Below are 60,948 nucleotides of genomic sequence, written 5' to 3' on the forward strand. Positions count from 1 at the left end.
AATGCCATGTTGTAACTAATATGTAAAGGCATTGGACTGTTACATCTAACCATGTTACGATTCCTTTTTACTATAAAGTATTTGGTACATCAATATTTTAAACATGAGCACAGGGTGTCTCTATACCTTCAGATATGTTCTGAAGGTTTTGTTATAGAATTTCGAAACCCACACTGATATATTTCTTCATATATATATATATATATATATATATATATATATATATATATATATATACATACAGTATATGTATGTATGTATGTATGTATGTATGTATATATGAAATAGTACTTACAAATGACCAGTTCAGATCCATTGCTGAGGTTACTTATGAGTATAGGAATATCCTGTGTGACCTGACAAAAGTACCATCCACTGTCATTTAAAGTAACATTTCGAATGGTCAAATATGAAGCAGTGCGTCCGTTCTCTTCATGGTAATGACTCACATGGGAGCCAGGTGGTGAGTGGAGTTCTTTAATCTTCTTACGGTCATTAAAGTCAGAAGTTTTGTCAAAATACCAGGTCACTTTGAGCCCTTTAACATCTGTGTGAAACGTGCAGCTGATGGTTGTGTGTGATCCTGTACATGCTTTAACCATCTTTGGGACCTCAGGTTCGATAAGTGTCCCCTGAACTCTGGCGTTAATTATGGCTCCCACTGTGGGGAAAACAAAACACAGAGAATGCATCATATTTCAATGAAAAAGTTAGGGTTAAACATCACAGGAATAATTTGAAAACCAATAGAGTTTACTAGTATTTCATTTATTAAAAGTAAATAAATCATTTAATGAAGTTCCTAACATCAAACTCCTGTCAGTACTATAGACAGGTACAGTATTATGGGGCTTGGACTCTGACAGAAGTATCTGAATATGAATTTCATATATCAATTACATACACATCACATATGTATATAATTGATAGAAAATGTGTAGGTTTTTTTTTCTTCTTCTTCTGGTGTATTTAAAACCAATATATTGCCAATATTTTTTCTTTGTTTTGAACATGCCTAGGGATGAGATTTGCCTTTAAAACATATATTTCAAAATGGCATGTTATGGTTGTAAGTTAAAAAAAAAATCACATACAAACCTAAAACATTTTAATCTAAAAAAATAAAGAAATAAAATAATAATATTAATAACAGATTTTATGAAAGTGAAGCATACAGGATTTCCAGGGAAAAGCAAATGCTTTGAGACTCTCAAAGAACAACGTAAGTGCATCTAAAGTTTCAGAAATAGCCAAATTCATGTTACACATCTAACCTTTACCTGTGGGCACTGAGTCTTTAATGTCACTGTAGAAAACTAGCTATTTGTGTAGAGTACAGTTTTTTTTATATATATATATATATATGTTTGACAAATTAATTTTATATAATCCAACTATTAAAATATTGAGCACATATTTATTAAATGTACAATAACATTTAATATTGGCTATGGCTTTTTATTGAAACTTTCCACTCACAGAACACACAATATTAAAATTTATATTATTTATAGATCTGCTTGTTTTGTTTTATTGTTTTGTTTGTTTATTGATGCTTGGATTAAACATATTCAAGTCAAGGGACCATTTAAACAGTCAATCAACAATACGAAAGTGACGATAAATATAATAACATTGATAATGGTGGGTTATGATTTCCAATCGTGGACCCCACTGACGTTGAGAACCGAGGTTGTAGGGCAATGTGATACATGTGAAAAGCTTGGTTTATTCAAATAATTAGGGAATACTAATAAATAACCAATAAATGCAAACCCTCCTCCCCCAAACAATATTAAAAACCGTGATTGACTTAAATATTTAACCTTTTGCCTTTTGTTGCATGATAGAATAAGTTACAAATTATTCAAGCCACACAAACAACCATCAAAACAACTTCAATTTATCTTGTATAGGTATTAATGTAAAATGTCTGACCTGTGAGCAATAGCAGAAAATTCCTGTTGAATAAGTAGTCCATTGTTCTTGTTAGAAAGTAGTGTGACCAAGATGCCAGAACCTTTTGGACAGAACCAAAAAGTACAAAGATGTCGTCTTGTGGGTCACAGGAAATGCACACCTACAACACTGAAAAATATGTTCTGTTAAACACACTAGTTTGTGTTTGTGTCAAAGGGGTCTAAGGCTGAGTGATGAGATATCTAGGCAGGTTCATGTGAAATCATGTTGAAAAGCTAAAGCAGCAAAAGAGGTGAAGAGGAAGTCTATGCAAAAAGAAACCACTCAAACCACCAGCACAACTATGAATCAAGCATGAAAATAGGAAAGGAAAAAACAGCATATAGAAAAAGTTACATTTATTGGTGTATTTAATAAATGACTTAAACAAATAAATGAATAGAGTTCACACTAAATAAAGGAATAAAATAATAACTATCAGTTTGAGTCACCACTTTGTGAGAAAAGCACAGTGAGAAAACAGGTCAACCACATAAAGGCCAAGCAAGAAATAAAAACTATGTAACTCCTGCATGATGTGGAACATGAAACTCGATGCATGTGTAATTGGCAAGTCTGGGTTTCATTTCATTTTATCATAAAACCCATAAAATGTCTAAGCTCACACTCACGCAATCCAAACATATGTGTGTGATAGCCTGGGAAAAAAACTTTTCATAAGGTCAAATTTGTTCAAAATGTTATATAGTTCTGAAAACTACAAGTTTGAAGGGAAATGTTTCTGCTTTGTACATACAGTCACTGGAAAAGGAAAGTAACTAACTTCTATAAACAATCAAATAACATCAGGTGACAACAACAAAAAACAAAACAACAACAACAACAAAAAAAAACAGTTTTCAATATGTAGTAATTCCAGGTGGGAAAAAATAAGTACACGGATTTCAAATACGTACAGTATAAATAAGGATTGTTTACAAATGGAGAGCATCCAAAACAGTTGCTAGTCTTCCCAGGAGTGGGAGTCCCAGCAAATTCAGTGCAAGGACAGACCGTTTAGTGCTTAAATATAAAGAAAACCCAAAGAGCTACATTGTGTGACCTACAGGCCTCTGTAAGCACATTAAATGTTAATGTTCATGACAGCACAATCATAAAAAGACCAAACAAGTATGGCGTTCAGGGAAGGGTGGCTAGGAAAAAGTCCTTTCTCTCCAAAAAAGAATTTGGAGCATGACAGGTTTGAAAAATTGCATCTGGATAAACCACAGAAGTTCTGGAACAGTATCCTTTGGACTGATGAGACCTTGGTGGAGATGTTTGGCCATCATTCACAGTGCCATGTTTGGTGAAAACCAAACACAGTTTGAGTGTTACACCAGTGTAACACCTCATACCAACTGTCAAGCATGGTGGTGGAGGGGTGATGATTTGGGCTTGTTTTGCAGCCACTGGACCTGGGAAACTTGCAGTCATTCAGGAAACAATGAACTCTACTTTATACCAAAATATTCTCAGGCAAATGTGAAGCCATCTGTCCAGCAGTTTAAGCTGGATTGAAATTGGGTCATGCAGCAGGACAATGATCCCGTGCACAGCAGCGATTCGACATCTGAACAAAAAAATTAATGTGTTGGAATGGCCTAGTTAAAGTCCAGACAACCCCCTGAGATGGTGTGGCAGGAGAGCTGTGCATAAACAAATGCCCTCAAACATCAATGAACTGAAGCAATGTTTTAAATGAGAAATTTCTCCAAAATCACGTGAGACTGCTAAAAATACAGAAAACATTTACTTCAAGTTATTGTTGCTGGTTCTACCGAATTATATTGTGTACTTGTTTTTCCCACCTAGCTTCTGAATTGCGGTTTACTTTTTGGGACACAATGACTACATACTGTCCCCTCTGAAAGTATTTGAACAGCAAGGCCAATTATATTGTTTTATACATTGGAGACATTTTTGGTTTGACAACAAAAAATGAATGTGAGATGATAGATCAGAACGTCACCTGTGATAAACAACTTAGAACATGGTGCCTTTTGTTTGAGCCATCCCATTTTTTCAAGTGAGCAGAAATATTGGAACATGTGACTGACAGATGTCGTGTTAAATTAATTGTATAAAGAATTAATAGCTCTGAATGAATCTACTCTGATTTGAGCCCTTGGTTTCATCTGTGAATATTGCATTTGTTGTTGAAAAGGAAGTTCAAAGAGCTGTGTATGGGAGGAAAGCAAGCCATTTTGATGCTGAGAAAAAAAAGTAAATCTATCAGAGCCATTGCATAAGCATTGGGCATAGTCAATACAAGAATTTGGAATGCCATAAAAAAGAAAGAAACCACTGGTGTACTAGCAACCAGACATGGAACAGGTTGGCCAAGGAAAACAACAGCAGTTGATAACAGAAACATTGTGAGAGCTGTGAATAAAAACCCCAAAACAACAGTTTCATCAAAAACACCTTTCACAGGGAAAGGGTGAAGGTATCACAACCCCCAATTCAAAGACTTCAAGTGCAGAAATATAGAGGCCATATCACAAGATGCAAACCACTCATGAGCTGTAAGAATCAGAAAGCCAGATTGGAATTCACAAAGAAATACAGAGATGAGCCACAAATGTTCTGGAAACAAGATTAATCTCTACCAAAGTGATGGAAAGGACAAAGTGTGGAGAGAGGATCTGCTCATGATCCAAAAACATAGAAGCTCATCAGTCAAGCATGGTGTCATAGCTTGGGCTTGCATGGCTGCTTCTGAAATGGGATCTCTTATCTTTATTAATGATGTAACTCATGATGTAGTAGCAGAATGAATTTGGAAGACTACAGAAACAATCTGTCTTCCAATTTACAGAGAAATGCATACAATCTAATTAGGAGAAACTTGGAGCATGCAGGAGCAAACCCCAGAAGCTGCAGCAGCCCACCACATCTCCAGATGTGTCCCCTGCCATCGTTCCACCCCTGACACTCACCAAGGTGACCTCCACTGAAAATCCAGAGGCCTTCTTGGAGCTTTTTGAGCATGCAGCAGCTGCATGGGAATAACCAGAGGAAGAATGGGCTCTCTGACTCCTTCCCTTGCTATTGGGGGAAGCACAGCAGCTTGCTGCCCAGACGCTGCAGTCACAGATGCAGTTGGAGTATTCCAACATCAAGAGCGGAGTCCTGCAGAGGGTTGGTTGAACACCAGAGGAGCATCACTGACAATCCCATTTGCTGCAGTGCCCCTTCACCTACGCACAGCATCTGAAGGCCTCCTGTCACCAGTGGTTGATGGCAGAGTAACGAGACTCAGAACAGATCATCGAGCTGGAGATACTGGAGCAATTCATCACTCAACTCCCAACAGAAGCAATGGAGTGGTTCCATTGTCATTGGCCTGCTTCCCTGGATGAAGCCTTTCAGATGGCAGAGGATCACTTGGTGTACATGCCTGGTCCAGGTATCTCTCTCACTCTCTCTTTCCATATTCCTACCCTGGTCTCAGCTCCCTAAGACCAAAGGGCCAGGGTGCTGTTGCTAAACCCTGAATCTGGATTTCTTCCTACTTTTCCTCCCCACCTTCTCTGATGTTTCTCCCAGCTCCTTCTCTCTCCACATATGTGGAAACTTCTGGGCCCACCAAGAATGGTGCATTGGCAAATGCATGATTGATGAAGGTTAGGTGTGTGCACAGGAAGGTGAGGTGATGTTCACGAGTATCTGCTGGTGCCAGTCATTAAATTCAAAAGCATGATGTAACGGTAGTGGCATATGAAACATCTGAAAGCTGCTCTGATATCCTTGAGATGGGCAGGACTCATAGCAAATCCAAAGAAGTGTGCAACTGGATTGGTGGAAGTACGGTATCTGGAATTCCACTTGGGTCATGGGCAGGTGCATGCCCAAACCCGATCTCAACCCAATTTAGCATGCTTTTAATTTACAGAAGACAGATCTGAAGGCAGAAAGACCTACAAACAAGCAACTACTGAAGGCAGCTGCAGAAAAGGCCTGGCAAAGCGTCTCAAGGGAGGGAATTAAGCATTTGTTGATGTGCATGGGTTCCAGATTTCAGGCAGTCATTGACTGGAAAGGATTTGCATCAAAGTATTAAAAATAATTAGGGGTCCAAGCACAAAGTGCTGGAACTCTATTGTATTTGTACTAATTTTTGTTCTTCTGATTATTATTATTCTTTTTCTCCACTAAAAGTGTCTGTGTGTCAGAGACTGTACTGTAAGTGGTAGAGACACCAAACTTGGTGGGATGGTCCGAAATCCCACCTAATATTTTTTATTATTTTGATTCATCAAAGATTTTCAAAGATATTAGTTAATTAATTGGTCAGGAAACACCCATTTTTACAAGAAAATTATACATAGATGACAGGACATTCTGAGAACACACAGCAAGTTGTGTTAAATTCTGCCCATAGGGGGCACTAAAACTGAAAATAGTAAATGGTCTGTACTTATATAGTTAACCTTAGTGGTTCTACAAAGCGCTTTACACTGTTTCTGATTCACCCATTCACACACACACACCAATGGTAGCAGAGCTGCCATGCAAGGCACTAGCTTGCCATCAGGAGCAACGTCGGGTTCAGTGTCTTGCCCAAGGACACTTCGGCATGTGGAGTCAACGATCCGCCAACCCTACGATTAGTGGACAACCCGCTCTACCACCTGAACCACAGCCGCCCAACCACTATAACTCCACAACCGTATGCTAATAACTCTGCATTCGTGCATGCTAGCATACAATTCTGGCTTCCTATGAATCCTTGCATCAAGCATTACAAAATGTGTATCTCATTTTTATTTTTATATATAAAATGTATCTGCAATTCTAATTTTCTAAAAAAAAAAAAAAAAAAATTTTTTTTTTTTTTTTTCTTTTAACTCGTCCTTGGCCCATTTGTCTGATTCACACAAAATTCGGTATGCACCATCTTGAGAGACTCCAGACAAAAACTTATCAAAAGAATTTTGATTCATGATATTGTTGTGGAGATATAGACTTGTGTATTTGTGGGTGTGGCAAATAGGTGTGACAAATAATAACTAACCCATGCACCAGACTCTCAGGGTATGTCTCAACCAGCTCCCTAATTCAGTAGGCAGTTCAGTTCAGTAAAATCAGTAAACACCTGTTCGGGCACTAGTAAGGACCCTGGCTCACTACACATTGGGACGCTGATAACTGATTTTCCAGTGTTCTTTCGATTCATGCTACCTAGTGGTTCTGCACATGTGCAGACCCACATTTTTTTTTTTGCCTTACCTCACACATAAATCTACATAGATTTGCGGTCTAGATTTCGGCTGATGGTGAGCACTCTAGGGGTGTCAGCAGAATGTAGAAATTAGCTGATAATGGCATGTGTTCTGCTTCTTTAAACAGACATAGCTCGTTATGAACTAGCAAACAGGCGGTGTGGTAATGTTGGTTTTATATTGGACATTCATTAGACAGTTGAGCTTTTCTTCAACCTTAATGATATGTAATCGCAAAATAGTGGCGGTTCATGCTGTATGTCTTTCAGATCATGCACGTAAAGCATCATTTTAAAAGTAATTATGATATTGTTTCAAACATCAGAAGTGAAGGATTCTTCACAACAATCCCCACTTGGGCACTTGGTAGTGTCTGAAAAGTGCAAAATCCACAACAAACTTGGCTAAATATATGCATTATTCCATAAAAAAACACCTGGTCATGTGATCCAGTGACGTCACACCACCTGTAATATATTCACTAGCACTTGTAACACATCATACATGAGTTGGATTTTAAAAATATGCATTTGTGTATTTGTTATGAATTTTTGAAATTTTCAAATCTATATAACTTCCTGGTCATGTGACCCGATGATGTTACACCATTTGTGATATGTTCACACACTCATTTCATTTCAAAACAGTATACCATCATTTTTATGAGCTCAAACTTGAAGATAATATGAGCACTTGTAATTTTGTGTTATAGCAATACTAAATAGTTGTGTGTTAGCTTTGGAGAGAAGGTGGGAAGAAGTGTTTAACTTCCTCGCTATGGGGACATACCTGTCTGGGTATAATAAGGCCCAGAAATTAAATCTTAGGAGGTATGCTTCCAAATTCACACTAAAGGGTGAATATCTGAAATACAGTAAATGCTAATGTAGCTAGTGTTTTGGTAAGACAGCTATTTAATGATTGTAGTTCTTTAATCAATATTTACTGCAGAAGAAGATCTCTTCTTTGAAAGTAGAAGAAAATGCAAGAAAACTCTTCAAGGAATTTCACTCCTCTCCAATTGGGGGGCATTCAGGCATCCTGAAAACATGCACTGCAATGAGCTCCAGGTTTTAGTGGCTCGGCATGTGCATTGATATTGACAGCTGGGTTTGTGTTTGAGTTATTTTTGTGTTTTGAACTGTTATGTAGCTGTATTAATATTAACAGCTAGTTTCTTAAAGGGCTTGGAATGCAATGAATGCCAGAAGGTTGCAAAACCTTTGTTTGCTGCACAGTCATTAGTGTGTATAAAGGTAAATCATTGCAGTGGTATCTTGATATTATAGAACAGCTATTAATAGAGAAAAATGTAAAATGTAAAAGTAAATATATTGGTTTTACCTTGATATGTGTCTGCTGTCTGGAAGCTAATTGGCATTGATTTGATAGGACCTCTCCTGAAAACTGTGGATGGTTTCCAGTACATTCTGACAGCCACAGATTACTTTTCAAAATGGGTTGAGGCTTTCCCATTAAAGACCAAATCGACAGCAGAAGTGGGGTGCCATATTGTCACGTGATCCACGTAAAGAAGGTTAGGACGGATGCAAGTGCAGATAAGAGTTTATTTAGAGAGAGAAAGGCAGACAAATCCAAAACAGGAAACAACGGTGAGGTAAAGAAACAGGCGATGGGTCAGGTGATCGGCAAACAGGTATAAACGAGGCAAGGCTAGAATCAAGAACGAGAAACGAGAAACAAGGTCAAAGAACATGAAACTAAACGAGGAACAGGGTACTAACTTGTTATGGTGATAACACTCAATAATACGTGAAGTGCAAAGAGACACGAGGGGTTTAAATGACAAACGTAATCGGGGTGAAACACAAGACAGCTGAAAACAATGATGCATACCTACGGGAAACAACCAATGACAATACAGCGGCAGAGAAAGGACATAATCCATAACAAAAGCATGTGTAAAAAGTAAACAAAGTCAAAGTCACTGAAGACCCAAAAGCGTGCGTTCACTAAGAACTTGTGCATTGGGCTCGCGCTTCAAACTCGCGCAATGAGCTCGCACAACAAGCTCACACTTTGGGTTTCTGAGCACGCTGCGATACTGCAGCGCTAGCTCGAGGGGAAATCATGACACAAATGTGCTCTATTATATATAGACATGGTTGTCCCAAAAGAATCCTCTCAGACCTGGGAAGAGAATTTGTGAATGAAGTATATGCATTTTTCAAATACTATTGTTGTACTGTTATTAGTCGTTTCTGCTCTTGTGTTTATTTCTACTGTGACTGTTTTATGTTTCAGCTCAACAACAGCCTCTATAATATGTTGTCTATTGAAAGAAGTGTCACAGCTGCCTATTACCCCGAAACCAATGGCCTGGATGAGAAAACAAATGACAACATAAAGTGACAAGTTTTTTTTCAAGCTTTTAGTAGAGATTTATGGCACAGGCTTCTTGTGTTACATTGCTTTGAACATACCACTTCAATTTCAGGTAAAGGTACTCTGTTGCTTCTAACCATGTGGATAATTGATATTAGTCACAAATTCTATGTATTACTCTTTATTCACTGTATATATTTATTTTATATGATTAATATCAATGTTTTATGCAGGAGCAAGAAATTTGAATCTATTTCTAATCTAAGCTTAATTTTGTTTATTTTGCATTTATTAATTGACATCTTAGAGCTCTTTTTTGCATGCAACATTGTTTTCATTAATGTCAAAGTTCCACACCACCACAAAACACTCCACTTTGATGTATGGGAGGGAGGCAGTTTTCCCATCTGAGGTTCCTGTTGACATGCCGGTAAGTTTGTCTCTGAAATTATTTACAAAAATAAGTGTATTGGCATTTTCTTAAGCAATCAGAGCTACAACACAGTATTTAGCAAAGTTAGTTTTCAAAACTTACATATATATATATTTTTTGCCTTTGAAATAGTTGAAACAGTTATTTGTTAATTAACTATTAATCTGTTGCCACAACAATGTTTTAAGATGTGCACATTTCTCGGAATTTATTTTAGGATTCTAGATTTTGAATTATTTTAATCTGGATAATTATTGGTAATATTGTTTTCTGAAAATGTCACATGTAAAAAATTATTTTGTAACAGCACAAATTTGGTATAAATTCCAGTGACAGTATCTTGATGAATCACTGGTTCTGCCTTTAGCTTTATTCTAAACAGCATTCTGTAATCATCAACTAGCTATTAAAGAACTCTGAACTCCTACGGGTTTACATTTTTAGAAAAAAAAAATGCTTTTCATTTCAGATTTCCACCATAATTCTTGCTGAAAAAAAACTTTTTTTCAATTTTTGGATGGGGGAAAAAAAAAGTCAATAGACATTGCAAAAAACAACAACAGCGGAAAACATCTCCAAGTCTCAGGAAAAACAGAAGCAGGCATATGCAAAAAGAGTACAAAATAAGTACCAAAATACTGTTTATCGTGTTGGAGATGAGGTGCTTCTCTTCAACATGAGGAAGCAGGGAAGGAAGAGAGGAAGAATTAAGCCTGATTTTACAGGAACTTATGCAATTCAGTCGATATGTGGCATAACATTGTCTAATTCTGAAGGCGTTACTTTAAAGAAGAAATACAATGTAAACCACATCAATATGGAGAAGGAGGATGGCAGGTTAACAAGTCGGTCATTTTGCTAATAAAGGTGATGTCATCCATCCATCCATTCATCCATCCATCTTCTATACCGCTTATCCTTCCTTCAGGGTCACAGGGAAACCTGGAGCCTATCCCAAGGAGCATCGGGCACAAGGCGGGGTACACCCTGGACAGGGTGCCAATCCATCGCAGGGCACAATCACATACACACTCACACACCCATTCATACACTACGGACACTTTGGACACGCCAATCAGCCTACCATGCATGTCTTTGGACTGGGGGAGGAAACCGGAGTACCCGGAGGAAACCCCCGCAGCAAGGGGAGAACATGCAAACTCCACACACACAGGGAGGTGATGTCATTCCCTCTCAAATCACCTACTGCTTACCTCTAAGGGGGCAAGTGGTTCCACCGTCCCAGCTACATGCCCCCACAGCATAGCAGAGCCACCGGATCCCCTCAACTGTAAGGGTTAAGCATTCAGGCCTTTAAGTTGTCATCCATCTGTGTGTGTGTGTGTGTGTGTGTGAATACATGGTGAAATGCATTTTCTTTCTTACTCGCAAATGAAACCACTTTTATTTACTCATACAGTAATTTTAGTTGTTATATCAAATGTGATAATTGCTGGATCGTTTAAAATATCAAAATATGTTCCCCATACTCTTATAGTACACTTACCCCTGTTTTTAATTAAACAAAAAACAAATACCCATATCATAATGTTGTGAGAGTTACACTATTATAGGATATACACAACTGGAGACGGAAACACATAGGGTAGCATTTTTTAATATGGTAGCGTGAATCGATAGACTCTGCTATTGACTTGCGCTACCGTAGCAAAATCCGACAAGGTAGTGCAAATCGTCAGAACAGGCGACATGACTACGTATTCGTGTGGTAAAACGTCACAAATAAATTCTTAACCACATTTTTTATGTCATATCAATTTGTTAGCTTAATCAAACACATTTCTGCAATAATGTGTCAAGCAGGATCATAGGAAAGCCAGTGGACTTTTAACAAAATCCTTAAACACTTAAAAGTCCTTACACTCAAACAAACTTTATATAGAATGTCAAATATAGTTAAAAATTATTAACATAAGTAATCATTTGATAGATGCAACAACGATAACAAGCTACCTACATTTGTAGCCGGAAGTTGGCTGAGAGTTCGTCCCTCATTTTTTTGTCAAGCTAACAGGCTTGAGAAAACATGATGTCATTTACAGTAAGGGAACATAATAGAGCGGTGACGCAGGGATGACGTCATTTTGTACCGGAACCCGGAAGTTATCATCGCACCGGTTCCCTCGACAAAAACCCAATAGGATTTTCACATAGACTTTTGGATTATTGCAAAAAAAAAAAAACCTCTGTGACCAAGAAAAGTTTACAACACTAACACGTTTCGTCCATCAAGATCATTTTCACAAATGAACACAACGTTTATGAAGTGTGAAGCCTAAATACAATCACCAGAAATAAACAGCTAACCGTACGCTATAAATGAACTACACCACAGTCGCTCGACTTCACCATCACCATCACCGAGCTTTCCACAACTTTTCCAAACTTGATTTAAAACATTTTCCATAATACAGATTTACTCTGTGGATGACCTTCATCCACGTTTTTTGGGGGGGATTGTGCACAGCACACCTGAACCAGTTTATCTGCAAAGTTTTCCTGTTCTGTGTGATGACGTTTAATGCCCCTGGCAACGTCTGTAGTCCCAATTATCAACTTGCTAGCAACCGCCTTTTTCAATACACGTAAAAGCTTTAAAAACTCATGTGTGGGACATTACTGATGTATTTTATGTCGTAGAATAAAACGTGAAAATATTTTGAGCTTGTGTTCACCACAGACCTTATTTCAGTTTTTTAACCAAAATCCCATACAAAAAACCCACTGACTTCGGGCCGATGGAACCGGAAGGACTATAATGTTAACTTGTTTCCGGGTTTCAGCGTACAAAATGACGCCATCCCTGCACCACTCTATGAGCATCGAAGCTCCCTGGTTTTTGCGGTGCATTGTAAAAAAAAATGATAATAAAATAAATAAAAATGAAAATAATACCAAAACATGTAAAGCAAATTATGACATAGATTAAATTATATTTCATCCATATATGTTGCCAGTAATTTAGAGAGTTTTAAGGCCCACCGCTTTTTTAAATTGCTTTAAGGATTGAAATAAAAATTTTAAATAATTTTTAAATGCCTCAAAACATCTCCACTTCAATCACATCTAGGTTGCTTCATTTCAAATCTGTTGTGGTGGTGTACAGAGGCAACGTTTTTAATATTGGGCAGGGTGGCTTAGTGGTTAACACCTTTGCCTTTCACCTCCAGGGTTGGAGGTTTGATTTCTGCCTCTGCCTTGTGTAAGCAGAGTTTGCATGCTCTCTGGTCTGGTCAGATCCCACACAAGAGCTAATGTAGCACTAATTGCTGAAAATGTTAATGCTGGCTATGATGGAAATGCGTCGGAACATTGCAACTGGCTGTTTATGGGAAGCAGAATTATTGGCACCCTTCATAAGAATGGGAAAATCTTTGTATAAATATTAACGATTTTCCACCCAAATGTCACATTTTATAAACTGGAATGTTTATGGTTATCCTGTTAAACATGTTTTTTTTTGTTGTTTTTGTTTTTTAAACAAAAAGTAAGGTTACACAAGTACAATGGTTCTGCCACTGAGTGGTTTCCCTGGTTTATAGAGGAGTATTCCTATTTGCTTACCAATTACCAATAGCCTTGTGACTCCACATGGGTAGTCTCCACTACATCAAGCTTGTCCCTTGACCATTCATGTCATTCCCAGTGATCAAGATAGCACACCTCACAAGACCAAAACAGCACACATACTGTAAATAGTGCTGATACTGCGGATACTGAGGAAGAGAATCACTCGGACTCACCACAGAGCAAAGTATATCGCTCACTGAATGCCTTGAGTGTATGACTGGCCTGCAAGAGAATGTGCTAAGCTGGTTTAGGTCCTACCTCAGTCATGTTCTCAGTTAACATTGGTAGCGTTTATTCATCCATTGCTCTCACTGGACCTCGTTTATCAATATTTTAGAAAAATACAAACTTTTTTTTTTAATAATGCTGATTTTCTTAATACTCATGTGTTATGCTGATGAACGCTAATCATGTCTATGTCGATTAAAAAATATTATTTTGCAGCTTGCAAAGTCCTTGAAAGGGGTTTCAAAGCACCTCACACAAGGAATCTGCTATGTTTAATATCAGCAACTGTTGCCAGAAGTCTATCATGCACCCATGTGCCTTCTCTGATGCCACGCTGGAAAAGCAGAAGAGCATGTGTCATAAAAAGCTGATGCTAGCACGCAGCACACTAGTGAGTATATGGTGCGTTGCAGCTTGAGACATACCAGATCGGTCATTTATCAGTCAGTTAGTGCTGGCTCTAACAAAGTGTCGCACAGCATTAAAATAAGATGTCATTGCTTGTAGTTAGAATTCTCTTAGTGCAGCCCAGGAGGTAGGCATAAGGTGCGTCAAATGACATCTAAGGGGGAACAAATCTCTTTATCTGCATTCAAGTATACTTGTGCAGTCATTTCCTTTACTCAAACAGTTTGTGTTTAGATAGCGGAACATCTTAAACATGATTGGCCATATTTCCATATACCACTTGAACAACAACAAAACAAACCTTTCACAGATTCACTTTAACAACAATTAACTTGGAAGACATTAAAGAGAGTTGAGACTAAGAAACAAAATTGTATCTATAGAATCAGTTTCAGCTGGCCTGGCAACAGGAAACACAGTGTAAAGAAACAGGTCAACCACATAAAGGCCAACTGAGAAACTAAACTACACGGTTCCCACCGCTGAACATGAAACTCATGTTAATATTGTGTTCTCAGACACCAATGAACCTAACGAACATGACAGAACACAGTACAGGGCAGAAGAGTGCTGTACAACATGACGTCAGTGTTTCAGCATTAATCCAAAACTTTTCCAAGCAGCCGGACAAAAAAAAAAACATTCAGAATGAAATCAAATGAAAAACCATGAAAAGATCAGAAAAGATTAACTTAATTATTGATGCAGGTTCAATGTACAGTCCCCCTCTTAAAGTAACGGAATTTTGGGGGGTTTCTCCCTTCAGTCTCCTCTACAGGCGGTGAAATGCCGCTCATCTGGGTTAAGGACTGGGCCCAGTTCTTCGGAAGTTAATCTAATCAGATTTCGGCTATCGGATCGGATTTAATCTTGAAAATGGGTTGTTCAAAAGAAGAAAAAAAAACATTCTGAAATCAGATTAGATCACATAATCTAATCTTGCTTTTGATCTGGATCAAATATTCAGTATGTGTTGTTCAAAACTTTTTAGTAGGATTGGGATACCTGCTATCCAAAAACATCAGGATTATCCTGATCCAGCAAAAGGGTGGATTCTGGGAGGATGTCAGGAACAATATGTAATAAAACTTTAAAACTGGTCAAATAATCCAACATTAGTTTCATGTAGTATATAAATTTATTTATATTTTGCACTTGATTTGTTTCACCATTACAGTGATAAAGCAGATAAAGTATACATTAGGCTACCAATTAAGCCTTTCAGTACAGTAAAGTAAAAAAGAAAAAAGATTTTGTCCCCATAAATAATCCCTCAAACAGCTGTCAATATCAAACAAAGATCATACATTTAATTTCATTTGTCACTGTATATTAATTACAATGACACAATCATCAGAGATGAACCAGTCAAAAGTAATTTCTAACAATTGCATCCCTTACTGCTTTCCACACATGAAGGTCTCTGGACGTTCTTACTGCGTTAACTATTGGACATTTAGACTTTTTATGATTTAAAACATGTATTCAAAATATTCCCAATGTATTTGTGAATAAGGTGTATTTGCTTGTTTGTATTTATTTGTTGTGGGTCAGATGAGGGGCCTGACTGTTTAAAAGAAATTGAATAAGGAAGGGGATGTTTGTATTGTTTTATTGTGCTGTTTTCTGTCTCCATGCTAGCCATGATAGGTAGTAGACTACACTGTGATATGTAGTCTGATTTAGAGCACTAGTAATCCGGATTTGGTCATCTTGAAAGGTTTGTGTCTGGGTCAGGGTGATCCAATCCAAAAGTAAGATCGATTACTTGATCCTGGATAGCAAAACATAGGATTTTGATCCAGATGACACTTTTTGAACAACTGGGCCCTGGTGATTGACTTGGCCAGTCTAAAATTTTCCATTTCTGCCCGATAAATCCCTTGTTGAGTTGGCAGTGTGTTTTGGATCATTGTCTTGTTGCATGGTAATGTTCCTCCAATTCATTTGGATGCATTTCTCAGATAAAATGTTCCTGTAAACTTCTGAATTAATTCTGCTGCTACCATCATGAGTTAAATCATCAATAAAGATTAGTGAGCCTGTTCCAGAAGCAGCCATGCAAGCCCAAACCATGACACTACCTCCAGCGTGCTTGACCAGTGAGCTTGTATGTTTTGGATCATGAGCAGATCCCTTCTTTCTCCTCACTTTGGCCTTTCCATCACTTTGGTAGAAGTTAATCTTAGTTCCAGAAGTTTTGAGGCTCATCTGTGTATTTCTTTGCAAATTCCAGTCTGGCCTTCTGATTCTTACTGCGGATGAATGGTTTACATCTTGTGGTGTGGCTTTACATTTCTGCTCTCAAAGACTTCTTTGAACAGTGGATTATGATAGCTTTACCTCTGCCCTGTGGAGGTTGTTGGTGATGTTAGCTCTCACAATGTTTATGTTATCAACTGCTGTCATTTTCCTTGGCTGACCTGTTCAATACCGGTTGTTAGTGCAGTACACCAGTGGTTTCTTTCTATTTCAGTAAATTCCAAATTGTTGGCTATTTGATTTTCCCTCGTTTTCAGATGCAAAATTGTCTTTCCCTTATAGACAGCTTTCTGGTCTTCATGTTGGTTTATCCTTTTTAATAATCCAGTCTTTTAATTATAAGTCCAGTCTTCAGAAGTGAAACCCAGGGCTGAATCCAGGAGTAGACATTCAGAGCAAAACAACTGTTTAAACAATCTTACCAGGGCAAACCTCGTCAACAAGAAACACCTGTCGGGCACAAGTCCCAATATTTTTTGATCACTTGAAAAATGGGTGGGTTCAAACAAAAGTTGTAATGTTCTAAGTTGTTTAACTTATCTATGTGTAAATATCAGCAAATGAAAGCTAGAATTCTGATCTGTCATGTCATATACACCTTTTGATCTCTAACCGGAATTTCTTCAGTGTGTAGTAAAACCAAAAGAATTGGCCAAAAGAGTTCCAATACTATCAGAGGGGACTGTAATTATGCTGTAGTTCATCATGTAGCGTAACTAAATATAGTGAAACCAAAACGGAAAAATATTTTTGTTCTATGTATTTTGCATCTTAATTGTGGTCTGTTAAAGTTAATGCAGTTGCCATTCAGAAAGCAATATGACTGCAGTCCAATCTTAAGCGTCCATATCATGTAGCACTTTCCTCAGTTGTTTTCAGAGTAGTCCCTCTTCTTTCATTAAATTACAGACATTTAGGAAACTGCTATAAATATGTTTGCCAGCTGGTAAAATGCTGGTAAAAAGCCAAAGAGATTCTTAATTACTACTATTAATGGCAATTATTTTTAAGAAAGTAAATAAAATGTCAAACATATCTGTAACTCATATCATTTTAGCTATGTATGGATTTTTAAGATGGGAAAAATATTTTAAAAATCCATAGTCCCTGGATCATTTTCATTTAAAACCACATACAGTGCCCTCCACTAATATTGGCATCCTTGGTAAATATGAGAAAAAGAAGGCTGTGAAAAATTGTCTTCATTGTTTAACCTTTTGATCTTTTGTTTAAAAAAAAAAAAATCACAAAAATACTCTGCTCTCACTTGTGTTTAAATCTTTAATTTAAAATACATTATTGTTACAAATATCTTGTGTCAGTTTAAGGTATCATTAAATATGTGTCACAATACACATCAGTGCGTGGCCATGCTCCTTAGCACAAATAATGTGAACAAACTGAGTCTAAACTAAACTCCTTTGCCATATTTAAAGGACAGTGCAAATGGCAACTGGAGAGAAAACCAGAACCATGAACCATGATAAGCCACAATTTAGAGACAATTCCTTGAAACAGGAACAAACTACATCTTAATAATTTGATATCACTCTGTAAAAGAAAATACAGTGCTCCAATGATTGGTGCTACCAGACTGAAAAAAAAAAAAGGTTTTGCTGTAAGGCATGTGCAGTAAACACAAAAATCATTTGCAAATCCTCACACCAATACTAATAAAATTTCTCTCTTAATGTACCTGAACAATTGTTTTAATAACCCCACGAAAAAGGTATCTACACTGTAGATTATCTTGTACAGTATCTCTGCATGATCCATGATGCACCAGCACGTTAAAGGTAATATTGGAAGATACGACCTAAATGTAACCTGATATGCACAACAACTCAATCTCATGGACTGAATCACAGAAACACAGTGCAACAATAAACAGTATAAAAATAAAATAGTTCTGATAACATTAGGCAAAATAAATAGTAACTGCTCTATATGAAATGCTTTCTGTGAATCTCAGACTTGCTCTCATTGACTTGGACTATAACTCATCTTTCTGGTTGATGTGATCCCACTGGTGCTGGTTTTCAAGAGCTTGAATCACTTCGTCAGCTTGAAGCCTCTCCTAAAGAAAATGAGATTTTGAAAACACAAAAGGAAGTTCATGAAGACACACAGAAAACCTGAGCACAATCTGATGTGTCTTGACTTACTACCCCTGGCAAAAATGATGGAATCACCACACTTAGAGGATGTTCACCTGCGTTTTTTTTTTTTTTTTACTTTGTAGCAAATGAACAAATCACCAATATGACACAAAACAATTTTTGTTTAATAACTGAAGATTCTGGCTTCGTAAAACATACTTCAAACAAATTAAATGAATTTATTTTAATTGATGCTATATTTTTTTCCAAATCAAATAGAGGAAAAAAATATGGAATCATCAACAAAAGAAATCACAATTAGTACTTTGCTGCTCCTCCTCTGGCTTTTTTTTTGAGGCATGGACTTCACTAATGAAAAATAATATTCTCCATCAAGCTGGATCCAACTTTCTCGATTAGCGGTTGACCGATCAGCTTTGCAGGATGGAGCCTTGTCATGGACCAGTTTTTAAAATTTCCACCATAAATTTTCAATCGGATTGGGATCCGGACTGTTGGCCTTGTCACTGAGTTGATATGCCTTTCCTGAAGAAAAGCTTTAACACTATTTGCTCTGTGGTGAGAGGCATTATCATCCTGAAAAATGACTTCATCATCACCAAACCTATATTCTATCGATGGAATGAAAAGAGTCTAAAATTTTAACGTGCAACTGTGCATTGACTGTTGAGGTCTCCTCTGGTCCTTTACCTGACATGCAACTCCATATCATAAATGAGTGGGGAAATTTGATTGTTTTCTTCAGGCGGTCATCTTTATATGTTTCATTAGAATGACACCACACAAAAGTTCCAGCATCATCTCCTTGGGCAATGCAGATTCGTGATTCATCACCGAATATCACTTTCATCCGATCCTCCACACTGCATGACTGCTTCTCTTTAGCCCACTGTAACCTTGTTTTCTTCTGTTTAGGTGAAAAAAAAGGTCTTTTGGCTCTTCTATGTGTACAGTGCCCTCCACTAATATTGGTAAATATGAGTAGAGAAGGCTGTGAAAATTTGTCTTTATTGTTTAACCTTTTGATCTTTTGTTAAAAAAATTGACAAAAATAGTCTGGTCTCATGAATATCAATCAAACAATTGCAAACACAACACAGCTTAATAAAAAAAAATCTTTGTTAAATATGTGTGCAACAATTATTGGCACCCCTATCAATTCATATGAGAAAAATATATTTGAAGTATATTCCCAATGATATTTACATTTTTTTAGTACACCTGGGTGACTAAAGGGGTATAAATATGAGGTAACATGCAAGCCAAATTCCCTGTCATTCATAACAATGGGTAAGACCAAGGAATATAGCTATGATGTGCAGCAAAAGGTTGTTGAGCTTCACACAATGGGAAGTGTCTATAAGAAAATAGCACACGCATTGAAAATGCCCATTTCCACCATCAGGGCAATAATGAAGAAGTTCCAGTCAACTGGAAATGTTATGGAATAGAATGTGTGTCTATATCGTCTCAACGCACTGTGAAGATGATGGTTCAAGTGGTCAAAAAATCACAGCTGGAGAATTGCAGATGTTAGTTGCATCTTGGGGTCAGAAAGTCTCCAAAACTACAATCTGAAGTCACCTACATCACCACAAGTTGTTTGGAAGGGTTTCAAGAAAAAAGCCTCTCCTTTCATCCAAAAACAAACTCGAGTCTTCAGTTTGCCAGACACTACTGGAACTTCAAATGGGATCGGGTTCTATGGTCAGATGAAACCAAAATAGAGCTTTTTGGTAATAAACACCAGAGGTGGTTTTGGCACACAGAGAGGTAGTCATATGGAAAAGTAGCTCATGCCCACGGTTAAATATGGAGGTGGATCTTTAATGTTTTGGGTCTGTTTTTCTGCCAGAGGATCTGGACATTTTGTTAGGATACATGGCATCATGGACTCCATCAAATATCAACAGATATTAAATGAAAACCTGACTGCCTCTGTCAGAAAGCTTAAAATGGGCCGTGGTTGGATCTTCCAGCAGGACAATGATCCAAAACATACATCAAAATCAACACAAACCTGACAACTCTCTTGTTGTTTCCTTTCAATTAGCCAAGTCCAACAGCTTGTTAAGGTCTGTAAGCACTCTCTTTAAACTGCAGACTAATTAGCATTTTTAGATTTGTGCAGGTATTTGGTTTAGAAATGCAAATTATAAAAATTCCATATTTTTTCCTCTACTTGATTTGGAAAAAGATATGCCATTAATTAAAATAAATTCATTTAATTTGTATGTTTTATGAAGCCAGAATGTTCAGCTATTAAACAAAAATTGTTTTGTGTCATATCTGTGACTTGTTTATTTGCTACAAAGTAAAAAATGCCAGGTGAACATCCTCTAAGTTTGGCAATTCCATCATTTCCATCACGTGATGGCAATACTCACTAGCTCTCTATAGAGAGGATCAAGGGTGAACCAGATCGCCACAGCGCAACGCTGCCCTCTTGTGACTGCACGCACACCATGTGGGTTCTCACCACCTGAGGAGAAACCCACCATCCGCCCACACCTCGGCTTCACTGAAGCCTGAAGCAGAAAATATTATTACAAACAGGAAAAAAAAACACTTCCCTTATGTAAACCAAGTAAAGGTTTCATAACTTTCATACCGTGATAGTTTTGGCATCCATTTTAGTAAATATGAAATCACCACCTTCAAAATCCCCGTTGAGGTAAAGAAGGGCACTACGAGACAAAGAGAATTTCTCTATATAAGTTATAAAAGGAAATGAATGCAGACATTTTGAATAAAAGATTATTATTATTATTATTATTATTATTATTATTATTATTATTTTAGAAGTAATGAAACTCCAGTGATTAGTGATGAAACATGTTTAAGAGTAGTCCTGTTGTTTTGATTGACTCTTACTAACCATTACTATGAAATGCAATAAACCAATCCCATCCAAGTATCAAATCAGTTCCTACCTATAGTCTCTGTATGTGTAAGCAGGAGGCTCTTTCCAGCATTCACTGGCTTCGGGGTCTAGAAGACAGTTATCAGCGTGGATCGGGTGACTAAGGTCATTCCTGTGCTCCTGCTGATCTAATGTGAAAAAAGACAACAACAGTTAGGACAGTTAACTTAGGTAACGGTCAGTATTCTAGTAAAAACAGTCAAATGAGCTTAAAGGTGCATTACTTAAGATTAGTCAAATGTTTCAAGTTGTGAAGTTCAACAATACCGGACACAAACACATTCCAGTGTTCAGAAAAACCTGGATGGCCAGAATAAGGCCATACTTGTATTTCTAGTCTCAGAAATTGATACACATATAAAGAAGATCTACATGAATTATTTCTGTGTAACTAGTGAAAAGAAGCGATGTATAAGGTAACGGCTTTGTTCATCTTTGCCCATAAATATTTATCAGTCACATATCATGTAAAATCAAGTTTTTTTCAAATAGAAAATGAGGCAAAGGAAAATCTTTTTCCCACTGACTGTGTGTGCTACCATTTTGTTAATGACATTAGGCTTGTCAGAGAACTCTGGCAAGGCAGATGTTGCACCAGTTCCCTACTGGGAATTCCAAGCATAATTCCACATAATACACTGATGCCATGGCTTGTTTTCTTTTCTTTTTTCTTTTTTTTTTTTACATTGTCTATTACTCTATTATTGCATGTTTCAGCACTACGTTACTGAATCTGGAAGTTTTGTATTTCTATTTACAACGTTTATACTGGATTCTCAGCACAAGTGATTTAGTGCAACACACACCTGGGACAGCCGTCCTGCACACTAGATGTGTGTATGAGAAATGTAGAGTGGAATTCAGCATGAAATAGGACTCGATTATCTTCCTGGCCTTCTCGCTGACGTCGTAGAAGAGACGAGCACTTCTTAAAGGAACACGGCCTTCATAACCATACTGTAAACCACAACAGTTCCAAAATTAGAGATACCGATTTTGCATAAAGCAGCAGTTCTAGTTTCCGCAGCCAAATACAAATTGATTTATGAACACAATGAACCTATTCAAATATAAAGCACATGACGTGACCCATCATATGTACTGTGAAAAGTTTTTACTCCTGACCACTTTCGTTTTTAGTCGTAACCAGTGGCGGATCATCCATGGGGCAGATAAAGCAGAGCCCCACTACACACTCATCACTCAAATATCAGTTACCTTACCAGAATAGAAAACAAAATCACCTTCAAAGTTTTGAGCACAGTTGTCCCTTCAAATTTTTCATTTGGTGTGTGAGGGGACACCTTTCCTCTGTAACCATCTCCAGTACTTGTCGTAATCTAACATTGGAGATAAAATATAAAACAATAATTATTGCAAATGTCTCCTCTGGTATCATGATACTCACAGAAAACATGGATATCCTCTTGTGGCTTGTTTACAGCCGATCTTTCTTTCTTTCTTTTTTTTTTAACTGTTTAATACTGTCAATAGGGGCAGAATGAATGACAACGGATAAAAAAATGTGTGTCTCTGAAATTTGTAGGCGTAACAGAAACAACTGTGAGATTGAAGCCATATTTTAACCAGGTTAAGGGCAATTTTAATGCCTTCTGCAAGCAGGAAGCAGTAGAGAAGTCAGTATGGTTAGTACGGGTGTAACGATCCAGTGATATGGATCGATGTATCGATCAAATCAGATTTTTTTCAGCTTTGTTTTGTAGAGTGTGAAAATGTTAAGTTAATTAAGGACATGGGTTCTTAAGGTGTCATATGAGAACTTACTAATGTGAGATGGGGTGGGGTTAGGTAGTGTTTCTAGGGTGTCCATTAATATCGGAAAGTTCAAAACACCTATGCAACCGTCAGTCATTCTACGTTCAAATGTCGACAGGCTCATCTACATTTTTTGGGGAACCTGAAGATTACAACACATACCAATACAGTTGTGAACACACAAGTCAATGTGTGTGTGTGTGTGTGTGTGTGTGAGATCGACATACATGTGCCAGATGCCTCAGGTCAGAACACTCATCTTCAGAAATCACATCATCAAAGAGAACCCTCTGTGTTCCGTTTAGAGCAACCGAGTTCTTCACCAGTCGAATTCTGTCATACAACAAAGAGCCTCCTACAGCGGGGGAAACAAGTATCGGACGTGTCAACATTTTTTTCAGTAAATATATTTCCAATGAGGCTATTCGCATGAAATTTTCATGTTAATATTAACTCAATATTAACTCAAGAAATCCGGAAAATGTAAGACTTCACAACATTAAACATAAATAAAGTTATGTGTAATAAAGTGGAAAATAATTTTGGAAGGTCGGCCACTTCTGGGAAGGTTCACTACTGTGCTAGGTTTTTCCATTTGGAGGAAACTGTGGTTCTTTGGAGTCCCAGAGCCTTTGAAATAGCTTTGTAACCCTTGTATTGTATATTTGTAACTGATGTATTTCAATCACCTTCTTCCTCATGATTTCTGGAATTTCTTTCAACTTTGACATAGTGTGTTACTGAGTAAGACCTTTTAACTAACTGCATGCTATAGAAAAAATTCTATTTAAGTGTCGATTTGATTGAACAGGGTTTGCAGTAATCAGGCCTGATTGTGTCTAGTCCAGCTGAACTGTATTTTGAATGCAGTTTCAATGCTAATGGATATTGGGTCACTTATTTTGTCACACCATACATATATGTAGGTGTCAGAAAGAGCCAAGCAGCAATAGAATTGATCATTGTAATTTTCCTTGTTTAATCAGGTATATTGAGCTGTTATTCTGTTAATATATTGCGATGTTAATGTATGTGTGTCCTCCTGCTGGCTTAAAAAAATCTTAATCACTACATCAACCTACCCTCTTGTAGCTGCTGCATCATGACCACTGAGCTGTTCTTTTTCTTAGATATGGGCACATACTCCATCCACCCGTCTGTTCCGGAGGGGATCCTGAGGAAAAATGAGAAAATATGAGCCACGGACTCATGCCGTTTGAATACTAGTATCGATAGTGTTCAGCTGGAACTAATAAACAGAGTGAAATACCGATTTTCATCATCTCTTCCACCAGAGCTGCTCCAGTAGTTCTTAAAAGAAAACAGAAAAATAATCAGACTGAGGACATGTATTTCAAACAACTATGCACGCATCATAGAAATAAATGATTCCTAATTTATAAGCACCTGTTACCATTAATCATCCTTTAATCATCAACGTTGCACAGAAATGAGCACACAGAATGAAATACATAATAGTTATGCATGAAACAGAAAACGACAACAAAGCAAGAGTTGATCTGACTGCAACTAATGAATCAGTTTCAGCTATATGGACCCAAGTTCCTGATCACTAGTCCTTACTTACCATTACCTATATGTACATTGCATGCCCTAAATTTCCCTTATATACACCTCTAATTCACATAAAACATGCCCTGATGTATGCAGCAATGAGCCAATAAAAGTAAAGCTTTCAGCAGACTACAGTTATCATTAATCTGATGAGGTAAAGCCGGGTTTCAGCCTGATTATGGGGTCTCAGAATTGTGAGTTGAGATATGAGTTGACGAGTCTTGTAGGCTGCCTGGCACTTCCAAAATGTCTGTAGTGTGTGATTGTGCCCTGCAATGGGTTGGCATCCCATCCAGGGTGTCCCCCGCCTTATGCTCTGAATTCCCTGGGATACACTCCAGTGTAAGGTAGTATGGAAAATGGATGGATCTCAGAGTATGAACACTGCTACACCGCTTGTCTAAAAGGCACAGATTGGACGACAGCATAGGAGGATGCCAAACTCACAGCGCAGCTACAAACAGTGGCGATGATGAAATGTAAACAAAACTAAAACTAATGTTAACTTTCTTATTACCTCAAGTACCCTTTGAAAAATGTTTATGTTTATGTGAGCCTGTTTTCTGCATGATTTCTGATTTCCAGATCACGCCGATTAATGACGTAAGTAGAACGTAGAAATTTTCTTTAATTGCATGACTACTGTTGGAGGACCAGTGTATAATGTGACATGAAAAACACATGATCACAAACTCTGTTGTACATTTTAAGCAGCTTTGTTTTTGGGATCATCTCACACAGTGTGAAAAGTAATATAATATAGACTACTGAAATCACAAGTGGGAAAAAATGGCTTAAATTGATTCAGTGAAGCTGAGTTAGAGTTGCTTGTGCTGCAAATAAGAATATTCTGTTTTTGAGGCCTCCAAAAACTTGAAATATGGAAAAGATGTCCAAATAGTTTGTCTTTCAGTGCTTTCTTTTTGCTGAAATAAATGGTGTTGCGGCCTATATAGACTGAAGAGATGAGTGCTGGACATGATCACTAGTAGGAACATACATGGACAAGTGTGCGCGCACACACACACACACAAATATATATGTAATTAAACAGTCCAAATTAAATTCTCACCTCCTCTACGTACTGCACACCCAAATTATTACTGCCGATGAGGAGTAGTTCCAACTCTTTCTTGTGTCTCTTCAAATAGTGCACAGCATCCTACAGACAAGGAGGAGGAAAGTTTTACAATTCTGCATTATTCTCAACCAAGCAGTCCACAGTAGGGAAAAGACGAGGTTAGTGACAATGTCCCCCTTTCACAGACCATTAAAATATGATCTAAATACAATTGTAGTACTGTAGTAAAATACCACCACCGGGCAGCATTAGTGAGAAAATGCAAGAACCTCCATATTACATACATGTAATACAGACGTCTATTTTAGTCTAAAAATGAGCCCCATACCCGAGCATAACGTCCCATCTCCTTCAGGACTAGCCTGAAAAGAACCGCTGAAGCAAAGCCTAATGCTTTGTAAATATTCTGTAGTGAAATTATGTGTAGTTTTGAACTACACCTAATTTCAGTGAGAGCTAAGTTATGAACAGAAAACAGATGGTAGCATTTGTATTTTTTGGAACGGTTTTACTCTTTCACAACAGCCATGAAACAAGAGCTCTGTGACATTTCAACATTTTCTGAAATCCATGGATATTTGGCAGGCCTCTGTAGAACTGAGTGAAAAGCTGCTGCTGGAAATGAAGCATGCTTAATTTGTGATCCTAGGAACTGGAAGCACTGCGAATGAATGAAAAATGTAGCCACATAATAAGCTAAAAACTTAACATACCATTTACTCTGGCCTGATTAGGCAGAAAGTAAGAAGCCTTCATGAGCTTCTCTACATTATATGACCAAACATTTGTGGACACCTGCAAACAAACTTATATGTGCTTTTTGAACATCCCATTCCAGATTTAGTCCCCATTTACTGTCCCAATAATAACCTTCACTCTTCTGGGAAGTCTTTCTACTAGATTTTGAAGCATGGCTGTGGGGATTTGACCATTCAGCTACCAGAGCAATAGTGAGGTCAGGCAGGGCATGGCATGCAGTCGTCATTCCAATTCATCCCAAAGGTATTCAGTAGGGTTAAGGTAGGGTTGAGGTCAGGGCTCTGTGCAGGCCACTCGAGGTCTTCCACTACAACCTTGTCAAACCATGTCTTCATGGAGTTCGCTTTGTGTGCATTGTCATGCTGAAACAGGTTTGGGCTTGGTCCCTTAGTTCCAGTGAAGAGAAATTGTAATGCTACAGCAGACAAAGACATTCTATACTATTATATGCTTTCAACTTTGTGCCCACAAAACAAACAAATGCCTACATAAAGGCCTACACTTTTAATTCTCAAGTGTCCACATGTAGTATTTGGCTATACAGTATACAGTGGGGGAAATAAGTATTGAATAATGACCCCAATGGTGCTTACTGGAGGATTCAGAAGTTTTGAAATACATCTGTATCCGATTACATCGATATGTTTCTCAACAATAGGATTGCGGAGATCTTGGGAGAGCTCTTTGCTTTTACCCATCATGAGATGTTTCTTGTGTGACACCTTGGTAACGAAAAGCCTTTTTATAGACCATCAATTTACTAATCCAACTGATATTAATTTGCACAGATCGGAGGTATAATTACTTTCTAACTACTTATGGATTTCAGCTGGTTCCTTGCCTTGGAGAGCTGCTTTTTCTTAGCGTGTTCAATACTTTTTTCCCATGACATTCCACTTTATTACACAGAACTTTATTTATGGACTTTAATGTTGTGAATTCTTTATATTTCCAGATTTCTTGAGTTAATACTGATGTCTGGTGAAAATTTCATGTGAATAACCTCATTGGAAATATATTTACTGGAAAAAATATTGATGTGTTCAATACTTATTTCCCTCACTGCATATATAATGCATACAGTATTGTGTGTGAGGCTTTATTTTCTATTATAAATATTATTCGTGGGTTTGCTGAATAGGTATGGTGAACACAAGACTTAACCAACCTTAAGCAATCTGGCAGCTGTGCTTATGGAAAAAGAAACTGCATATTTATACTGTAGATTCAAAAATATAACTAGAAATTTAAATAAAACAGCTTTAAACGTGACATCCAAACAATTCAATTGTCTAAATACCTCAATTGTGAATTTTAATATCAATAATGGTTTCACTCATAACTCACCTGGCGAGGCTGTCCCCCATGTCCCAGCATTTCAGTGTAGTACTCCACATTTTCAGTCATGAACTCCTCTTCTTCATGGAACAGCAGGTAAGTCAGAGCACAGCACAGAGCCTGCTCCAGATTGTTCACTAGAGAGAGAGAGAGAGACAGAAGCAGAGAAACAGAGACAAAGAGATTTAAGATTTAACACACATCTTTCTTCTTTATTTTACCCAATAATAGTTACAATTCAGTAAATTGTAGCCTTTTCATCGTTCAGAAATTAAAAACTAAATGTTCATCTTTATCGATGTGACACAGAACCTCCCCACGCCCCACACATCACAAAAACCTTCTACATTATTCAACAGCCTGTAACATGCATATATTCCAGCTATCAGGGCAATCAGCATCATTTTTGGACCAATGCAACCAAAGACCCTGGTTCTTTCTTGTTTTCCAAATTGCTAATTTGGAACACTGTTTTTTCCCTCCAAACTGCAAACTATATTTTCCTACCTTTAATATTTCAGTGGTAGCTCAGTGGTTAAGATGTTGGGCTACTGATTGGATGGTCATGAGTTCAAATCCCAGCACTACCAAGCTGCCTCTGCTGGGCCCTTGGGCAAGGCCTTTAACCCTACATATAATCTAAAGCACTTTGAGTGTCTAGAAAAGTGCTATATATTTTTCTAAGGAATTAAAAGGTAATAAGGAACCCTCAACTGCTCAGTTGTATAAATGAGATAAACATAAGTTGCTCTGGATAAGGCCAAATGCTATAAATGTACACCCACCTTCAATAAATGTTCTGTTAGAAAACACTTCACCAAACCCAAAGAAGCATCTATTTAAAAAAATAAAAAGGAACTAGTAAGCTACCAAATGTTTTCCGATTTCCGACTGGCCACAAATCCAACGCTGTCCTGTAACTGCTGGAATTAGGTGCACCACATGTCTGTTTTTAGCTATTGCCCTGTGAATAATCCTCCACTGTTGATCAGTTGTTTTCTTCTCTAAAAGAGGCTTCCTGTTCCTCATACAACACTGAAGAACTTTTACAACAAGAGGTTCTACTAACACTGCCCATATTTGCACACATTCCCTCGGTATCAATTTTTCCAATCTGCAAGTTCTGTGTAGAACCATCCAGATCTCTTCCATTAGCTTTGACGCTACTCTGGAGGACTGTATGCCTGTTGCCTCCCTAATGGCTTCAGCAGATTTCCACCCACTGCTGTCCATAGCAAAAGCCATGTTATGTTCAACCTTTCCTTCGAGACATGTTTGTATGTTTGCCAAAGGCAGCATCCTTTTTTGGATTAGTGTGATATGGAGCAGTGTTTCTTCCATTACCCACTCTCCAGAGGTTTCCACAGATTTTTGCACCTTGAAATGTGTCTTCCATGTCTCAAGCATTGATTGATAAAAGGGACTGGCTAAACCAACTTGTTCCAGTCTGATTAAAAGCAGATTATTCTGTCCTCTGTAGAATAGCCTTAGCTATTACAGTTCATGGTAGAGCTTTTCTGTTCAAAAGTTTTTAGCTGCCTGCAACCTAAAAGCTTGAATCCCGTTTTTAATATTCACTAGAGCTTTACCCCGTTCCTCGATTAGCAAATACAAGACTGCAGCTTGAGTCCAGTGTTGTTTGCTTCAGAAAAACTGTACTGCTTTCCTTTGTGTACCTTCACGCATTCCCTCTGGTGGTTCTAAAACCAACAGTTTGTGTAACGGTGTGGAGGCAGCCAGGTTGTTCATCACCAGCCTTCAGCCTTTAAGCCTTCTCGTCCCCAAATTAATATTTTAATAATATTAATAATAATCATAATAACCATTATTATTATTATTATTATTATTATTATTATTATTATTATATTAAAAGTGGACCAGTCCAGTAGGCAAAATAATCTCAAAAAGAGATAGAACTTGATAATGGTTGCATCATGAATTTGCCTGTTATGTGAATGATTTGATTGACATCAAATTGGTGAATATGTTGATAGCTTTTGTGATAAGAGAGAAACAGACATGTAAAACATACAAAGTATAATAATAAGAAGAAACTATCAAGTGAAAATATATCAGATATCAGATAATGAGTGGAATGCAGCTTAATGGCAGACACACAGAGAGTGTAGTCAGCTGTGGTTGCTTGGGGAATAGATATTTACTCATATCAAAGTAAGGATATGTCCTTTAATATTTCTTTTAAATAACAGCAGTCAACCTTTTAGTACTACTTTACCACTAGTAGTGCTCTGACAAATCATTTACTCCTAGACCACAAAAAGTTATTGCTACCCCTTCACTAACATGTGTTCCATGGCTAAAAGTACATTGACCCATCTACCACAACCCCATTCGGCTTCATTGGGCTGATGACGATGGGTTTCCTGGAGGAGCACAAATTAAGTTATTTCTGCTGATAATAGGGCTCACTTCCCCTTAAACCTCCAACATTTATATTAAGCGAACCAACCTTCAAGAATGTCATGGCAAGGAATTAGTGGACAAAAAGGAAAAACAACAAATTGTGATGCATGGTTATTTCTTCTTAATTGGATTTTTTGCTTTCTGGATACATGTGGCTTTTGAGTAGATAGCATTAGGTTTAGCGTTAGGTCCTCGTCACCTACACATTGCTCATTCCTTTACACTAATCCTATGATTGTTTATTTGACATAGGTTTTCGACAGCTCACCTGCAAGTGGATGTGAGTGATCAGTATCAGTTTGACATGTTTTTCTTACCTTATGGTCAGTAGTTTTTGACTTAATAGTCATTGTCTCTGTGATAATGAAGTTACTTTCTTCTAATATTTGTTCTGCATATTCGTAATAATTTGAATCCCTATGTCTGCCTTCATTCCATTTAATCCGCTGCCCCTCCATTTGCAGTCTAACAACGCATGGTTTTGACAGAAGTGCATTCGGCAGCCTGCTGTTTGTGTGGACATGTTGTTCTATCCTATATCCCTACATTTAACACGCTGTCAACTTACTGTACTTGCACCATAAACAATTTTCTTCATCTTTAACTCCAAAGAAAATATTGAACGTTTGCATTGGTGAATCATGTACCTGTCTTCGAAAGGATGTTATGTGTGTTGAAGCCACGTTGTTGACATCCTAGCTAGACAGCTGTATTTTACTTGCCAGTTCTCCAAAGTACATTAAGTCAATCTCCAAAATCTCATGAGGGATGAAAAGTGGGGAGATCATTATTCATATTGATGGTGAGTAATGTGGAGTGACCTGAACAAAACTTTCCTTAATTACAAGACTGCTTACTATGAGCTTATTAACTAGATATTCTTCGGCAAGAAACACGACTACAGCTTTATTTAACTTTGTGTCCTACAGCGAGGAGAACATCTTCAATTGATATTTGTGGCTCAGGAATACACCTTAGGCCATGGCATACTGATAGGGACAGCCTCTGAGATGCCATATCTACCGCTCTACATTTTTAAAAAATCAACCAAAGATTCATCCAACATACTACAAAAAACAAGCTGAAAAATAGCACTTCCAAACACCTGCTTCTCAGCATTTACTGAGAGGGAGGGAGAGAGAGATTAGTGATTAAAACGCTCACTGTATTAACACGCAACAAAATTTTCGTATTTTCAAGGCTGTCTGCATGGACACAAACAGCACATATGTGCTTACATTCCATGTAAATGACTATGGCAGTACAGACACTGAACTGAGGTTGTGCACACGACAAACCAACGATATACTTTACCCTGGAAATAAGCAAACTGCAGGTAATCATAGTGCAGCGGCAGATAGTTCTCCATTGGCGAGAGGCGACCGGGGCGTGTAGCCAAATCTCTCACACACCCGTGCTTGCAGTTCAGGACTTGTGTGTAATGATCTGGAAAGAATAATTCAACCCATTAGTGCTGAGCCACTAAGTTTTCTCAGGGCTTAGAGGCTTTCCACATGGTGCGTTCCTGGCATGTCATAGTGTTTCTGATCATACAATTCAACTTATAATGCAAACAAATCTATAATGCAATATTGTAAAAGTGCCTAACAAGTCAACATGGCACAGTTATTCTGCTACCCTTAAGAGGTCTCTAAAAAATTCCCCTGCATATTATGAGTCAACTCAGCTTATTTTGTCGTTCTCTAGGATTTAATCACACATTAAATGTATATTATTTATAGTGACTTGGTTAATTATAGACATTATTATATAATGTCTATGATTATAGACATTTGTTTAATTTCACAGACACAGCACTATCTAGTTCGACTCTGTCACTCAATCAAAGCCTGGTGAGATCATCTCAGTGAGCTGAGCACATAAACCAGCTGCGTGGTTTTAAGTAGACATGTGCCACCACACAAGGCTTTGATCTGGGTTAATTAAAGAGTTAAGTAGCAGCAAGGCCATACAGTACCACTGCTTCAACCAATTATTATAATTATTATAAGTCAGGGTAAATTAACAGTGATCAAAACTAAAAAAAAAGGCAAACACACTGGGAAACAAGATAACCTGTTCTGTATTCCCAGTGTCTGCTATTTAAGGCTGGGTAATATGATGACATCTTATCAATATTGTGAGAAATTATGTATTTTCTGAAATACACTATACAGATAGCCAAAAGTATGTGGACACCTGACCATCACATCCATATGTGGGCATTCCTCAAACTGTTTATGATTTCCCTTCATTGGAACCAAAGGGTTCAAACATGTACCAGCATGAGAATGCCACTGTGCACAAAGTGAGAACCATAAACATATGTTTTGCCAAGTTTGGAGTGGAAGAACTTGAGTGGCCTGCACAGAACCCTGACTTCAACCTCACTGAATACCTTTGGAATGAACTGGAACGCTGATTGCATGCCAGCCCTCCTTGTCGGACACATTCCAGAAGACTGGGGACTGTTCCAACAGCAAAGGGGAAACCAATTTCATATCAATGGCCATGGATTTGAATAGGACGTTCAGCAAGCACATATGGTCATGATGGTCAGGTGTCCACATACTTTTGGCCATATAGTGTATCGGGATATCTTTTTATTGTGAATTGTGATTTTAGCTTTTTCACAACACACAACCCTAATACTACTATAGAATGATAAGTAAACAATGTAGTGTGCAACACTGTTTCCTAGAATCATAAATTCCGTCCTATTAGTGTGCATTAGAGGAGCTAGGTGCCATTAAAGACACCTTGCAAGTAATTTTAGTAACTACTCCTAAAACCACCTAGTAGAAAAATTAAAACAGTACACCTATGCATATTTAATACAGAATGCAAGTACTGTAGTGCTAGATCAGATGTTGACTGTTCAATATAGGACATTAGAACTGTTATAAGCTGAGATCTTGAGACCTGGCACAGGAAAATGTTTTTTACCTGAGATGAGCTCAGAGAGGGTGTAGCGGTAGAGCACATGATCGTGATCCCTGAAGCTCTGAGGGCCCTCACATAGTACTCGACATGCTGCGTCTGCTTTGTAGTATTCAGTCAAAGCCTCCTCGAAGAGAACCACAGATGCTTCATAGCTGCCATTATCGTACAGTTGCACTGCAGCAGTGAAGGCTCTCTGAACATACAGAAAGTTTTCCATCGTCAATATAAATACAGCTTTAAAATGTAGGCAGAGTAAAATACTAAACATATGAGTTCTGTCAAACCATAATTTATGCTAAGGGTGCGTTCTCATCTATTAATCCAATGGCCAATTCTAGTGAAATTGGTTGGATTGTGATTGGGTTTCAGACTGCATATAATTAGACAAACCAAAAACCAAAAAGCTGGGGAGCATGTGAGAATAGGTTAGGTTAAAAATAGGCATAGGCAAGGTTACAAATGAAAAAAAAAGAAAAAATTAACTGGCTTCTTCTCCTTACCATTCATTTAATCAAGAGGATGAAAGATGATCCTGTTTTAAAGATTAAAGTCCTGCTTTAATCTAGGATATAATGTTGAGCACTAGATCAAAATGTCAACTGGGGGGCCAATTTAAATCCAACAAAAAATAAACACTTTGTTCATGTAATCTCTTGACTTTGGCTAGCTGTGTTGTTGACATCAGAGAAAAGGTCTTGAGCTGGTTCAAAGGATTACTGTAGGGTGCAGCAGAAGACACCATCGTGCTCCCAGTAGCAGTGCTGTTGCTGGAGGGCAAACTTTCTGCTGAAATTTCTTCCCTTTTTATTGTTACCCAAATGTCCTGAAAGAGAGCTGTGCTTTTGTTTTCACATTTTAGAATGGATGCTTACAGTAGCATGGAGTGCGAATATTGCTGTCCTATTCAACAACAGTATATAAAACACATGAACATAATTAACCAAATGCAATGGGTTGGCACCCTGTCCACGGTCTCCCCTGCGCTGTGCCCCAAGTTCCATGGGATAGGCCCCAGGCTCCCTGATACCCCGTGTAGGATAAGCTGTACAGAAAATGGATGGATAATTAACCAATTGGCTATAGCACCAACCTGTGAGAGAATGGTGCTGTTGCTCCAGTTAGTTAATCTGCCATTTCAAGGGTAAAGCATTCTGGAGCAAAATAAACTTTCTCTGAATTTGTATTTGGACATATATTTTTCATGCAAACTCAGTAGGGCTAACAGATACTATAAGTTCTTATGTTCTTAAAACTCCTTGTATTTCACACCTTGAAAGAGATGCAAGAATAGAGTGTCCCATTACTCAATGTCTCAGCCTAGAACTTCTCAATAGCGCTGACACAATCTTTCCATTTTAGCACTGAGGAGATTTTAAAGAGAGCTAAGGAAACATTAGCACCCTTTAGTCCTGAGCTGCAGCAGCTGCTAGCTATGCTAAAGATATTTTTCTGCTTCAACCCACAAGGTGCAAAGGACTTTGTCAGATTCAGAATACACTTTATTCGCCAACATATTATATGATGAGAGATGCACAGACATGTATGATAATTTTTCTTGGTATGACTAGTGCTGTGGACAGACTGTAGATCAGACTTTACAAGTGGATAGACAATAACATGTACATACACTGGATATAAAAAGTCACATTTCTGTTAAAATGGCGAGTTTTTGTGATGAAAAAATTAAACCAAGATAAATCATGTCAGAACTTTTCTCACCCACAATGTTAAATTACAACATGTAAAAATTAAGTGAAAAACAATCAGGAAAAATAAGGAAAATTAAAAAATGAAAAAGTACAATAACTTTTTGCATAAATGTGAACACCCTTGTATAATTGGGAATGTGGCTGTGTTCGGAATGAACCAATCACATCCAATCTCTTGTTCAAAGTATCATATACAGTATCTCACAAAAGTGAGTACACCCCTCACATTTTTGTAAATATTTGATTATATCTTTTCATGTGACAACACTGAAGAAATGACACTTTGCTACAATGTAAAGTAGTGAGTGTACAGCTTGTATAACAGTGTAAATTTGCTGTCCCCTCAAAATAACTCAACACACAGCCATTAATGTCTAAACCGCTGGCAACAAAAGTGAGTACACCCCTAAGTGAAAATGTCCAAATTGGGCCCAATTAGCCATTTTCCCTCCCTGGTGTCATGTGACTTGTTAGTGTTACAAGGTCTCAGGGGTGAATGAGGAGCAGGTGTGTTAAATTTGGTATCATCACTCTCACACTCCCTCATACTGGTCACTGGAAGTTCAACATGGCACCTCATAGCAAAGAACTCTCTGAGGATCTGAAAAAAAGAATTGTTGCTCTACATAAAGATGGCCTAGGCTATAAGAAGATTGCCAAGACCCTGACACTGAGCTGCAGCACGGTGGCCAAGACCATACAGCGGTTTAACAGGACAGGTTCCACTCAGAACAGGCCTCACCATGGTCGACCAAAGAAGTTGAGTGCACGTGCTCAGCGTCATATCCAGAGGTTGTCTTTGGGAAATAGACGTATGAGTGCTGCCAGCATTGCTGCAGAGGTTGAAGGGGTGGGGGGGTCAGCCTGTCAGTGCTCAGACCATACACCGCACACTGCACCAAATTGGTCTGCATGGCTGTCGTCCCAGAAGGAAGCCTCTTCTAAAGATGATGCACAAGAAAGCCCGCAAACAGTTTGCTGAAGACAAGCAGACTAAGGACATGGATTACTGGAACCATGTCCTGTGGTCTGATGAGACCAAGATAAACTTATTTGGTTCAGATGGTGTCAAGCGTGTGTGGCGGCAACCAGGTGAGGAGTACAAAGACAGGTGTGTCTTGCCTACAGTCAAGCATGGTGGTGGGAGTGTCATGGTCTGGGGCTGCATGAGTGCTGCCGGCACTGGGGATCTACAGTTCACTGAGGGAACCCTGAATGCCAACATGTACTGTGACATACTGAAGCAGAGCATGATCAGTATGCAGTATTCCAGCATGATAACGACCCCAAACACACCTCCAAGACGACCACTGCCTTGCTAAAGAAGCTGAGGGTGAAGGTGATGGACTGGCCAAGCATGTCTCCAGACCTAAACCCTATTGAGCATCTGTGGGGCATCCTCAAACGGAAGGTGGAGGAGCACAAGGTCTCTAACATCCACCAGCTCTGTGACGTCATCATGGAGGAGTGGAAGAGGACTCCAGTGGCAACCTGTGAAGCTCTGGTGAACTCCATGCCCAAGAGGGTTACGGCAGTGCTGGAAAATAATAGTGGCCACACAAAATATTGACACTTTGAGCCCAATTTGGACATTTTCACTTAGGGGTGTACTCACTTTTGTTGCCAGCAGTTTAGACATTAATGGCTGTGTGTTGAGTTATTTTTATGAGACAGCAAATTTACACTGTTATACAAGCTGTACACTCACTACTTTACATTATAGCAAAGTGTCATTTCTTCAGTGTTGTCACATGAAAAGATATAATCAAATATTTACAAAAATGTGAAGGGTGTACTCACTTTTGTGAGATACTGTACATGCAGCTGTCATCAATTAAATTATTCTGATTAGCCTCAAATAAAGACCAGCTGTTTCTGTAGGATATTCTTGATATCTTCTTGATTTCATCTGACTGCTGAAGCCATGGTCTGCAAAGAGCTTACAAATCATGTACAGGGTCTCACTGTCGAATGGAATCGATCAGGAGATGGGTATAAAAGAATTTCCAAAGTATTAGAAGTACCATGGAACACAGTGAAGGCCATCAACAAGTGGAGAAAATAAAGCATATAGTGACATTACCAAGAACAGAACATCCCTCAAAAATTTACAAAAGAACAAGACAAAAACTTACCAGAGAGGCTGCCAAGAGACCAATGGCTGCAGGAATATCTGACAAGTACTGATTACTCTCTGCATGTTACAACAATCTCTTGTATTCTTCACATGTCTGGGCTATAGGGTAGGGTGGCTAGAAGGAAGCCTTTTCTCACAAAAAACTAACTAATAATAAATAATTAATTAATTCCAAAAGGTATGTTTGCCACAAAAAAAAGCACATCAACAAACACCATACCCACAATGAAGCATGGTGGTGGCAGCACCATGATTTTGGGCTGCTTTTCTTCAGCCAGAACTGTGGGCTTTATCAAGATAGCGGGAATCATGAATAGCTACAAATACCAGCCGCTAGTCTGCAAGTAAGCTGAAGATGAAAAGGAATTTCACCTTTCAGTACAAGAAAGAATACATCCATATCAACAAAGGAATGGCTTAACCAAAAGAGGCTTCAAGGCGATTTGATTCGAGGCTTGTCGTTACCGACTTTTTGTCATTACGATTATTTTACTGCTCTGGATCGAGTCAGAGCCTCCCCGATCCCAAATCGTAACTATCAAATGTTTGATATTTACGACTCTTGATAGGGCTGCTGAAGGCAGGATACCCACAACAGCCAATGAGTGCGAGCAAGCGTCACCAACTGGGTGTTGCGTGCTTTTATAGCGGAAAAATAGCAACCACAAACATGCCATGAACCTGGAGTATGGCTCCGCAACAGAGACAACCGAATAATTTTAATAGTAGGTTCAGCCTACACTACACACACTGTGCTCTCTCGTTCTTGAGAGAAAGAGAGAGAGAGAATGTGTGTGTTAACTTTCTTCTGTGTGAATGAGGCAGCTTCTATGTGGCTAATAAACAAAATGAAGTGTGAGTGATACTGTCTTCTGAATTCACGTTTGATAAAACGTGAATTTCTGTGAGATTATGTATTTGTGATATCGTTACTACAATAGACAGGTGTGTGGTCTGGGAGTCTGGCCAAATCATCTAATGTGTGTGTTCAGAGGATTATAATATTAAAAATCGGTTGAAACTGTCCTTATATCTGTGATCTCCCACAGTTTTAAAATCGGTTAAGATAAAATGGTTTTGATGTCGGCTTCAGGCATGAGCAAAACCTGGTTGGTTGTGATGTCGGCTTCAGGCATGAGGAGATCTTGGTCAGTCGTGTCAACAGACTCTGGCGTGAGCATAACTTGGTTGGTCATGATGTCGACATCAGGCGTGAGCAGAACTTGGTTGGTCGTGTCAACAGATACTGGTGTGAGCATAACTTGGTTGGTAATGACGTCGACTTCAGGCGTGAGCAGAACTTGGCTGGTCTTGACATCGATTTCAGGCATGAAGAGATCTTGATTGGCCATGTCAACAGACTCTGGTGTGAGCATAATTTGGTTGGTCATGACACTGATTTCAGGCATGAGGAGATCTTGATTGGTCATGTCAACAGACTCTGGTGTGAGCATAATTTGGTTGGTCGTGACGTTGATTTCAGGCATGAGGAGATCTTGGTTGATCGTGTCAACAGACTCTGGCGTGAGCATAGCTTGGTTGGTCATGACGTCGATTTCAGGCGTGAGCAGAACCTGGTTGATCATGACAAGTTCTTCAGGCATGATGAGAACTTGCTCGGTCGTGTCAACAGACTCTGGCATGAGCATAACTTGGGTGGTCGTGACATCAGTTTCAGGCATGAGGAGCACACAGTTGGTTGTGTCAAGAGACTCAGGTGTGAGCGTGACGTCGTGATGTCAGTTTCAAACCTGAGGAGAACTTTGGTGGTCATGGCATCCGTTTCAGACTGGAACTTGGCGTGGGAGGTCACCTCTTCGACCTCAGACAGGAACTTGGCATGAGAGGCCATCTCTTTGACCTCAGACAGGAACACTGGGAGGTCACCTCATTCATCTCTAACAGAAACTTGACTTTATGCTGGAGCTCTGGAGATGAGACAACCTCATGGGTCTCAAGATGGAACTCTGGGGATGAGACCACCTCATGGGTCTCCTGCTGGAGCTCTGGGGATGAGACCACCTCGTGGGTCTCATGTTGAAACTCTGCAGGTGAGACCACCTCATGGATCTCAGGTTGGAGCTCTGGGGATGAGACCACCACGTGGGTCTCCTGCTCGAGCTCTGGGGAGGAGGTCATCACTTTGGCCTCCAACTGGGGCTTTGGAGCTAAGACTACTTTGTGGGCCTCAGGTTGGTGACCACGGTGACCTCCGGCTGGAGCTCGGCTGCTGAGACCACATAGTGGATCTTAGGCAGGTGCTTTGGTTAGGAGGCCACCCAGTTTGCCTGCTCATAATAGGTGGTGAACGTCAACTCAGGTTTATCTGTGAGGCAGGCCTCCATCAAAAGATCCTCCAGGACGGCCCTTGATTCTAAACTGCCGAACACCATCACAAATAGTCCCACGAACTGAGTTACATTCTCAAGTCCTCGGGATCCCATGGCCACTAGACAGTGCGCCCAGTGGCAGGCTGGGCCAAAAAACTGGGACAACATGAACCTTAGCCATTGCTTCTCGCCGGGCTTGCGGTCCACTAAGCTTGCAAAATAGATCTCGCAATCAACAAGAAAATATTCAGGGTAGCCTGATGACCCATTATTCGGCTCGGGGAGATCTACGACAGTCCACTGAGGAAACTGGATCGAATCCCCAGCTGGGACGGTTTGCTTGGTTTCCCCAGCATGACATCTCCTCTTTCCTGCTGCTTCCAATTTAATGGCAAAGTATTCTGTCACATAATGTAGGCACAGTACAGAAACAAGTGCAGTTTAATCAAACAATAAGAAGACCAAAGGATCAGGCAGAAATCAAAGTACAAGGCAGGCTTGGGTTAAACAATAAGGCAAACAGACTAAACTAGGCAGGGCAGAGAATTGAGGTCAACAGAGTAAACAAAGTCTACAACCAAAAAAGCAAACACGATATAAGGCTTGGAAATACGACAGAGACTAATCACCTGAGCATACTACTTCGCAAAGACTAAGTATTTGAACAGTCTCTTATATGTGTGGTGTGATTGTGAGTGTAAATTGAATGCAGGAGTGCGTGATTAGAATGAAGGTGTGTTCTGGGAATTGCGGTCCATGACAGCCATGATTGTAGGCCACAGTGCAGGATGGGAATTGTAGTCACTGGTTTGATGTGATATGACAACTGTACTGTCCTTTGTTTTAAGCACACGTCTGCACAACGTGCACTTTATGTAGAATGTTTGCAGATTATATTTAGTTCTGTGTGACCTCATGTGGTAAGTGTGTTGTTTTATGTATCACCATGGCCCTGGAGGAAAGTTGTTTCGTTTCACTGTGTACTGTACCAACTGTATATGGTTGAAATGACAATAAAACCACTTGAACTTGAACTTGAACTGCAGGCACCTGGCGATGTGAGGGAAAAGGCCCAGGTACCTGAACATTTGGCTGTCCAGTGAGGGAAGGGGGGTGGATAGTTGTTAAGTAAGCATTGGAAGATGACAGATGCTGTTCAAATGCAGTAGAGTCTGTTGAAATTGGCTGCTTCTCCCTTTGTAGTTGGTGATGGTGCAGAGTGAGCACCAGACAGCAGGAGAATTATTTGATGAGTGTTGTTGAACTGTCTCTCCAGGTTGCATTTGGAATTGTCTTTTGCTACATTGTTGATGGCCTTCTTTAGTTTATTCTTTGCCTGACAATATCCCTCCCTGCCTGCCTTTCTCTAAGCCTGCTCCTTGATTTTAATTGGGTTCCTCACTTCCTCTGAAAATCAGGGTTTGCAGTTACCATAACGCACTTAAGGAAGTCACTTAAGAGGTGCTCAATACAGTCCAGATACAGGTGTATGGGATTTTTAATAGCCAAGTAGAAGGATATATATTGACCATTGTGGCTGATCTAGACCCAGGCACTCCAAATCCCCTCCTCAAGGGGCAGCATGATAGTACTTTGCCACAAGAACTCAGTGGATGGTGAAGATGGAGGCAAAGTCAGGTACATTTGTATACAAATGGTCAGTATGACTATAGTCATGTTAGTCCAAAAAAGCTCCAATAGGATGAAACTCTATAATAGATGGAATGACCCCATTTTTCAAGTGATATACAGCGTTGAGTTAATCAGAGTTATCTCTTTATGTCATTGATTCAATGTTAGATTTAATTCAGTCTATTGTAGAGCACCAGGGACAGAGTTTTGCATCCTTAGAAACTGCTGAGGAGGATATTGCACAACAGGTCACCTATAGTAGATTCAAAAAGTATTCAGACCCCTTTCAGACTACTCTCTGCAGGAGCAAATCCAGCAGGCTAAAATATTGGGATGTAATAAGAGCTTGTACTCCCATATATCCTGCAAGGCTTGGTATTACACTGCCAAATGGTAAAAATCTGCCTTTCAGATAAGATGTTAAACGTTAGGCATTAGGTACATTCTGGTATTGAGGCTAAGCAATACACTAAAATCATTCCAACATCTGGAGGGCTAGCTTGGACTGGCTAGATAGCAGGCTCACAGTCAGGATTTAGCTGATGACAGAGTGTAACAAACAGCTAACACGGCTTGACTGATTGAGGCTCCTCAATGGTTCCTTGTTGTTAAATGTGTTGTTGACATTGCTTCATATTTTATAAGTACATATTATATATAGGGTCTCGTAGCTCACCTTTACTTGGCTATGTGTATTGGCTAGCCAGTATTGGTGGGTTACATACTTAACTTAGGCTGGCTGATCAGTGACTAGCTATGTGATGTATATGGACCATTTCTGATTTTTCTTTGATACAGTACTGATTTTGTGTACATTGGCAAAAATAACTCAGTCTGGAGACTTTGAATCCAGCGATCCGATTTCAAATATCAGTTGAACCTGCAAAGCCTTTGCTCAAGGCTCCAAACACTTGGGGAACGTTAGACTGTAGTCCTCATGGCGGCAGGTTCCTGCTTGCCTTATGTAGGTTGTAGTGGGCCAAAATGCTAATGACTTACAAACTGGGAAACTTTTGGTCCATGGAGACTCTGATCCAAATTTTCGGATCAAAATGTTACTTCTTTTAACCGGCCAACAGTCGAAATAGCTCAGGTGGGAGATTCTGAAGCCAGTGATCCGATTTCAAATATTGGTGGAACCTGCAAAGCCTTTGCTAAAAGCTCCAAACACTTGTAAAGTTAACTAGGGACCCTATTCTGTTGAAGATGAACATGGGCCAAGACTGAAGCTTTTGGTCCAGGCAGTTAAGCCCATGTGCACATTGACTGAAATATAATGGCTGGGGGAATGTTACACTGGAGCTCTGATGGTGGGAGGTTCCTGCTTGCTCTATGTTTTCTGTATTAGGCTGAAATGCTATTCAAGATGTACATGGACCAAATTTCTGATTTTTCTTTCATACAGTAATGAATTCATGTGCTTTGGCCAAAATAACTCATATGGTGGAGCATTGGACTGAATATTGATTTAATTTCAGTGAAAGTTGCGTAGTCTTTACTCATGGCAGCTCAATAGCTCAGTTGGGAGAGCATTACACTGAAGCTCTTAAGGTCTGTGGTAGAACCCTGGGTTTTGGCAATGGAGCCTCTCTTTTGATGACAACATCTTAGTCTCTGACCTACTGGAAAATTGCTGTATGCTAGGTTTTGGCTGGTACATGATGGCTAGGGAAAACCAAGACTAAAAAGTTGCCTGGTTCGATGGTGTATTGCAAGGAGAAGGCAAATGATCTAAAAAATCTTGTGCTTCCTGCATATTTTTCAGAATAGCCAATATTTGCATTCAAATTTTTGGATCAAAATGTTACTTCTTTACTTTGATGATTGGCAAAATAGCTCAGCTTGGACAGCATTAAACTGAAGATCTAAAGATCACTGATTCAATAATGGATTCAGCACTGGGGCCTCTATTTTGATGACAATGTCTCTAACCTACAGGATTAGTGCTGCTGTTTAGCTATTGGCCTGACGGCTGGAAAAAAAACCAAGCCTCAAAAGCAGCTTGGTTCCATGGTGTAATAGTTAGCACACTGGACTTTGAATCCAGTGCTCTGAGTTCAAATCTTGGTGGAGCCTACAAAGCCTTTGCTCAATGCTCCAAACACTTGTAAAGTTAACTATGGGCCCCATTTTTTTTTTTTTTTTAGATGAACATGGGCCAAGACAAAAGCTTTTGGTCCATGCAGTAGGGGAACATTACACTGGAGCTCTCATGGTGGCAGGTTCCTGCTTGCCCTATGTAGGTTGTAGTAGGCTGAAAGGCTAATGACTTAGAAACAAGGAAACTTTTGGTCCATGGAGTTAAGCCCATGTGCTCATTGCCTGAAATATCATGGCTGGGTGAACGTTAGACTGGCGTTCTGATGGTGGCAGGTTTGTGCTTGCTCTATGTATTTTGTAGAAGGCCAGAAGATATACATGGACTGTTTCTGATTTTTGTTTGATACAGTACTGACTTTGTGTACATTGGCCAAAATAACTCAATTTGGAGATTTTGAAGCCAGTGATCCGATGTCAAATATCGGTGGAACCTGCAAAACCTTCGCTCAAGGTTCCAAACACTTATAAAGTTAACTAGGGACCCTATTCTGCTGCAGATGAATATGGCCCAAGACTGACGCTTTTGGTCCATGCAGTTAAGCCCATGTGCGCATTGGCTGAAATATCATACCTGGGGGAATATTAGACTGGAGCTCTGATGGTCACAGGTTCCCGCTTGCTCTGTGTAGGTTGTAGTAGGCCGAAATGCTATTCAACATGTACATGGACCAAGTTTCTGATTTTTCTTTCATACAGTAATGATTCTGTATGCTTTTTCCAAAATAACTCAGTTGGGAGAGCATCGCATGGAATATTGATTAAATTTCAGTGAAAGCTGCAAAGTCTTTACTCACGGTTCATAACTATTGCAGGGAGAAGGCAAATTATGTAAAAAATATTGTGCCTGTTGCATATATTTAAAAATGTCAAATTTTTGTATCCAAATTTTTGGATCAAAATGCTACTTTTTTCACTTTCCCAGCAGCTGCAATAGCTCAGTTGGGAGAGCGATAATCTGAAGATTTGAAGGTCCCTAGCCCAAACCTGGGTTTTGGCATTGGAGCCTCTGTTTTGATGACAAAGTCTTAGTCTCTGAACTAGAGGAAAATTGCTGCTTGATAGCGTTTGGCTGGTATATGAAAGCTGGAGAAAACCAAGCCCAAAAGACTAGCTTGGTTCCATGGTGTAATGGTTAGCACTCTGGACTTTGAATCCAGTGATCTGAGTTCAAATCTCAGTGGAACCTGCAAAACCTTTGTTCAATGCTCCAAACCCTTGTGAACTTAACTAGGGGCCCAATTTTTTAAGATGAACATGGGCCAAGACTAAAGCTTTTGGTCCGTGCAGACTGCCTGAAATATCATGGCTGGGGGATCGTTAGACTGGTGCTCTGATGGTGGCAGGTTTGTGCTTGCTCTATGTATTTTGTAGAAGGCCAAAAGTCTAACAAGATATACATGGACTGTTTCTGATTTTTGTTTGATACAGTACTGACTTTGTGTACATTGGCCAAAATAACTCAGTTTGGAGTAGGTTGTAGTAGGCCGAAATGCTAATGACTTACAAACGGGGAAACTCTTCGTCCATGGGGACTTTGATCCAAATTTTTGGATCAAAATGTTACTTGTTTTAACCTGCCAACAGCCGAAATAGCTCAGCTGGGAGACTTCTGATTTCAAATATCAGTGACTTTTTGTTGATAACAAACTGACACCACAGGTTCATTCTTGTGCATACCAAAACATAGTCATATCTGACCATGCCCCCATAACACTTGACATATCATTCCAACTAACTCAACTAATTCCAGGAAACACTGGTAGTTTAACTCCTCTGTTTTAGCAGAGGACGTTCTCGTAAAATGTATTTATAAATAGATACCACTTGTCTTGAGCACTAACAGATCCACAGAAGTGTTAGACTCAATTGCATGATAGGCCCTTAAAGACTGTCTATGGAGACAGATTCTCTCTTCTTCAGATCTCTTTTCTCACCACAAATTGAGAGGGTTGAAATAAAAGCCAGTATACATTACAGATCAGATTCTGAATTTTAATTGGCAATATGATAGCTGCCCCACAGCAGACTTATACAAAGAGTGCCTAAAACATAAACACAATTTGATCTACTCTCAACCCAACAAACAATACTCCTCTTGCAGAGGAACAGAAGGCATTTTCATGACCATGGGGAGAAAGCTGCTTGCTAGTCAGCCGCATGGTATGAGAGCCAGACAAATTATTAGTGGTCTCAAAATCTGCCTTTTCCAAACCCTGTACACTATTTTAAAGCCCAGCATCAATACCATCATTGCAAAATGTGCTATGATATTCAAATGTAATGTCATACAGTATATGATTCAAAACCTGCCATTTTCTTAAACATTAAAAAGTAGTTCGTTTCAGTTAAAAAAAAACCCTGAAACTTGAGGACACAACTAGGTGCATTGTTGTTCACACAACAAATGTTTGCAAGTGCTCACATCAGATCACAATACTCATTTGACCCCATTCAGACCTATTTTTAGCACTGTCCGCCTGTGATCGAATCATCTGAGATGTTAAAGCCAGGTCAGAACGGTGCCAGAGGACCACTGAAGTGTAATTAAATGGCACCAAGAGGCAAACAAAATACTACATATGTGAAAGCACCCTAAAGATCTTAAGGTTCATGTTTTCATCCATAAACACTTCAAACATAATCCAGTCATCTAGATTAAAGTATTAAGTTAATTTTGCTGGAAATACTGAGATCAAAGGTCACTTGCCTGATGTGGACGGGCTTCTCGGTTAATGAAGTCCTTCTCTTCCACGCCATGCAATGCCTTGTACTGCTCCAGGTTTATCTCTATGTGCTCAGGATTTGCCTGGAAATATGTGTGAGCAGCAGCTGCTGCTTTGTCCGGCTGCTTAAGCTGACAGAAAGACAAAGAAATTTTTAAGTTTAGTACAGGCTGGTAAATATTACCAAATAATTAGGATTGAAATAGATTCAGTTTTTGTGGAAAACAATCATCCTTTGATAACCAAAAGATTTTTCTGTGTAAGTCTGGAAAACAATGAGTTCACAGCTATCCCATTAATCTATAAGTTATTTTAGATTAGCAACTTCAATTTCAGGATTGAAAAATGCTTGAACACATAGAAAGTCCACCAGCATATATGCGACTCCTGGCATAGTGTACAGAGGTTTGGCTCTATTATTAAGCCAATCGTGATAATGATAATGATAATGAGTCTTTATTGATCACATATACATTGCAGCACAGTGAAATTCATTTCTTCGCATATCCCAGCATGTCAGGAAGTTGGGGTCAGAGCATAGGGTCAGCCATGATACAGCACCCCTGGAGCAGAGAGGGTTAAAGGCCTTGCTCAAGGGCCCAACAGTGGCAGCTTGGCAGTGCTGGGTGTTGAACCCCCAACCTTCTGAACAGTAACCAGAGTCTTAACAGCCAAGCCACCACTGCCCACTTATTAGCATCAAATGTCTACAAAAAAAAGAAAAGAAAAAGGAATGATCTGACCACAATAAGGGATGATAACTCTCAAAAATATTATTTCCATTTTATGTTTGAGAGTCCTAAATTAGACATATTTCTGTAGTACAGAACAATATTTAGTTAACATGGCTTCCAATTTACAGACACTTCTAAACTGCATTGGGTCTACCTACAGGAACAAATCCAAATAAGTACACAAGAAAACTGGGAGGTTGTTTGCTAATACGCCTCAGTCCTGATGAAACACTGACCACCTCAAAGTCCCCCCACACTTTCTGTAAAATCTAGATTTACTTTCTGTCAGGAGGAGTACTCCTAAACATTTTAACATTTTAAACCGTTAAGATAATTGATGTAGAATCAGTAATGGTTTAATATTTTTTAATGGCAATAAAATCACTAAAACCACTAAGATGGCCTAGGAACATTTATGTACTCTGAATATAATGGCAGGATCTATGAATGTGTAAGAACATGCATTTTGGAAATATGCTGTCGTCATCCCAAATGGTCTAATATCACTAACTTTCTAAACTATTAAGTCAAGAGTAAAATATAGCTAGCTAGCATTGACAAATCTCAAAATGAATTTATTTAACAGTATACAAACCTTTCAAAATGTATCATAACAAACTAAACTACAATCTAAATGCATGCTCAACTGGGTTAAAGTCTGGTAATTGACTTGGCCAGTCTTCCACTTTTCCACATTTGTTGTACTGGCAGTGTGTTTTAGGTCATTGTCCATTGTTAGGATATTGCATGATGAAGTTCCTCCCTGTTAGATTTGTTGCATTTCTCTGTAAACTGGCAGACAGAATGTTTCTGTGGACTTCTGAATTTATTCTGCTGATACCATCATGAGTTACATCATCAATAAAGATTAGTGAGCTCACTAATCTTTAAAGAAAAGATCTGCTTATTATCCACAACATGAAAGCATGGTGGAGGTAGTGTAATGACACTACCTCCACCATGCTTGCATGTGTGTGGATCATAAGCAGATCTTTTCTTTCTCCACACTCTGTCCTTTCCATCACTTTGGTAGAGGATTATCTTGTGTAGAGAATTTTTGTGACTCATCTCTGTATTTCTTTGCAAATTCCATTCTGGTTTTCCGATTCTTATTGATGATGAGTGTCTGTATTTCGGCTCTTGAAGTCTTCTTTGAGCAATGGATTGTGAAACCTTCACCCCTGCCCTGTGGAGGTTGTTGGTGAGGTCAGTGACTGTTGTTTCTGTGAGTTTCTTCACAGAATTGGCATTGCTGTTCCAAAACTTTCAGAGGAGACTGTATCTACACCCACTTTAATAGGGAACACCTGTATGCTTTCTCATTCATGAAATTACCCAATCATGTGGAAGCAGCACAATGCATAAAATCATGCAGATAAAGGCCAAGAGCTTTAGTTAACGTTCACATCAAACAGCAGAATAGGGGAAAAAAAAAGATCTCAGTGAATTTGATGCTTGTAGGTGCCAGACGGTCTGGTTTGAATGTTTCAGATACTGCTGAGATCCTGGGATTTTCACTGATAACAGTCTCTAGATTTTAAACAGTCTCTAGATTTTAAACAGAATGAAGGCGAAAAAAAACAAAACAGAAAACATCCAGTGAGCGGCTGTCCTGTGGCTGGAAATGCCTTGTTGATAAGAAAGCTTAGAGGAGAATAGCCAGACTTTGAGCTAACAGAAAGATCATCATAACTCAAATAACCACTCTTTACAACCACACTGAGTAGAAAAGTATCTCGTAACTTGACCTGACCTGCATCTGAATGATTTTATACCCTGTGCTCTGCCACATGGGGTGGCCAGAGAATGTTTAACCAAAATGAATCCACCCAAAAGCAGTTATCAACACGGGCCTGAGGCGACCGTCTGTATTCCACAGATAGACAGTGATTATGGTGCGGAACGGTCACACGTACAAGCCCAGTAAACAAGCCCACACTGGCAAACCCTCAACAAGCACAAACACACATTCTGCAACGCAGATTAACCCAGAACACAATCTCCGAAATAACTGGATCATTTGTTGCTGGAATTGTAATCTAGAGCCTAATAAAATCACAAGTCTCTCATCTTTTGTGACAAAGTCAAGCACTGTTTTTGCGCTGGGTAAAAGAGTGGGCTTCCTATGAAATGTTAAAATGTTAAAAAGTTGACTGCTTTCCTGTGCAACATCTGTCATAGAAACAGACCACTGGGCTGAAAATAAGGACAGAGTGCATGGCCAATATTGTCTTCCTTCCAAATGTTGTAGAGACATTTCTCATAAACCATGTTAATTTCTAGGGGATATCATGATTACTGTAAGAAATAAGCTCAACAGGAATGTGGGAAGTAGGGGTTCTGAGGGTGTTGCAGGTGCGGCACCCCTGAGTTTGAGGATTCTTTTAATTGCAAATACAACTGCGACTGCTATAATAACAATAATAATAATAAGAAGAAGAAGAAGAAGAAGAATAGTAATAATAATAATAATATAGTTAAACAAATAAAGACCTAAGCTAAACAACTTTAAAATGACGTATGTTGATTAGTTTTTGAGTCAGAGATAGTATTTCTCTCTGTATACCACAGTGATTTGCCAACAATTACAGTTTTCAAATTATTAATGAATGGCACATCATGCATTTTAACTGTTCATAGTTACATTTAATGTTACAGAACGTCCAAGAGACTCAGCAGAAAAGCATCTCAGAACAGGCTGGTGAGAGAACGATTAAATGTAGCTGCTATAATGTAAGACAGGAACTAACTAATATATCAGGCAACGTAATGACTTGTACAAAGCACTGACACTCCTTCAATAAATGTAAAAGAAACGTCTCCTACCATAAACATCACCATATCAACAACTATACTCTTGTCGCTGTTATATAACAGCACACTTTTAATCCACTTATTATTTGGCTTAGATTATGTGGAACGTCCACCATGAGTCCCTGTCATTGAGCTGTTACTACAGGAATGATAATACATTAGAACAAGCACATTAATATAAACCTGTGATGAAAATCATCTGGATGTGAAGTCATAACTCATGCCACATGTATGCTGCTTAAACTTCCAGCACCCTCAATGTAAACCGCCTTCCGGTGTCCCTGAAGGCCACCATATGCTTTTTTCAATATATTCTGTTATACACTGACCACCTTAAAGGATTAGCTGTAGATTAATTATAGAGAGGCTCAATGTTATAAACAGTAGAGCTTGAGGCAATAAATAACAACCAGTAGAGATCCCAGGTGGCATGACTAGGTCACGTCCTATTTTAGGGAGCACAGATTGTAAGAGAATTACTGCAGGAGACATGCAGTTGCCCTTTTTTTCCAAGTGTATTCAGCCACTGTATTCAGTGTATTCAGCCAATGCTGAATACACTTGGGAAAAAAAGGGCAACATAGCACTCTATGATGTGCTCTGAGAAGCTTTCTGTATTGACTGGGATCATACTACAGGAAATCGTTCATTGGGGAGTTCATCTGGTAATAATATAAAAATATGAAAAAATATTACATTAAAACTGAAATAAATCGACAGCTCTATGCAGGCCTATTATTCCATGTATGTTGTAACTGCTAAATATATATATATATATATATATATATATATATATATATATATATATATATATATATATACATAACATATACTGAAATCTTTAAATGTGTCAAAGTATAAAAGGTTTGTAGGTGTCACAATTTGGAGACGGATGCCAGTGCAAATAATAAGTTTAATAAACAACAAAACAAAAAAAGACACTATGACCTTGTGGCAAAGACTAAACATAAACCCCAGACCTAAACACAGCAACCAAGACAACGGCAAAGAAAGACAAACGAAAGACAAGGAGCGCAGTGTAAACTGTGGTGCAGGTGGTCATGTGACTGTGATGTAGTGAGATGCAGTGGCTGCTGGGAACTGTAGTTCAGAGTTCCTTCTCTGATACACATGACAGTAGGTATCTAGTACGGAAACATCCTAATTTTAGTTAGTTTTCCTAAAATTTCCCTTTTGTTTTCCCTTTTGTAAATAATACTGTTTGTTTTCTTTCTTTATTTATTTTTTTTACAATCCCAGAACTCAGAAAGCAACGTTAGTGTTTAAATTGTCCGCTTGTGGTAAGCAGTTCATCATAGCTCTTTAGCTATTCTCCAATCATTAGCTATTCTTCGCCTGGCACAAGAGCTTTCATACAAATTATATTCATACCACTGTAATCTCTGGCAGAGATTCTTAGTTTTAAACATATTAGTTATTACTTATTCATTCGCCTGTAGTAAATGAGAGAGGAAGCTAAATCTACTATTATTTTTAACCACCACTTTAAACTGGCCTACAGAAACATGGCACACACATGTGCTTCAGGAAACACCCACAGCTTGTAGGAAGCCTAACTATGATGTCACCTCTTTCGTTGGACCTCCCCTCTGTGAAACGCTTTTTCTTTTATTTCTTCCCTGCTCTGCTACTGCTGGATCTAAAGTAATGTGGGAGGAATGTAAGCTAACATCACACATAACCTCTTTTACTAGGGTCAGCATGTGGAGACAGGACTGGGGGAAAAAACACAGAGTGGAAACATGCCTGGAAAACAGGCCTTCTACTGTATACTGCTGGGCTTGAGATCACCAATGAATGGAAGCCACTGAACCCCATGTATGGTCTGGTTCACATTCAGGACTAGTTTTAATTTTAGCATGTTGATTTTAGTTCATTTTGGCAGAAAATGCCACAGGACCCAGGGAAAAAATGATCTGAATCAACTTACCACCCCACCCATGTCAAAAGCTCGACTTGAAATGTCAGTAACCACGTTTCTATATCCTCCCCTCTCCCTACACAATGCAGCGATGCGAAGACACAATGAAACTTGTGAAGTCAGTCGATAATTTTAATAACTAAGGACCTTTTTCTGATTAAATGAAAGTTTTTACAGCATGACTTATATTTTGCTCTTTTCCTTTCGTGTTTTGGTTTGGAATATTAAACCGTCTACCTACGGTACATCATCAACTCCTATCTCACATTCTTCCCAAGCCCAGGAGTCTTGTTTATCAAAGAGTGGGCAGAACAAGTTCTAAATTTGTGCATAATAAGAAGAAGCCTTTATTTTGCATATACATTATAGTTAAATTCATTCTTTGCATATCCCAGCTTGTTAGGAAGCTGGGGTCAGAGTGCGGGGTCAGAGTGCAGGGTCAGCCATGATGCAGTGCCCCTGGAACAGAATGGGTTAAGCGCATTGCTAAAGGACCCAACAGTGGCTGCTTGTGCATTAGTGCAAATGTAAGGAAGAACACTCATACTGCACTGAGAACTGTTCTTCAGATAGCATGCAAACATAAACCCTCATAACAAAGACAAACGCACATTCGAGAGTTTTGCAGTGTAAAAACCACAGGCTCTAATCTATGGGACTCCCTTTTGCTGCATCAGGTTTGTATGTGTGTATTATGTGTATGTCTTCTCTGATTCAGTACATCAGTTGTACAGAAAATTAATTTATATGCATGATTTAATTATAAAATATTACTTATTTATATACTAAAATAAAACAATTTTAACTAAACTGACAGGCAATTATAAAAGATATTACTTACAAGTTTAGACATTTAGAAAAAAATATCCTGGGCTGGCAACATATGGTATCTGAAAATCGTCAGAAACCCTTAGGAAGTCACATTTTACTGAGAAAAAATTCATTTTTATAAAAAAAAAAGAATTTGATAAAGGTGGGCACAATTAAGTGATCTAACACTGAGCTGGACAGTGTACCTGTCTAAGACTTTATTAATTATACTGTATTGTAGCATCAGATTCCTGTTCGTGGCTGACAGGAATTGAACCTGATGAACCTGATTGAACCACCATGGTTGTAAAGAGTGGTTATTTGTGTTAACAAAGCCTTCCTCTCAGCTCAAACTAGTCTCCTCTAAAATCACAGAACTGATGCTCACTGGATGTTTTTTGTTTTCCGCGCCAGTCTGTGTAAACTCTAGAGACCGTTGCACATGAAGGAGATCAGCATGAATGAGCAGATGTGCAGGTGCTTCTTGTGGCCAGTAAGTGGATATTTAAAGTCTTGTTTTGATATCAGGAATCGCACAAATGCAGTATTGGTAAATAAGGGTGTTAAGAAAAAGGATTTAAATTAGAAAATCAGTCCAATAGTCTTGCTTATAGTGGTCCAGGTGGATTTAGCCCTTGCTTCATCTATACTTAAAGACAATGATGCAGCAGTGCTTTATTTCTTTAGCCTGTCCAGCTATCTCACTTCCTCATCTGTATACACTGTTCAAATGGATCAGCTTACAGAGATTCAACTTTCATGCTAATACCGGCATCAACACCATCATGCTAATCATCTTGTAGTTCACTAACTAACTGAGCCAATTTTCTGCCCTATCTACATTGCATAGTTGCATTGCTTTCAGGGAATTTGAGGCCAACATCTGTGCCAACATCTCCCCTAATACTATGCTGGGTTTCTCATTAGTGTGACATTGAACATCGATGGAAAATGATGTGTGAGAAAAGTTCTTCCTCTTGTTTTCAGGAGGGAACAGTGAAACCTGACTTATCCCACATAATCTAAGCCAAATTTTTTAAGAAGAACGACTGACTTCTCACGTGAATAACAAAAATACAGCATGACCCGACAAATTAGCACCAGAGTCACTAAACACATCAGTATTTTAATATTAACATATATTATATGGCCAAAGGTTTGTGGACACCTGACCATCACACTTGTGTGTTTTTTGAACATCACATTCTAAATAGTCATAAATAGTTGCTGTTATAATAATCTTCACTCTTCTGCATTAGTTACAAGCACTGATGTTGGGCGAGGAGGTCTGGGGTGTAGTCAGCAGGCACTGTGGTCTCTGTGCACTGGGGCTCTGTGAAGAACACTTGAGTTCTTCCACTCTTCCACAAACCTTCGCAAACTATGTCTTCATAGACCTCTCTTTGTGGACAGGGGCTTTGACATGCTAGAACATATTTAGGCCATGTGTATTTCATGTGTTTCAGGGTGGAGATTTCCTTAAGCTCCGGATAGACTCAAAATGTTTGTAATCACTGGGTCATTACATTGGATCACATAGGGAGATCAAAATAGCTACAAATAAATAAGCTCTAGAAGCTCTACATTCATTTTCAGGGAAAATGAGAGGGCATGGAGAATACACCCATCAGCCATAGCATTAAAACCACTGACAAGTGAAGTGAACAACATTGATTATTATTATTAGTCATCCCAAGTTCTAGGGATAGTATGCTTTTAATTTCCGCCATACTTGTCAATTTCTTCAAATTCAAAGGTTTTTTTAGCTTTGTCTTCTCCTACAAAATTTACAATCATTTCCACATTTGGGTGACAGCATTGTGATACCAACTAAAACAAAACTTGCTTTTGGGATTTTTGACATGCAGGATGTTTTGTCTATAACACACAAAGGTATTCGATGGCTATGTTGCCAAACAGAAAGTGAGAGCATATCCCAGCAAAGCTTTTATGTGTTTAAACCAAACTTGTGATGTATGTTTATCAGTATTACCTAACAAACAATCTTTGAGTTCATTTACATCTTGGGAGGGCTACTGAAAACAGGAAGTGAGGCAATATCTCAGCAAAGACTTGATGTTTTGCCCTCAAATTTTTATCTCCTTGGGAACAAGTGCTGATGGTCCCCTGAACAAGAGAGTGAAATAATACACTTAATCATACAAGAAACTACCTGCAAACTTTCCAATGCCTTGTTCCAAAATCAGATAAAAGCGGAGAAGAGATTTAACTTATCATTTAAGGAAAGATATGATCCGTATCATATACTTTACTGCAAATCCTGTTAGGAACACTGAAATTCAAGTGTAAAATATTTCGTCATTAATCATTCCATATAGTTAATTCTATATAGGCACGTCCTCTCACGCACGAACAACCAATGAATTAAGTCACATACTATGCATAGAATTGTGTGTATGCATTTAATGCAGAAAACCATACACACAAACACTTTGATAAATGAAAACTCAGCAGCAGCTGCTTTCTGCTGGATGAGTAGACAGGAAAGGTCTGTGAGTGTTGACAGCTAGGAAACCCTTTTTCAGATAACGCCAGAAAAATCACATGGTGGTGGGCAGAAGTTTGTCCTGGGTCAGCGCAGTGTAGTGGAGAATGTGTGCTAAATCATTTATTTCCATTTCAGGGCACCATGCACGCCCATTCACACAAAAAGCCACCTCTACGAGTAATTTAGCATAGCTAATTTTTCTGAACATTGGGAGGAAACCAGAGAACCCAGTTTTGTTATTATATTTGTAAATGATCATTCTGTTAACTACAATATCATACTACAAGCGTGTGTACAAAAACTGGATCACAGTTTTGGTGAGCCCCCTCCAACAACCATTCAGAAGAGCTGCAGTTATGATATCACTTCCTGTGTGCTACTGACCCCCCGTCCCCCATCCCCCCCCCCCCCCCCCTTATCTGAACAACATTAAACATGTCCCTAAAATGGTTTTAAAAAGGTTTGTTCTTTCACACTAATGCAAATTGAAAAATGAGGAAAGAATCAGTGGTTTCTCGCAGGGATCACAATGAGAATAGTCATCCACTGTGTAGAAAGAGGGGCACTTTTCAAATACACATAGGTGAACATTTTGTGTTTCACAATCAAGGTTCCGGATAGCTAAACTGGCCATGTATTGGGATTTCACCGTGTTTTAAATTTAGGATGGAAAACACATGTCTCCTCAGTTATTCACTGTCAGACAAATTATGGTGAGATTACAGTATGAGGTAATGCCTTGTAGAGCGAGACAGACGGAATGATTCACTGCACTGTGGAAACTGTGGTGTGATTCCCTGGGGCGAATTTGAGGAAAGCCTTTTTTCAAGAATGTAATAAGATGTAAGTGTTTGCGGGTAATTCACAGTGAGTCAAATATAACTTTCTGTGGATTTCAACAGGTCTGCATGATCAAGTTCGAAAAAAAGCTTGTGATCAAAAATATTTGTGAAGTGATCGTTCAATTCCTGTATCGTCTTTTAATTTCAAACAAACTGCTTATTTTTTTGCTGGCTTACACGCGAATGGACTCTACTTGATATATAAGACTGCCATTTTGTTCCAGTGTAGGTGAAACGCCTTTTGGGTGCTTTGATCCATCTGCAGTTTAGCACACAGTGCCAAAAGCAACCAATCAATGACCACAGCAGCTACAGACATAAATATAATCCATTCATAACCGAGGACAAGGTGGAGCCTTTCCATTTAGCAAAGTAAACATGCTACAAGAGGGAAACAAAATATTTGGTTGAATAAACCTGACGTGAACAGGAGATACACACAAACTTTGTCAAGGGAGGAACAGTTGGCATCTGTGGCAAGCCTTTCCAGAAGGGTATTTATGGCAGAGGCCAGATGCCCGATGTTTGGAGGCCTGTTTGAGACTGCTATATTAGAGGTGGTGGAGTGTTATACATTTCCCAGAAATATCATTCCTAAAATACACTTGTGGTGTTTTTGTTTGTTTTTTTTTATGTCCTCTAATGTAGAAACAGACCCAAGAATGTGTCTGATCTCAGCCTGCTACAAAAGTCAAAGCAGCCTTCATCTGCTGTGTGTGTGGTCATTTACAGGGGTGTACAATCAGACAATTCGGATAGATGCATCGATTTAAAAAGTTAATGATTATAAAGCAATTATTATCCAAACAAAAAAGGAAAGTCAACATTTTAGATCGTTAAACTGATGTGTAAATAATTTAAATAGGCTAGCTAGGTGCCCATAACTCCGATTAAAGAAAAAAAAATATTGCTTCTCTACATCATCATCACCTGCAAACTGGGGTCTAGGCTTGGTGCAACTCAAAAAATTTCAATTTATAGTAATGTTTCACTTATCCCCCCAAACAAAACATCACAATATTAATAAATCAGTAGTGTTCCGCACTCAGTTCAATTCATTATAAATGATTTACACAGTTAGACATCAGTAGTAGAAACTGTAATGGATATAATGTATCGCATTGACACTCATACTGTTTTAGATCATTCCTTTATCCTGAAATTCATTGTGGAACCTTACCCTCAGCACTGGATGTAATAAATAGGATATTACTGACTGTGTTTAATAAATAAATTAACTATCAACTACTTTCACATCCCTGGTGCTGTCTCCTTGGAGCTTTCCCAGCTCTAACATAGCTGAAATGAGTGCTGGTTCTCCAGGACCATGGTTTGGGAACCTGCGCCACTGCAGAGCACACTGGGGGTATCTCCCACTCAACTTTCTGGCTCATTTCTTTTTACCTTGAGGTACGCGAGCTGAAGATAGTTGTATGGGATTCTCCTGTGGAAGTCTTGCTCGACATCAGCGCTGACTTTGTGCATGGAAGAAGGTCCGAGTTTTCCTTCCGTGCAGTCGTTGAGACAAGCGGCTCTCCGCAAAATCGCATCAAACAGCTGGAGGTCAGTCGCAGTCGCGTCGAGCTTGTGTTGATCCCTGCACCCGAGTCCACAGCGCATTTTGGTCTGGCGCACTTGGGCGAAATTCTCCAGCGCTTTCTCCATGTACCGCACCACGTCTGCGTAATCACCCCGCTGGAACGCGTCCATCCCGCTGCTGTACAGCAGGTCGTAGGGTTCGAGTGTGGCTGCTGGTAACAACCCGGGCATGTGGAGCAGGACTGTTAAAGCCCCCCATGATTGGAGAAAGTGGACGACCATCTTCGGCGCTCAGAAGGCAAGAAAACGTTCCAAAAAAAGCGCTGTCTCAGTCTAATAACCCGAAAGCACCGGATATCCGACTGGTGTAAGCGCAGAAGAGAACACACACCATTCCAAGTGATCTGATGGTCATTTTGATGGTCCCATAGCCGGCGACGTTTCTATCACGTCCCTCTACTGCTGGATAAAATGAACTCCTCCCACTCGAAGTAGGAAATCACTAGGGCTGTGTACTACACCATGGTTTTCAAAGTGGGGGCCGCGGCCCCCTTGAGAGCCGATAGGGGGCGCCCGGGGGTCCTCAACAATTTTGGTGTGAAAAATAAATAAATACATGATTTTCTCTTTCTCACTCTCAGACAACCACACACACACACACACACACACACACACACAATAAGTTCCTAATGTAATGTAATGTAAAGATGTAAGATGTAATTATAATTTTAAAAAAAGGGGGATATATTCAGAAATCTGTATTTTTAATGTGTTTTTAAAGACATCTTGAAAAAGGGGGAGCTCGGTCAAATGTTAATGCCATTTGGGGGGCCTTGCCCTGGAAAAGTTTGGGAACCCATGTACTACACTACATAGTGTGCTCGGTGTAGCATGAAGTACTGTAGTATGTGACGTTGTTAGAAAAAAGAAAATTGTTACAATTTTATATACATACTAATACTTCATTAATAATAGGATTTTGATATGGGGTGAGCAGGGCAAGTTGTTTCACTATTTATACCTCCAACTCTAGACACGCAATAAGCTCCTAAATTAAATAGTAAGGGTGTAAACATCAGGCTTCCGCACGATTTAGATTCTTAAGGCAACGATTCGATATTCCACAATACCACTGAATCTGCTACATTATGAGATGATCGATTTAATACCCTCCAATCAATATGTGACTAACTTTGTTCACGAGCTGTTTTAGGACTAGCGTTAATTTCTGGATGATTATGTGAGAAGGATCATTTTTATTTCTACAGGGCTTTTAACGATGTAAATTGTCTCAACGCAGATTTACAGAGATGTATCATTCTGGGTATCGAGTTGAAATTTCAGAATAATGAGAATAAAGTCAGAAGCAACGGTGGCAAGGAAAAACTCCCTGAGATGACATGAGGAAGAAACCTTGAGAGGAACCAGACTCAAAAGGAAACCAATCCTTATCACCCTGTTATAATTAGGGACGTGGTTGTGTTTAGAATGAAGCAATCACATTCAATCTCATGCTCAAAAGTAATTATCATACAGCTGTCATTGATGAAATTATTCGGATTAACCCCAAAATAAAGATCAGCTATTTCTGTAGGATTTTCTTGACATCTTCTTGGTTTCATCTGACTCCTGACGCCATGGTCTGCAAAGAGCTTACAAAGCCTGTACGGTATCTCACTGTCAAAAGGTATCGATCAGGAGAGGGGTATAAAATAATTTCCAAAGCATTTATATATATATATATATATATATATATATATATATATATATATATATATATATATATATATATAATGGAACACAGTGAAGGCCATCTTCAACAAGTGGAGAGAATGGGGTACAACTGTGACCTTATGAAGAACAGGACATCCCTCCAAACTTTACAAAAGACAAGACAAAAACTTACCAGGGAGGCTGCCAATAGACCTACAGCAACATTAAAGAAGCTGCAGGAATATCTGAAAAGTAATGGTTACTCTCTGCATGTGACAACAATCTCTCGTATTCTTCAGATGTCTGGGCTATGGGGTAAGGGTGTCTAGAGGGAAGCACTTTCTCACAAAATAAAAATCCAAGCTCAAATGAATCACCCCAAACCATGTAGAAAAATGTGTTATGGTCTCATGAGACCAATTCCAGAAGGTATAATAATTCGATAATTCCAAAAGGTATGTTGGATGCAAAAAAAAAAGCACCATCCAAAGAACACAATACCCACGGTGAAGCATGGTGGTGGCAGCATCATGCATTAGTGCTGCTTTTCTTCAGCCAAAACTGGGGCTTTTATCAAGGTGGAGGGAATCATGAACAGCTACAAATACCAGTCCATTTTAGTGCAAAACATTCAGACTAATATTGATAATGCTGTTGAAGGAATGGGGTGAGAACTTCTTGTCATTGTAAATAATAAATAAATATATATAAATAAATTAGCTTACAAATGAAGAGGTAGGCAGGGTGCTTGCTGTTAAATCAGTATAATGCCTACTAAGTTATCAAGAATTCTTATTATATGTTCTACATTTACATTCATTCATTTAGCAGACGTTTTCATCCAAAGCGACTTTCAAATTAGGAAATACAAGCAAAGCGATATATCAAGTGGAGAACAATACAAGTAGTGCTACTGTACAAGATTTATAATTGAGTTATAGAGAAGCAACATGTTCAGAGTAGAGGTGTAAGGGGCAGTGTAAGTGCAAAAATTTTTTAAATATATAAGTGTGGGGGGGCAAGTTAGGGGTTAGTTAAGTATTCACAGAAGACGTGGGTCTTTAGGTATTTTTTGAAGATAGTGACAGATTCTGCTGTCTGGATTGAGGTTGGAAGTTCATTCCACCACTGACGGACAGTCAGTTTGAAGGTTCTGGAAAAGGACCTCATGCCTTGCTGAGTAGGCACTACCAGGCTTCAGTCCTTAACTGATCGTAGGTTGCGTGAGGGAACATAAACCCCAAGTAGAGTGTTGAGGTAGGGAGGTGCTGTTCCAGACAAGGTCTTGTAGGTAAGCATCAAGGCCTTGAATTTGATGTGGGTGGCTACAGGAAGCCAGTGGAAGGAGATGAGGAGGGGTGTGACATGGGTCCTTTGGGGCTGGTTGAAAATAAGGAACGCTGCCGCATTCTGAATCATCTGAAGGGGTTTGATGGAGCTGGCTTGGTGGCCTGGGAGTAGTGCTTTGCAGTATTCCAGTTTTGAGATAACAAGAGTCTGGACTAGTAGCTGTGTAGCCTGTTCAGTGAGATAGGGTCTGATTTTCTGGATGTTGTACAATTGTTGAAATGTGGTCTATAAAGGTCAAGTTGTCATCGAAAGTCACCCCAAGGTTTCTGGCTGTCCTGGTTGGCTTGATTGTGATTGAGCCGAGCTGTACGGTGAGGTAGTTGTTGATTGAGGGGCAGGCAGGGATGACGAGAAGCTCCATTTTTTGCCAAGTTGAGCTTAAGGTGGCATTCCCTCAGCCAGTTTGAGATGTCAGACAGGCAGGCAGAGATGTGTGCTGAGACAGATGGATCATCAGGCTGGAAGGACAAATAGAGCTTGGTATCATCAGCATAGCAGTGATATGAGAAGCTATGAGACTCAATCACAGGCCCCAAAGATGTAGTATAAATAGTAGCAGTGGACCCAGAACTGATCCCTGGGGAACCCCAGTTGTGAGTTGCTGAGTTTCAGAAACCCCTCCCCTCCACAATATCTTGAAGGATCTGTCTGAGAGATAGAATTCCACCCA

The 60,948-nt window shown here is 39.0% G+C and overlaps 2 protein-coding genes and 1 non-coding gene across 5 annotated transcripts in view; 1 reads left to right on the forward strand and 2 right to left on the reverse strand.

The window, feature by feature from the left end:
• LOC128613513 (uncharacterized) overlaps positions 1-2,167 on the reverse strand; it is a 10,827-nt gene extending 8,660 nt beyond the window's left edge. For all 3 annotated transcript variants that reach the window (XM_053634351.1, XM_053634350.1, XM_053634352.1), the window contains exons 1-2: positions 1,939-2,167; positions 296-661 (exon numbers count right to left, since the gene is read on the reverse strand). In XM_053634351.1, coding sequence (XP_053490326.1) covers positions 296-661; positions 1,939-1,981 — 409 coding nt within the window. In that variant the 5' untranslated portion in view covers positions 1,982-2,167. The remainder of the gene's footprint in view (positions 1-295; positions 662-1,938) is intronic.
• Positions 2,168-17,722: 15,555 nt separating this feature from the next.
• Positions 17,723-57,683, reverse strand: p3h2 (prolyl 3-hydroxylase 2). The gene is made up of 15 exons (XM_053634341.1): positions 57,081-57,683; positions 46,010-46,156; positions 33,398-33,587; positions 31,766-31,897; positions 28,037-28,164; positions 25,922-26,011; positions 24,545-24,585; positions 24,357-24,448; positions 23,502-23,629; positions 22,743-22,838; positions 22,305-22,455; positions 21,509-21,626; positions 21,187-21,262; positions 20,963-21,103; positions 17,723-18,532 (listed from the first exon to the last, which is right to left on the reverse strand). Exons 1-15 carry the CDS (start codon positions 57,495-57,497, stop codon positions 18,449-18,451), a joined length of 2,031 nt encoding a protein of 676 aa, XP_053490316.1. The 5' UTR covers positions 57,498-57,683; the 3' UTR covers positions 17,723-18,448.
• trnaq-uug (transfer RNA glutamine (anticodon UUG)) lies at positions 44,417-44,488 on the forward strand. The gene has a single exon. It is a non-coding gene; the product is annotated as a tRNA-Gln (tRNA).
• Positions 57,684-60,948: the final 3,265 nt, after the last annotated feature.

This window comes from Ictalurus furcatus, chromosome 10 (assembly GCF_023375685.1).
Source record: "Ictalurus furcatus strain D&B chromosome 10, Billie_1.0, whole genome shotgun sequence".
Taxonomy (NCBI): Eukaryota; Metazoa; Chordata; class Actinopteri; order Siluriformes; family Ictaluridae; genus Ictalurus; species Ictalurus furcatus.

Bases quoted from the DNA above. Each gene is read 5' to 3' on its own strand.
- p3h2 (XM_053634341.1), bottom strand. From the start codon at position 57,497: ATGGTCGTCCACTTTCTCCAATCATGGGGGGCTTTAACAGTCCTGCTC. The intron at 28,165-31,765 runs GTAAAGTATATC...CTCTCTCTCTAG, and splicing joins GCAGTTTGCTTATTTCCAGG to TGAACAATCTGGAGCAGGCT. The intron at 22,456-22,742 runs GTGATTTTGTTT...TGTGGTTTACAG, and splicing joins CTGTGCTCAAAACTTTGAAG to TATGGTTATGAAGGCCGTGT.